This window comes from Callithrix jacchus, chromosome 4, assembly GCF_049354715.1.
Source record: "Callithrix jacchus isolate 240 chromosome 4, calJac240_pri, whole genome shotgun sequence".
Lineage (NCBI taxonomy): Eukaryota > Metazoa > Chordata > Mammalia > Primates > Cebidae > Callithrix > Callithrix jacchus.
In genome coordinates this window covers 36,382,461-36,454,549 of record NC_133505.1, presented here as the reverse complement: position 1 = coordinate 36,454,549, position 72,089 = coordinate 36,382,461, and the positions used below count along the sequence as shown (strand labels likewise).

General features: G+C 44.4%; 2 protein-coding genes across 2 annotated transcripts; both read left to right on the top strand.

Annotated features, from left to right (window-relative positions):
- The first annotated feature begins 41,627 nt into the window (after positions 1-41,627).
- On the top strand, positions 41,628-64,134 carry LOC144582398 (uncharacterized). The gene is made up of 3 exons (XM_078370884.1): positions 41,628-41,634; positions 58,864-59,022; positions 63,457-64,134. Exons 1-3 carry the CDS (start codon positions 41,628-41,630, stop codon positions 63,990-63,992), a joined length of 702 nt encoding a protein of 233 aa, XP_078227010.1. The 3' UTR covers positions 63,993-64,134.
- A 472-nt stretch (positions 64,135-64,606) lies between these two features.
- LOC144576530 (serine/threonine-protein phosphatase 6 regulatory ankyrin repeat subunit A-like) lies at positions 64,607-69,926 on the top strand. Its single transcript, XM_078368564.1, is given in 3 exon segments — positions 64,607-65,468; positions 65,658-65,783; positions 65,786-69,926. Coding segments are annotated over 3 exon segments (3,159 nt in total). The 5' UTR covers positions 64,607-64,928; the 3' UTR covers positions 68,279-69,926.
- The last annotated feature ends 2,163 nt before the right edge of the window (positions 69,927-72,089 follow it).

Here is a 72,089-nt window from a genome sequence, read left to right as displayed (position 1 = left end):
AGCAAAACACACTGAAAATATTGCATGGCCAGTTCCCCAAGGCCTTGCTCTCTTTTTGAGAACCCAAAATTCAGTGTGGGCTCTACCCTGAATCCAATGGTCCAGTTAAAAGATAGAGACCAGACTGAAAGCACCTGTCTAAATCCAATTGATCTCTTCATAAGATCCCATGATAGGCTGGGCATGGTGGCTCAGGCCTGTAGTCCCAGCACTTTGGGAGGCTGAGGTGGGCAGATCATGAGGTCAGGTGATCAAAACCATCCTGGGTAACATGGTGAAACTTGTCTCTGGTAAAAAATAAAAAAAAAAAAATTAGCCAGGCATGGTGGTGGGTACCTGTAGTCTCAGTTACTAGGAAGGCTGAGGCAGGAGAATCGTTTGAACCCAGGAGGCAGAGGTGGCAGTGAGCCAAAATTGTGCCACTGCACACCAGCCAGGCAAGGCATGGTGGCTCCTGCCCGTAGTTTCAGCACTTTGAGAAGCTAAGGTGGGATGATCACTTGGCTTCAGCAGTTGGAGACCAGCCTGGTTACACAGAAAAAAGAAAAACATTAGCTGGGCATGGTGGTGTGCCCCTGTAGTCCTAGTGTCTACACTAGCCGAATGTGTACACAGATTAAAAAAGGGTCACCAGAGAATCGCCAACCTGCCTGCACACTGGGAGAATAGGGTGAAGCTTTCATAAATTCACAGCTTCGGCAGGCAGGGACGAGTCTGGTCACTTCAGCTTGCGTTGCAGTGGCCTGGAATTCAATCTGTGAGCTGGGGTTCTGTCAGCAGGACTCCCTCTCAATTTGTAAGAGGTTTTCCCCCCCTTTCTTTCTATTTCCTTTTCACCCAACAAATCCTGCTCCACTCACCCCTCAATGTGTCCATGAGCCTAGTCTTTCCTGGTCATGTGACAAGAACCCAGTTACAGTTGAATGAAGGAGCAAAATTCTGCAACACTAGCTATCAGGAGGCTGAGGAAGGAAAATTGCTTGAGCCCAGGAGTTCAAGGTTGCAGTGAGCTAGGATCACGCCACTGCACTCCAGTATGAGTGACAGAGCATGATTGTGTCTTCAAAAACATAAAAATAAAACAATAATATTGGCAAATAAAGAATCTTATAAATGTATAAGATCTACTTCTATCTGTGTGCCTGTATGTGTATGTATTTACATGTGTCATGTGCATATGTGATGGTTCCATTACTACAATACATAGAAGAGCTCTAATAAATTGGCTTAAAGTAACAGCAGGCCAGGAGCGATTGCTCATACCTGTAATTCGAACACTTTGGAAGGCCAAGGCAGGTGGATCACCTGAGGTCAGGAGATCGAGACCAGCCTGGCCAACATGATGAAATCCCATCTCTATTAAAAATGCAAAAAATTACCTGGGTGTGATGGTGGGTGCCTGTAATCCCAGCTCCTCTGAAGGCTGAAGCAGGAGAATTACTTGAACTCAGGAAGTGGAGGCTGCAGTGAGCTGAGATCGTGCAATTGTTCTCCAGCATGGGTAACAAGAGCAAAAGTCAAACAAACAAACAAACAAAAAAACCTAAAAAACTAAAAAAAAAGAAAGAAAAAAGCAAGTACTGAAATCAAATATTTTATCAGAAAATAGAAATTCAACTCAAATGCCTTTTAGTTCATGTGACTTTAGCAATCTTTAGTATATAAAGATAAGTTTTAAATTATCGATGAAATACAATAAAAAAGGACTTCAAAATTTAGACATTTGGTTTGAATTAATCTGGTCAGATACTGGCTCAGCTAGATTCCTGCCCTTCCTCCTTCAGACGGTCTTTCTCTATTGTTGTCCAGACTGGAGTGCAATGGCACGATCCTGGCTCACTGCAACATCTGCCACCCAGCATCAAGCAATTCTCCTACCCCAACCTCCTGAGTAGCTGTGATTACAGGTGCACACCATTATGCCAGCATAATTTTGTCTTTTTTTTGGAAGAGACAGGATTTCACCATGTTTGTCAGGCTGGTCTCAAACTTGTGACCTCATGTGATCCACCTGCCTTGGCCTCCCAAAGTGCTGGGATTACAGCCTGGGCCACCAGGCATAGCATAGATGTTTTAGGGTATAAAACTATGCTTCTGTAATACTTCTGACATTTGTTTAACTTGTCTATGAACTTCTATTTTTATATTTCAGCCTTTTAGGGGCCATGAAAGAGCTGAGCTTCAGGAAGTTTTCTTTCTCCTATGTTCTGCATCACCATGCTCAGCTAATTTTTGTATTTTTAGTAGAGACATGGTATCACCATGTGGGCCAGGGTGGTCTCGATCTCTTGACCTTGTGATCTGCTGGACTCAGCCCCACAAATACTGGGATTACAGGTGTGAGCCACTGCACCTGGCAATTTCTGTTCTTTAAGTCATCCTGTGTGTGGTACATTTTTATGGCTGCCCTAACAAATTAAAACACACATAATACCCTGCCTAGTGTCTGGACAAGATTATGAATTATCTGGGTTTTCTAATACTTGAGTGAATCAATTGAAAATGACAAGTGTAGATGATACGGCGTCATTTCCCAGCCACTTTGGGTCCCATGGTCGCTCTTTTCAGTTTTACTCAGAACAAAGCTTGTCGTCCCAATCTGATATATAATCACAAGCTGCACTTAAGTTTCTTGAGATGCTGAAGAGGTAAGTTTTCCCCTAATTTTCTAGAAATTATGAGAAATAATTACTTGTAATCATTACTAAAGTAAAAGGGGATTTTTACCCATTTTACTTTTTGCAAGTATCATGTGTTTTCTTCCTGCTTTCAAGGGTCATGTTTCTTAAAATCCTATAAGCTAATGACATCACTTCCATGTTTCTCTCTGCATTTACCCCTTGGTACTGGAGAGACCCTCACTGCATCTCAGTAAGGATGAGATGTGTTCTCATGTATTCTCACTAGAATGGATGTGTTTATCCATGACTCATATCTAACCATATCCTGGTTACAATATACTCACTTTGGATCTAAGGACACATAGAAGTTGAAATTGCAAGGGTAGAAAAGGATATTCATGAAAATAGTAACTAAGAATCTTTTGTGATTTCTCATAAGATTCTATGGGAGGCATGTGTTGGTTATAAACGTGGCAGGAAGAGACATGTCCAAGGTATGGGTATGTGGGGGCACAGCAAAGGTGGGAAAGATTACTTGTGGAGTAAAGAACAAGGAAGTCAGTGGAGAGGTGTATTTTCTACAGATTGGGACTGGTGAGAAGAGTTGGTGACCAAGCAAGTGACTAAGGTAATTAGGAGTGAGGAGGTACAAGGACAAGGAAGTTGCTTTTGAGAACAAAGAACATCTCCTTCCCTCATCTCCTTCCATCAGCTTCTTCCAAAGAAAAAAGAAGTAAAACTTCTCAAGAGGAACTGTTTGTTCCCAACATATAGTATCCTGGGGAAGGACCATGTCTTAGGGAGCAGGTGTGGAGTCAAAGCTCTAAATAAAGCCCCATCTACAGTCACACTGTCACTTTATTTTGATGAAATTGTGTGACATTTTTGGTAAAATGGGGGCTTACAAATCTCTCTTCAGGGATCTCTCTAGTAGCAGGGATGATGTGCTTTCCTCCTCCACAGTTCTGCTTTACAGATAAGTGGATCTAGGTCTGTTTCAATTATTTAAAACACCAGAGACTTGGATGCATGCGTGTCACAAAATGGTGAAAGGATGTTCTCTGTCACTTTCCCTTCTCTCACTCGCTGCACCGTGAATGAGAACCTGCTCCACTTTGACCTTTTGAATGGGAGGAGGATCACACTTCGGCATAACCTTCAAGTTTCCAAAGCTAAACCTGCTGCCCAAACAGCCTTGTTCGTTGTAAAGACTAAACCCTACACCAAGAGCTCTCCCTTCACCCACCACGGCAGGGACTGAATCCCATGAAAAGACCCAGAGAAATCCTGGCTCAAAAGGTCCATTGTCATGTCCCTTCCATCTAAATGAAGCCAACATATTCATCACAATATGGGGTATTGATAAAGATATAAAAATAATTACCACAAAAATTTGACACATACATTCTTTTTATTACATCAACTTTTTTTTTTTTGTCCTGCAAATATGAAGAAAAGAAGCCTGCACAGCATTAGAAGTTTTTCCCCTGTGAGAGAATTATCTTTCCAGTTGAAAAGCTGGAGCCAGAATCACTAGAATGAAGCAAGACTTTCAGGAATGACACAGCACTGGGTCTTGGGGCAGCCACAGTTAGGGAGAGCTCACCTTCTGGGTGACACCAAGCTTTGGCTCTCCTTTTTTGTGTTCTCATTGTAAGAACCAAATTTCAGAGTATCAAGAGACAGAGTCAAGCCAAAGAGATTGACTCTATTTTATTCTTTAGAAAATGGAATCTCAAGGATAATCCAGACTGTATTGGGCTAAATTGTATCTCCCCAAATTGACATGTTTATTGTCCTAACCCCAGTACCTGAGAAAGTGACTGCATTTGGAGAGGTCATTAAGGAGGCCATAAAGGTAAAATGAGGTCATGTGAGTGTGCCCTAATTCAATGTGACTGGTGTCCTTATAAAAACAGATGATTAGGACACAGACAGATACAGAGGAATGACCATGTGAAGAGATAGGGAGAAGATATCTACAAGCCAAGTAAAGAAGTCACAGAAGAAATGTGCACTGCCAACACCACCATCTTGGACTTCCAACCTCCAGAACTGTGACACAACACGTTTCTTTGTTTGTTTTTGTTTTGAGATAAAGTCTTGCTCTGTCAACCAGGCTGGAGTGCAATGGAACTATCTTGGCACACTACAACCTCCACCTCCAATGTTCAAGCGATTCACCTGCCTCACCTCCAGAGCAGCTGTGACTACAGATGTGTGCCATCAGGCTCAGCTAATTTTTGCATTTTTAGTAGAGACAGGGTTTCACCATGTTGGTCAGGATGGTCTTTATCTCTTGAAATGGTGATCTGCCTGCCTCAGCCTCCCGAAGTGCTGGGATTACAGGCATGAGCCACCACCACTGGCAATTTCTGTTTCTTAAGTCCCCCATTGTGTGGTGCTTCATTATGGCCACACTAGCAAATTGAAACACAGGTATTACCCTGCCTAGTATCTGGACATGAAATTTTTCAAGATTATGAGTTATCTGGGTTTTCTAAGAATTGAGTGAATCAATTGAAAATTGACAAGCATAGTTGATAAAGGGTCATTTCCAAGACGCTTTGGGTACCATGGTCTCCACTCAAAGTGGAGATGTCCCCAGTTCTTTTCAGTTTACTCAGAACAAAGCTTGTCGTCCCAATCTGATGCATAATCACAAGCTGTATTTAAGTTTCTTGAGATGCTGAGAGAGCAAATTTTCCCCTAATTTTCTAGAAATTAGGAGAAATAATTATTTTGTAATTATTACTAAAGTAAAAAGGGACTTTTACCCTGGGCTTTGCAAGTATGATATGTTTTCTTCCTGCTTTTAAGGGTCATGTTTCTGAAAATTGTATAAGCTAATGACTTCACTTTCATGTTTCTCTCTGCATTTACCCCTTGGTACTGGAGAGACCCTCACTGCATTCAGTAAGGATGAGATGTGTTCTCTTTTATTCTCACTAGAGTGGATGTGTTTATCCATGTCTCACAGATGAATTAAAAAGCACCAGGACTTGGAGAGATTCCCCTGTGGTCACAGACATTGAGTGGTGAAGCAGAGACAAGCACATGGCACCCTTGGTCTAGTCCAGTATTCTGGGTGCCAGAAGAACTGCAGAATTGCAACCCTTGATTTTTATGCATTTGGTTATTTTCTCTATTTTTCTTCTTCCCTCCCTCCCTCCTCCTCCTTCTCCTCTTCTTCCTCCACCACCTTTTCTCCTCCTCCTCCTCCCCCTCCTCCTCCTCCTCCCCTTTTTTCTCTTTCTCTCTCTTTCTTTTTTGAGACAGGATCTGACTCAATTGCACAGGCTGGAGCATAGTGGCATGATCTCTGTTGACTGCAACCTCCACCTTCCAGGTTCAAGTGATTCTCCTGCTTCAGCCTTCAGAGTAGCTGAGACTACAGATGCCTGCCACCACAACTGGCTAATTTTTGTATTTTTAGTAGAGATGCGGTTTATCCATGTTGGTCAGGCTGGTCTCAAACTCCTGACCTCAGGTGATCCTCCCACTTCAGCTTCCTGGAGTGCTAGAATTACAGGTGTAAGCCACCATGCTCACCCATTTGGTTATTTTCTTAACCAGAGAAGAAAAATGCATGGTGAAAATAAAATGCAGGAGCCCTAAGCCCTTGCCTTAGATTTACTGGGGATGGAGAGAGACGCTGCCACTGATTTCTGAATTTCAGCTCCCATTGTTGGTCACTCAACTGAGAGCAGGAAAGTTTACCTTGTGCACGTGGGGCATCAGGACAAAGACGGCAGGGAATCCCACATCTACCGTAAAAGAGAAAAGAGTCCCTCCTGCCTTATGAATCATGTCCCAGTTTTCTCATTGCATGTGCTTTCCTGCATGCACAATGATTTGTCCTTCCTTCAAGCACCAGCTGCCACAGGGCAAATATAGCAACAACGGAAAGGAATTGCTACTGAGCCTGATGCTCTAATGGAAGCTCTGAGTGGAGACTTTATTTCACACTCGGTGCCTCTGAATCAGTACAGAGTTTTGCCTGACTCCACTCTGGCTCCAATTCAATCAAGGTCTATATGCTCTGGGATATTTCCAGCTCCTCATCAGACAAGAAAAAGAATGCCATGTCCAACTCCTGGGGTCCCTGATGGCAGAGAAAGGCAGCTCCTAATCGGGGGAAACTTTGAGGTGAGCAAGGCCTCATAGACTTCATTACTGTTGGGCCACTTGGCTTCAGTCCCCTGACAACAATGGATCCATGGGACTGGATTCACCCCTGACATGCGTGTCTTTTTTGGGGGCTTCCACAAGTGATCTCTGTTTGAGATGGAGGGAAAGACACAGGGATTCAAAATCTCTGACTGCCCAGTGGCCTCCCCTCACTTCCACTCAGGGACAACACAGTCATTTCTCTAAATTTCTGAGGATTGGCCAACATAAGTAATAGAGCTCAGGTTGGTGCCTTGAAGAGAATTCCATGGAAGGGTGGCTGGTGCCCTCTAGCCCCTCCGTCTACACCTGCTAGCTTTTTTTTAACATGAAATGTCCCAGAGGCAGTCACATTCTAAGCTTGGAGACTCAAAGTAATGTGTGTGAGGGTCTTAGCCCTGGCCAAATGAGCACTGAATTTGAGAGAGGCCAGGAAACCTCCTAAATATTGGGACACTTTACTCCTGAATCCTGAACCCTGAATCCTGAACCCTGAATCCTGGAAGTTGGCTTCTGGCCAGGGAGGCAGGTGTCATTATATCTGTTCTACCTCTTGGAGGGCTCTTGTCCCTCTGCCCCTCACATCTTTCTACTTCCACTAATCCCCGAACAGATGGGAACATTCTACCTTCTTTGATGCCTTTTGCTATAAACCTCAATGGCATATGATTAAATTAATAAATGAAAGCAACTTTAATAAAAGATGATGTTTAAGGATGGCATTTGACATGGGTTTAGAATGAATAAATGGATCATGTAATGAACTTTGAGAAAATACATGTAAAATTTATCTTTAATTCCCAATGACATTTTATTAACTTGATTGTGGAATTAATAAGTAATTCTAAATTAATAACAAAATGGGCAATCGCAAATGCGTGAATGCACAGAAGTGTAATGAAAGGCAGTGCACACAAGAAAAAAGGTGTGCATGTAAAGAAATTCTTCACTCCAGGTTTTATTGTTTGTTTGTTTGTTTTGACAGAGTCTCACCCTGTCACCCAGGCTGGAGTACAATGGCACAGTCTTGGCTCACTGCAATCTCTGCCTCCCAGCTTGAAGTGATTATCCTTCCTCAACCTGCTGAGTAGCTGGTATTACAGGGGCCTGCCACTGTTGGGGAAAAGCCCTGCAAGTGCTGTGGCAAGGGTCTGAAGATTCGGCCTATTCCCATATAAATATTGATTTAGAAAAGAATTAGAAATGTAGGCACATAGTTATTTCTTTATATAATCATATATAATCTTATAGTTACTCACTTATAAAGATATATACTCAATATAACCTTTAATTTTACTAATGACTCTCAGGTTATGAAGCATGGAACTGAGGTGGCATTGTGAACAAAATGACCCTAAGGCAAGATGCTCTAAGCCCTCTGTCACACCCGCATAAGGGCTGCTGGAGGGTGCCTTGGCTGTGCAGCAGCGCCAGCTCTGGAAAAGCGACTGCTGTTTGGTCAGTTAGGGAAGGAGGTGTATGAAATGGCCAAGACATATCCTTCCTGGGGAAGTTTGGAGAAAACTCTGCTTCTCCAAGCTCTTGTGGCATGGCCTGATGGCTGTCAGGGAAGCCCGCAGACATCCAGTGGCTTAACTGTCTCTATGTGATGCTGTGCTTCAGCGGTCACATTCCATGTCCACTCATGCTCCACTTCTGCACCTGGTTTCTCTTTTTCTCAGAAGATAAGAATTAAAGTCCTTGACATTTCTAACAAATATGCAAAAGCACTGATGCATTAGGTTTTCTCCTAATCTCAGCTACTTGAGAGTCCTGGGCCCCTGTCTCACGTGATTTGCCTGACCATATCACCAACCACCATTACCTCACCCTGCCTTCCCTGCCCACTGCTTTGTACTCAATAATTAAGTCAGAGTGTCCAGGCACTCAGGGCCACTGCCGGACTCTGCACTTTGGTTGGCAGTGGACCCCTGAGCCCAAGCTCTCTTTTCTCTATCTCTGTGTCTGTGTCTTTTATTTCTACAGTTTCTCGCCTCGACACCAGCAGTGAGGGGCTCACAGAACCCTGTAGGGCTGGACCCTATATGCCACCAGGGCCAGCTAGTTTTGTATTTTACATAATGATGGGATTCACTATGTTGGCCAAGCTGTTCTTGGACTCTTGACCTCGTGATCCACCCTTCTCAGCCTCCTGAAGTGCTGGGTTTACAGGCGTGAGCCACCGCACCTGCCCAATTCCAGGTTTTTACAGATCCCTCATCAGGATGGGGAAATACCTGAAAATCTGCTTTCTTCACATGGTCAAATGATTCAGCATAAAATACAACTGATTGGACACAATTATCTATGCTTTAAATATTTTTTTAAAATTCATAAGAAAAAACAATCCTACCATCACTAAATTTTTAGCCATCAGCACTTGTGATCCCTCATTCTGAACCTAATGGGAAAGTCACCATGAGATGCCCAGGGTTTCTACCCAACAAAGATTATGCTGATTTGACTATGGGAAGAGGAGGACCAAACCCAGGACGTATGCTGTTCCAGGTCGGAGGCCTCACACATCTCCAGGCTGAGCCTTTCTCCAAGTCCATGGAGGTCAAGGGTTGAGAATGTCAGCTCTCCATGCCGCCCTCAACTCCACATTGTGTGTGCCTGTATTTTCACATGCTGACATCATCCCTCTCATCAGAGACTTACAGGAATAGCATTCTGTAGGAGAGCTGTTATTATCCTGCTCTGGCCAGGCTCTGTCTCTCGCTCTTGGGTTGTGTGTTCTGTTTCTTGTCTTCTAAAGACTCAGGCAGCCTCTGCACTTGGGGCTTCTTAGGCGCCCTAAATTAATGGTTTCCACCTTTACCTTCCTTCCTGCTGTTTCCAGAATACCCTTATCTTTCCCTTTTATTGTAGTAAGTCAATTTTTTGAATTAACATTATGAATAGATGTGTTAGTGCAATGCCTTAAATACATTCTTGTCACTCCCACTTTTGTGGGAGCACTGTGTGGTCAGGAACCTGACAGAAAAGAGATGGCACTTTTTTTTGAGACAGTTTCACTATTGTTGCCCTGGCTAGAGTCCAAAGGTGTGATCTTTGCTTACTGCAACCTCCGCCTCCTATGTTCAAGCGATTCTCCTGCCTCAGCCTCTTGTGTAGCTGGGATTACAGGTGCATAACACCATGCCCAGCTAATATTGTATTTTTAGTAGAGATGGGGTGTCTACATGTTGGTCAGGCTGGTCTTAAACTCCTGACTGCAGGTGATTCACCCACCTCAGTCTCCCAAACTGCTGGGATTACAGGTAGGAGCCACTGCGCCGTGCCTGAGATGACACCTTTTACACAGTTGCCAGCAGGGCTAAGAAAGTCACACGTGGTGCTGAAGCTCCCTGGGATGATCCACAGCAGGAAACTGTTCTCATCTCTGAGCTTGAAAGAGCAAGGAAGGCAGCAGTTTCCAGAACTCAGGGAACTCTGTAGCTTTCATTAGGGGCAGCTCCAAGTGTCTGTAGCTGTATGTAGAAAACGGCAATGATTACAGAACTACAGAGCTGCCCAGAGGAAGTCAGGAAAATGAAAACCTGGGTTACTTCTCCCACACTCCCAGCTCCTGCAGGTGCCTGCTATCATCCAAACCCAAGCAGAAGCCAGATGGTGAAGGAGCAAAGGCCATACCTGTGGTGGTCACCTCCTAGTGCAAGGGGCAGGGTGGATGTTGGTGAACAACTGCTCTGTGGGGAGAGGGAAGTAGAGAATAATGCACTCACCTGTTTACAGTGCTCACATTCCTCAGGGAATTCACTTAAATATCCTAGAGTTTGCCCTAATCCAAAGGTATAGCTTTAAAAAAAATGTCATTTATTTATTCATTCAACCTCCCTTGTATGTAGCCACACATGCTGAAGCATTGTTAGAAGGGAAACAAAAGACTTAATAAGGCCACCACCTCAGTAATATCCAACAAAATACGATGCAATGCTTGTAATCCCAGCTACTCGGGAGGCCGAGGCAGGAGAATCACTTGAACCAGGGAGGTGGAGGTTGCAGTGAGCCGAGATTGTGCCACTGCACTCCAGTCTGGGTGACAAAGCAAGACGCCATCTCAGGAAAAAAAAGAAGATATCCATAGCAGCACTACTTACAAAGCAAGCATTCATAAAAGGCATTGTGCGTTGTTAACTGATAGTGTGAGAAAGGCAGCCCCAGCCCAGCTGGTTGTGGGCTCTGCATCACAAAATGCTTTTTCTCCACTCAGTCCCACGCAGCACAGAACCCCCAAGAAGAGACCAACAACAAAGGTCCTCACCTTCAAGCTGGTGCTATTTGTGTCAACAAGCAATCAAGTCTAGTGTCATTCTACTTGGCAGCATCCGGAGCATTCACTGCTGTCTGGAGGAGGCTGGTGTACTTGACTCACTTATTTTAAAAGTCGAAGCCTTTGGGCATGGTGGCTCATGCCTGTAATCTGAGCACTTTGGGAGGCTGAGGCAGGTGGATCACCTGAGGTGAGGAGTTTGACACCAGACTGACCAACACGGTGGAACCCTGTCTCTATTAAAAATACAAAACATTAGCCAGGTGTGGTGGCAGGCACCTATACTCCCAGCTGCTGGAGAGGTTGAGGCAGGAGAATCACTTGAACCTGAGAGGCAGGGGTTGCAGTGAGCTGAGATCTCACCATTGCACTCAAGCCTGGGCAACAAGCATGAAACTCCATCTCAAAAAAAAAAAAAAAAAAAAAGAAAAGAAAATTCTAAGTAGTCAACAAAAACCACTTCTCCCTGTCCAATCCCATCACAGAACTACGACAACTGCAGAAGAGATGCGGCCTTCCATTTACATGTCTGTAGAAGCCAACACACGCCTCTGCTGCAGTAGACAGAAGAGAGCTAAGCAGCCCCTTCCACACAGTACCTTTGGTGGAGAATGTTGGTGTGGTCACAGTGTTCCCTGTCCTCTGCTGTGCATTTTCCTGCTCTGTGGAGAGGGGTGAGGACCTCAGTGGAGACAGGAGAAATCCTATTTTGTTCAAACGATGTGACTTTCTTTGGGTTTGTCCAGCAAATCCAAGCTGTGTCTGTGGGTCTATATGCTGTGTGCATCTTCATCAGGAACCCCTGTGAAGTGCCTCGATTTTGAGCTCCTCCCTTATAACCATGGCAAATGGAACCATCCACTTGACACAGTTCTCTCTGTCACACCACACATGCTCTTAAACCTTTTGCATCAATTCAAGTGAAGAGAAATACAAGGCAGAAGCAGTGAGTACATCCTAAGAAAATTCTAAGCAGTCAGCATCCAGCACACGAAGATCTGAAAGCTCCACAATCTGTAAACATTTGCTGGGGAGGCCGTGGCAACAGCACTTTGTATGAGTCATTTAGAGACGCCACCTGCATGTATACATTCAGCCAGGACACAGTGGCCAGGGGACTTAAGCACCACTCAGGGACCTTCACACTCACTCATTCCACAGTAAGAATTTTATGTCCTGAACAAGCCCCAAAGCTGCACACTGTGCAACTGTGAAGAACAGATTTCCTCAAGTTTGGCTGCAGTAGATAAAGATAAAATCCCAATCATCTGTAAAAGTGATTTTACAACATTCTGTGCTGTCCTGTGCTGATCAAAGCAATCCTGTGCCAAGTAAACTATCTCCCTGTGAAGTCTGCAGACCTCATGCGCCTCCCTCAGCCAATCCAGAAGAGGCTGCAGAAGAGGGTGCCACTGCATAGAGGGCTTATCCCCTAAGCATGACTTTTGCTGGTTCAATATGACTTTCCAGACTCTTCTGTTTGCCCATGTCTGTATAGGCAGTGGTGAGGCTCTGGATCACAGGAAATGCTGAGACATATGCATAGAATTCAGGTAGGCCAGCCCATCCTCTGTCAGATGTGGGGATCAAGCAGCAGGGTTTACACAGACTGTATTACTGTCCCAAGGCTGAATGCCACCCTGGCCTCTCACAGCCCTGTCAATATTGGCAATTTGTCCACTGGACTCTGAAAAAAAAGCCACAATTTCCTTCTTTTTTCGGGAACAAACAGAGAAATCAGTGCCACTTCCCTCTTTCCTGCTGCCCTGTTCCTTCGCAACCTCCCCTACTCTCCCTGGACATGGTGCAGGGCTCAGGCACCCAACTTAGGCCTGAAGCTGTCTCCAGGGCAGGCGGGCATGGACCTGTCAAGACAGGGGGTAGGAGGTGAGCAGGAGGAGGCATGCCTTTAAAAAGCAACATCTCACTTAAAATTGCTTAGCAGGTACAAAAATGCGATGGTATCTAACCCTCCCTCCCTTTCCCCACAGGGACTGTACAAATTGTGAATGAATCACTTGAGTTATTTGAGTGCAAGCCCTAGCAGTGAAGTCTGGCTTACACAGGCACAGGGGATTTCCGCAAAGCTAGAGCTGCAGCTCATGGAATCACAGACGCTGCCAAAGTAATGAAAATGGTGAGTCACCTCCTCCGTAAAGGGAGAGAGGTTGAAGGCGGCACCTCTCGACCCAGACTGGGAACCTGACATGCTGGAGTGTGGGAGGCTTCTTGTAGCCATGGTTCTAATTTCCCTGCAGTGGCCGGGCTCTGTGGGCAGTGGGCCGGGTGTGTCTCAGGAGGGAACAAGGATGCCCAAGCAAGTGCCTGGTGATGCTTTTCCCCTCCGATCCCTTCTCAGCACACACAGGCACACAGGCAAGGCTGACCACAGAAGAAGCTGCATGGACACCTGAGGACTCCACAGAGGAGCAGCTTTCCTCCAGGTGCTCTGAAGTGGTGATGTCAGAATGGAGGAGACCTGCTGACACTGGCTCTGCCAGACCTCTGCACTCCCCTCCCCAGCCCCCACGTTCCAGGACTCTTGGCACAGAAAATGGATCAGACAACAAGGACCAGGTTGGTGGGAATATCCCTGCCAACTGGCAACTCAAGCCTCACCCAGACCTCACCTCCTCACCTCGCACTCCTCAGACCCTGTTCCTCCAAGCCAAAGTCAGACATGCAAGGGAAATGCCGGGCACAGATGACAGGCTGCATAATTGCTGGAGAAGGTCCCCAAGTCTAGGACCAGACACCTGTCTCACCCTCTCAGGTGACCTTAGTCATCATCCTGCAGGCACTTACACTCCTTCTCAGCACTATCACTTTCTGTAGACAGTCAAGTTCCTCTTTCTTCTCAGGGTTCAGCCCGAGCACTGGGGTGACCAAACACGCTGTGCAAAGGGCAGGAGACTCTTCAATGCCAGCTTATGAATCTGTCCCCTCGCCACCGCCAATGGTGGGAAATGGCACCTCAATCCACAGTCCACTATTTCTTCCTGCCCTACCTCCTCACACCCATCTGGAATTTAGGGGAATGGGGAGGGCAGCCAGTGGTGATGGCAGCAGCTGAGGCCTAAGGAAAACTGAACGGGAAGCCAAGGAACCACCTCAGGTGACTGCAATTGTTTGCTGCTCTGCACGTGTGTCCAAGAATGACCAGAAAGGATTTTCAATGAGCAATTCTAAGGTTACCATCCTATTTGGCCATATCATAGACATCAAGTGGATGAACACTGCCTTTATCTATGACATGGGTGAGCATTCCGACCCCTACCTGCATCAGGTTAGACCCACACCCTGAAGGACCCCCACTCTCCTGTTATTTTTTGCATCTTATTTACCTTATATCCTCATCCCTTCCTCCGGGTGTCTTCCCCCTTTGGGGTCTTCTGCTTCTACTCTCTGTCTCCTTTCAGGTGGCCAGAGCAGGCTGGCCATCACATTCGCGTCACATGAGAATGATGCCAGGATCTGCAGTGATGAGCAGCATCACTTTGAGGTGAGTGTTAGGAGCTGTCTGATGAGACAGACGTCTCCTCCACAGTGAGTGCTGAGCTCATGAAACTTTTGGATCCTCCCTGTTTGTTAGTATGTTTCTTCTGAAGCCTGTCGTGTAGGTCATGGGCACCTGATACATAATGGACGTGTGACCAGTTCATGCCCCTGGCCTTTGATGCTGTGTTAGGCTGTTTTCCTGGCCTCCGTGTGTGGTCTCTGTCTTCTTGCATCATGTTACATCCCTTCCCTCAGCCCTGAGTCTGTCCTCTGAACCCACACAGTACACCAGCATCTGCATGTGTGCCATGGGTTCCTGACTCACTTTCCCCTTTTCATGCCTTATTCTGAACATGCCATATTTTCTCTTCAATTGAACAGATGCAGTAGATGACTCACCAATTCTGGAATGTGACCATCTGTCCTTCAGGAGAGGACATGAGTGTGGGGGTGAAGGAGACACCATTGCTCACACCCCTGACAGCCCCCACCCCATGGCTTCCCTCCTCTGCATCCGCACCACCCCTGAACCCCCATTCTTGATTGTCAGAAGTTTTAACATCTTAACTAGAAATTAAAGACATGTGTGTCTGTGGTATCTGTAAGTGCTGCATCTTCTTACTGCGTTTGGGGAGGTTATTTTAGGACACGATCCAAATTCCTGCAAGGCTGAGGTGCACTGCTATGGAGTCAAAGGAGGATGGGATAGACAGCAGAGCCCTGGCTCCCACACTACCTTCTTGTATTAGCCAGAGTCCTCTAGAGAGACAGAACTAATAGGCTATATATATGGAGATTTAGTAAGTAGTATTAACTCACACGATCACAAGGTCCCACAATAGGTCATCTGCAAGCTGAGGAGCAGGGAAGCCAGTCTGAGTCCCAAAGCTGATGGGGACTCAGTTTAATGTTCGAGAGCAGGAAGCATCCAGTATGGGAGGAAGATATCGGCTGGGAGGCTCAGCCAGTCTTGGCTTTTCACATTTTTCTGCCTGCTTTATATTCTGGCCATGCTGGCAGCTGATGAGATGCCACCCACCCAGATTGAGGGTGGCTCTGCCTTTCCCAGTCCACTGACTCAGATGTTAATCTCTTTTGGCACCACCCTCCCAGACACACCCAGGATCAGTACTTTGCATCCTTCAATCCAACCAAGTTGACACAGTATTAACCACCACACTGCCAACTTCTGGCCTTCTGTGGTCTCTTCCATTTTCCCAGTGGCCTGGGAGCAGCTGGAATATTTCTGATCCTGGGGCTCCTGGGTAGTGATGCACAGTATTTCCAGCGCTGAGGGGTGCCATGGACAATGGTGGGAAGCTTGGGGTCTCCTCACAGGCTCTCTTGGTGCCTCCTTATTTGTTCCTTCAGGTTCTGGATCTTGACCACTAGGGCCTGGGCCCCCACCCGCTCCAGCAGGGCCTGATCCACTCCAGCTGCTGCTCCAGCAACTCTTTGGCTTGGGTCAGCTCAGCCGTGTGGTGGGGCCAGGGCTTGGTGAGAGGAGTTGGGGAGGGAGCGTCAGCCAGGGCAGGGGGGCTGAGACCCTGGGAAGCTGTGCTGCAGGGTCTGGCTGTAAGAAATTTGACCTCTGTTTCTCTTTTTCTAGCCCATTAGTTTCAGTCCACCTGTACCAAGAAGCCCAGGGGGGTCCCTGTCTTAGGTATAGCCCTCTGGGTGGCAGGAAGAGATCCCTGACCCAGGAGCTATACTGGAAACCCCATAGCTGCAGAAAGTCAAGTTGCACCTCTAAAACCCTCAGCTGGTTAAAAAAAAAAAAATTGACTACCTGAGAGGTTTCGTTTATATAACAACACCACCTTCTCAGCCTCTCTCTTCATGCTTTTAATTTAAAGATTTCAGAGATCTCTTATTCTAAACAATTAATGAAAACATCAGGTTTTAAGAGGACACATAGTAGTGTCATGGCTAGCCTTAACAGATTCCCTTGACTAAATTAAGAGCAAAAAAATCTGACTTCAAACACTCTGGTAGTTAAAATTATATATATATAATATATATATACTCATCAACCTAGCACGGTGGCTCATACCAGTAATCCCAGCACTTTGGGAGGCTGAGGTGGGCAGATCATGAGGTTGAGAGATTGAGACCATCCTGGCCAACATGGTGAAACCCTGAGTCTACTAAAAATACAAAAATTAGCCATGTGTGGTGGTGAGAGCCTGTAGTCCCAGTTACTTGGAGGCTGAAGCAAGAGAATTGCTTGAACCTGGGAGGTGGAGGTTGCCGTAAGCAGCCTGGGCAACAGAATAAGACACTGTCTCAAAAAAAAAAAGATTAAACACTTCTGCTATGGCTCAGGTTTGCTACCTCATCAGGGAACAACAAAGGCCACCCACTTGTGGCCTAAGAGTCATAACTTTGGTTAAGGCACTTGGGAGGATACCTTTTGGTAAAGAAGGTGAAAAGCCAGGAATATCAACTGCTCCTCCTGGCTAACATCTGGTGATAAGGGATCTGAAAGGACTTTTTAGAGCTGTATGTCAAAATTTGACTTCATTACAACTGATATTTTAGACTTTAGTGTGTATATATCGTTTTAAGGTCTCTGTTCTCTCTGTGTAAACATTTCTCAGTCAGCTGACTGCCTCTCTTCTTAAACCCCCTGCTAGTCACATGCACTCCCTCTGTTTCCCTATCTCTCTATTTATTTCCTTTTTATTTTTATTTTTTGAGATGGAATCTCACTTTGTCACCTGGGCTGGAAGCCGGAGTGCAATGGTGTGGTTTTGGTTCTCTGCAAACTCTGCCTCCAGGGTTCAGGTGATACTCCCACCTCAGCCTCCTGAGTAGCTGGGATTACAGGTGCATACCACCACACCTGGCTAGTTTTTGCATTTTTAGTAGAGACGGGTTTTACTATATTGGCCACACTGGTCTTAAACTCCTGACCTCATAATCTGCCTGCCTTGGCCTCCCAAAGTGCTGGGATTACAGGTGTGAGACACTGTGCCTGGCCTTCCCTATTTATTTCTAGCAGCCCCTCCTTCCTCTTGCCAACCTTGGTGCCATATAAGGAAAAAATAAAATAAAATAAAATAAAATAAAAATTGAATAGCTTGGGATCACTTAAGAAAAACACAAAAGGCACCATACACTGATTTTTGTGAAAAACTGCTGTTTTTTCCTCAGGGAATCCCAAGAGGGAATCCAAGAGAGGAAAAAGCTCTCTCAGATCAAAAACTCTGTTCCCTTGCATTTCGTGACCTGATTTTGGCTTTGAATGGCATCAAAAATTACTTTGTATTGTGAGAAAACTTAATATAATGGCTGGGAAATGGGCTGATCACAGAGTGGGCTAATTGGCACTGGGTTGCCCTCAGCCTTGAGAGAATGTTTTTGTAGCAAAACACACTGAAAATATTGCATGGCCAGGACCCCAAGGCCTTGCTCTCTTTTTAAGAACCCAAATTCAGTGTGGGCTCTACCCTGAATCCAATGGTCCAGTTAAAAGATACAGACCAAATTAAAAGCACTGTCTACATGCACTTGATCTCCTTATAAGATCCTATGATAGGCCGGGTGAAGTGGCTCACACCTGTAGTCCCAGGGTGTGATGGCAGGTGCCTGTAGTCCCAGCTACTCGGGAGGCTGAGGCAGGAGACTCACTTGAACCTGCGAGGCAGAGGTTGCAGTGAGCTGAAATGGCGTCACTGCACTCCAGCCAGGCCAGGTGTGGTGGCTCCTGCCTGTAATTTCAGCACTTTGAGAAGCTAAGGTGGGATGATCACTTGGCTTCAGCAATTGGAGACCAGCCTGGGTAACACGGAAAAAATAAAAATATGAGCTGGGCATGGCGGTGAGCACCTGTAGTCCTAGTGAGACAGCCAAATGCCTACACATATAAAAAAGGATCACCAGAGAATCGCCAATCCGCCTGCACACTGAGAGAATGGGGTGGAGCCTCCAGAAATTCACACCTTCGGCAGGCCGGGAGGAGCCTGGTCTCTTCAGCTTGTGTGTGGTGCCCTGGAATTCAGTCTATGAGGTGGGGTCTTGTTAGCAGGACTTTCTCTCAGTTTGCTGACAGCTGTTTTTTTTTTTTTTCTTTCTTTTTTCACCCAAGAAATCCTGCTCTACTCACCCCTCAATGTGCCCATGAGCCTAGTCTTTCCTGGTCTTTTGACAAGAACCCAGTTATAGTTGACTAAGGAGCAAAATCCTGCCACACTAGCTATTCAGGAGGCTGAGGAAGGAAAATGGCTTGAGCCCAGGAGTTCAAGGTCATAGACAGCTAGGATGATGCTACTGCACTCCAGTATGAGTGGCAGACCATGACCCAGTCTTGAAGAAAATGAAAATAAAACCTTTATACTGGCAATTGAAGAATCTTATAAATCTATAAGATCTACTTCTATCTGTGTGCCTGTATGTGTATGTATTTACATGTGTCATGTGCATATGTGACGGTTCAATTACCAAAATATACAGAAGAGCTCTACTAAACTGGCTTATAGAAAAATCAGGCCAGGTGTGATTGCTCATGCCTATAATCCCAGCAATTTGGGAGGCTGAGGCAGGTGGATCACCTGAGGTCAGGAGATCGAGACCAACCTGATCAACATGATGAAACTCCATCTTTATTAAATATACAAAAAATTAGCTGAGCATAGTGGCAGGTGCCTGTAATCCCAGCTACTCTGAAGGCCAAAGCAGGAGAGTTGCTTGAACACAGGAGGTGGAGGTTGTGATGAGCCAAGACCTTGCAGTTGTACTCTAGCCTGGGCAACAAAATCAAAATTCCATCTCAAAGAAAAAAACAAAAAAAGCAAGTGCTTAAATATTTTATTTAAATATTTATAATACCAGAAAAAGAGTGCTTAAATATTTTATTTAAATATTTATAATACCAGAAAAAGAGAAATTTTAACTCAAATGCCTTTTAGTTTATGTGACTTTAGTAATCCTTAGTATACAAAGATAATGTTTAAATTATTGATGAAATACAATAAAATGACTTCAAAATTTAGACATTTGGTCTGAATTGGTCAGGTTAGACACTGTCTCTGCTAGATTCCCACTCCTCCTCCTTCAGATGGACTTTCTCTATTGTTGCCCAGACTGGAGTGCAATGGCACAATCCAGGCTCACTGCAACATCTGCCTCCCAGCTTCAAGAAATTCCCCTACTTCAGCCGTCCCAGTAGCTGTGATTACAGGAATGCCCCATCATACCCACCTAATTTTGTATTTTTTTGGTAGAGATAAGATTTCACCATGTTGGACAGGATGGTGTTGAGCTCCTGGTCTCAAGTGATTCACCCACCTTGACCTTCCAAAGTGCTGGGATTGCAGTCCTGAGACACGGGGCATGGCATAGATGTTTTAAGGTATAAAATTATGCTTCTGAAATATTTCTAATATTGTTCAACTTGTCTATCAATTTCTATTTTTATATTTCAGCCTTTTAGGGGCCATAAAAAGGCCAAGTTTCAGGTATTTTTCTTCCTCCTGCGTTCTGTGCCACTATGCTCAGCTAATATTTGCATTTTTAGTGGAGACAGGATTTCACCATGTTGGCCACGATGATCTTGATGTCTTGACCTCATGATCCACTGGCCATGGCCTCCCAAAATACTGGGATTAGAGGCATAAGCCACCACACCTGGCAATTTCTGTTGTTTCAGTCACCCAGTGTGTGGTACTTTGTCATGGCCACCCTAACAAATTAAAGCACACATATTACCCTGCCTAGTATGTGGACATGGAATTTTTCAAGATTATGAATAATATGGGTTTTCTAAGAATTGAATGAATGAATTGAAAATTGTTAAGCATAGATGATAAAGGGTCATTTCCAAGCCACTTTGGGTCCCATGGTTGCCACTCAAAAGTGGAGCTGTCCCCATTTCTTTTCAGTTTTACTCAGATCAAAGCTTGTGGTTCCAATTTAATATATAATCACAAAATGCATTTAAGTTTCTTGAGATGCTGAGAAAGCAAGCATTCCCTTAATTTTCTAGAAATTATGAGAAATAATTCTTTTGTAATCATTACTAAAGTAAAAAGGGATTTTTACCCAGGGCTTTGCAAGTATGATGTGTTTTCTTCCTGCTTTTAAGGGTCATGTTTCTGAAAATCTCATAACCTAGTGACATCACTTTCATGTTTCTCTCTGCATTTACTCCTTGGTACTGGAGAGACCCTCAATGCATCTCAGTAAGGATGAGATGTGTTCTCATGTATTCTCACTAGAATGGATGTGTTTATCCATGACTCACAGAATCTAACCATATCCTGGCTACAAGATATTCACTTTGGATCTAGAAACATGTAGAAGTTGAAATTGGAAAGACAGAAAAGGATATTCATGAAAACAATAAGAATTTCTTATGATCTTTTATAGGATTCTATGTGTTGGCTGAACTCAGATGATGCCATGGGCGTTTTACATGGTTCAGGGCTTGAAGTGGAAGGAAACAGATGCAGGCAGGATGGTTAATAGCTGTGTGTGAAACTGACACAACCACATTTCTGCCATATTTTATTGGCTAACACAGATCCGGATCTGCTCATGTTTAAGAAGTGGAGAGACCTTACCTCTTGAGGAGGGAGTGGTGGGTCAGACTAAAGAAAACCACGTGTGATGGAAGATATTTTTGCAGCCCTCTTTGGAAAATAAATGCAATCCAAAACATCCTATCTGCCAGAAAGGCAGAAGACCATCATGCCTTACCACTCAAGTCTAAGTCCTGTGATTCTATATGTTAGAAACAATTGCTCAGAGTCACACAGAAAACAAGCACTTAAATGACAGATTGCTCAGCAAGGGAAATTTACGTCTTCAGAATGGTGACACTCACATTCTTGGCTGCTGCCAGAGCATAGCAAGCAAAGGAGAGAAGGGGTTTTTATCTCTGTCACAGTCCCTACTCTATGTCCTTCCTCCATTGGCTGGGGTTGGAACACAATTGGCTATTGTTTAGCAATTTCCAAGTAAAGAAGGTGCGGGTCAGTTACAAATGTGTCTGTGGCGATGGTTGGGGTGAGGGGAGGGGAGACATGTCTGGGCATGTCCAGGAACAGCAAAGGTGGGAAAGATTAGTTGCAGAATCAGGAACAAGGAAGTAACTGGAGAGGCATATTTTTCTACAGATTGGGACTGGTGGGAAGAGTTGTTGACCAAGCAGTGACTAAGTAATTAGACGTGAGGAGGTATAAGGATAAGGAAGTTGCTTTGGAGAAGAAAGAACATCTCCTTTCCTCATCATCTCCTTCCAAAGAACAAAGAAGTAAAACTGTTTAAGAGGAATGGTTTGTTCCTAACATATAATATCCTGGGGAAGGACCATGTCTTAGGAAGTAGGTGTGGAGTTGACACTCTAAATAAAGCCCCATCTAAAGCCACAATTTCACTTTATTTTGATGAAATTTTGTGTCATTTTTGTAAATTAGGGGCTCACAAATCTCTCTTCAGGGATTTCTCCAGTGGTGGGGATGATACGCTTCCCTCCTCCACAGTTCTATTTTACAGATAAGTGGATCTAGGTCTCAGTTTGAATTATTTAAAACACCAGAGACTTGGATGTGTGCAAGCCACAAAATGGTGAAAGGATGCTCTCTGTCACGTTCCCTTCTCTCAGTCACTGCATCCTGAACAAGAACCTGCTCTACTTTGACCTTCTGAATGGGGAGGAGAACTGCAATCCTGCATAACCTTCAAGCTTCCTGAGCTAAACCTGCTGCCCAAACAGAATGGTTTGTTGTAAAGACTAAACCCTACACCAAGGGCTCTCCCTTCACCCACCAGAGTCAAGCCAAAGAGATTTATTCTATTTTGTTCTTTAGAAAATGGAATCTCAAGGATGATTCAGACTGTTATGGGCTAAACTGCATCCCTTCAAATGGACATGTTCATGTCCTAACTCCCAGTACCTGAGAAAGTGACTGCATTTGGAGAGGTCTTTAAGGAGGTCATTTAGGTAAGATAAGGTCATATGAGTGTGCTCTAATTCAATGTGACTGATTTCCTCATAAAAATAGAAGATTAGGACACAGACAGATACAGAGGAATGAGCATGTGAAGACATAGGGAGAAGACATTTACAAGCCAAGGAAAGAAGACACAGAAGAAATGTGCACTGCCATCGCCATGATATTGGACTGCCAGCCTCCAGAACTGTGACACAGCACATTTCCATTTTGAGAATGCCCCCCTCACCAAGGCATGAAGGTTCCACTTGACACATACAGGTATAAAAATTGCTAGGTCTGCGGAATAGTCACCAATCTTGAGTCCTGGATATTCAGAAATTCTCACCCAGTAACTACACCAAAGCCAGGTTTTATGTCAGAGTCCCTCAAATGTGCAGAAGTCTGGTGTCTTTGAGAAAAGACCCTACAATTCTGGTTTAGATACATTCTTTCTACAGGCCTTTCCCAGAGGAACATTTAGTCATTTACCCCTGTCCACTGGGAAATAGAAAAACCCCAAATAATCTGGGAGCTCAACTTTAATGTCTTTAATTCTGTCCAAGGTTACCCTGGGATGAATACTTTGTTGTCACCTGTATAAAAATCTTTCCCTGCACTAAAGTAATGAAGATATTCTACTATATTATTTTAAAGAATGTTTTCCAAGAGATGAGTAAGATTGCATTTTTCCATATAGTAACCAATTGTTCTTAAACTATTTATTAAATAGTTTTTCTTTACCCACTGATCTGACCTTTCTTTGCTCTACACGTGTTCATGGCTTTCTATTCTATTCAAAAGATCTAGTTGAGTGCCCTTGTCTCAACACCCTGACTCTCTTTAAAATGCTGCTCTTGCATTCTAACATCAAGTCTTGATATATGCTAAGGAAATTCTCTCGCTTATTTTTATTTAGAGTGTTGTAGCTATTTTTTGTCTTTCATATTTCAAGATTTAAAATCAGCTTACTGTCACAAAATGCTGGATAAACATTTGATTGAGATGTATTTGTTCTTAGAACATTGTAAGAAATTAATGTCATTATAATATTGAATCATCCAAGCCAGGAGCTTGGTAAATCTCTTCAGTTAATCTATTGTCTTCTTCAATTACACTCTTCTATAATTACTCTATAGGGTTTTTAAGTAACCCCATTGATACCTTGTACAGAATTCGTTAGGTGTAGTTTTAGGACTTTATATGTATGCACTTATGCTGTATCAATTTTTTAAAATTTTATTTTCCATCTTTACAGAACAGCTCCATAATTTTTTCTACTTACCCTGTAAATCTATCTTACTAACTTCAAGAATGTTCTAATCATTTGCATTTTCTGTGTTCAGCATATCACCATCTGCAAATTATAAGAGTTTTGTGTCTTCTTTTAAAACCTTTTTAAGTGTATTTCTTTTCTTCCTTTACAACACTGGGAAGATCCTAAGTTACAATGTTTAATAAGAGCAGTGAAAACTGCTGGACCACCCATGCAAAAGTTGAGCTGTAAGTCCTGAGAAGTGACTGAGTTGCTCTTGCATTTCAGTCCTTTGAGACCCATCCTAAACCCAGGAATTTATGGTGCCCCATATGCACCCTGCAGCATTTACATGTAGCCTTTATCTCCCCAGCCCTCGAGGGTCTCAGACACTGCCCAGACCAGCAAACATCACCCAAGACAAAAGCAGCCCTACAGCTCCACTTGCGCTTCTAGACTTCTGCCTTCTCCTGGTTCCTGGCCTGGCAAATCTTCGCTGCTTGGTTAGCCCATCCGTACCTTCAATCAGATTTTTCATTTGTACTCTTTTCCCACTTGTCCAGTAGTACTCTATGGAAGGGATATCCAAATTACCTAATTAGTAATTACTGAAAACTACAGTGTACAATTTTTATCTCAATGTTACCAAGAGAGAAAATGCATAGGTATCAGCAGTGACCTCTTACTTAAACATGTGTAACTTAGAGGTAATAAAAACAAAAATGTTAGATGATATCTATTCCAGATTAAAATATATATCAATACACTCAAACTTCTAGGAAAAATACCAACATATGTATTATATCACTATGACTCTGATAGACAAATGTGGGAGTACAATATGAAGACACTTCTCATCATCTTCACTCCATGAGGCAGACAGTATGAAATGAGAAACAGAGATTTGAAATGTGTTGCAAGACTCTGTGAAAGGCATTAGAGTAAGTTCTACACAAATAAATCAAAGCAGTCTCCTCACAAATGACATTGGACTTATCTGTGAGATGCATGTCCTTATCGAAATGGAGCTAATCTTAGGTAGGTCATTTCTTTTAAGTAAAATGGACTCTGACTCACTAGCTACTGGTCCACCACCAGTTTTTTCCTTTGCTAAAAGGAAGGCCCCACCCTGAGCCAGCATCTCCCAGGTGGAGGTCTCTTGCTGACATCATCTTCCAGCAGGATAAATTTTCATGGGAACCCAAAGAGAAGAGGAAGAGCTCAAGAAAAAGGGCCTAAAGGAATGACAATAGTGACAATATTTTATACTTTTATTGTGCTATGTGTCAATTAGTGGTCTTAGCACTTTAAAAATACTAATTTATTTTATTCTGACTACACATCAGCTTGTGCCTGTTATTTTCTCTTTTACAGATTATGAAAAATAGGAGCAAAGGTCACACACAAGTAGGAGTGGAGCTGGGTTTGCACCCAAACAATCCTGCCCCAAGGCCATGCTCAAGACACTGCACTTTTCCAAAATGTGAGGGTGGTGGAGAGTCCAGCTCAGGGGGAGACTGGAGTGAGAGAAGGAGACTGTGCAGAGTGGATGACTCTGATGGACCCACGATTCCAGGAGAGAAAGGCAAGGATTATATCACTCAGGGAAAATATTCAGTCTCTGGTTTAAACGTAAGCATCTTCAGCTCGAGGACAGGTAGCTGGGCAGGTAAGACAAACTAAACCAAAGCCGCAGCTCTGAAGAGTTTCCTCTCCTGAGAATTCCGCGGGAGTTTCCCTGACCTCATGGCCACCTCTCATCCTTATCTTCTAAGAAAAAGAGGAACCAGGTGCAGAAGCAGAACTTGAAAGCAGACATGAATGTGACCGCTGAAACAGAGCACCACATAGAGACAATTAAGTTCCCGGATGTCTGTGGGCCTCCCTGACAGTGGTCAGGCCTACCACAAGAGCTTGGAAGAGCAGAGTTTTCTCCTCATTCCCCCAAGGAAGGAGACATCTTGGCCATCTTGGATGTGTCCTTCCCTAGCTGGCTAAACAGTGGGCTCTTTCACAGCGCTGACACTGTCACACAGCCGATGCGTCCTCCAGCAGCCCTTATGTGGGTGTGACAGAGGACTTAGAGCATCTTGCCTTTGGGTCACCTCTTTTCCAATGCCACTTCAGTCCCATACTTCTTGACCTGAGACTTATTAGTAAGAGTAAAGATTATATGATTATATAGATGTGTATATTTATGATTGCACTTGAACAGCCATGTGATTATTTTATAATTATATATATATGAATAACTATAAACTATATCTGTAATTTGTTTCTAATTCTATGTTTATATGAGAACATGCTGAGGCTTCAGACCCTTTCCTTGGCTCTTGTGGAGTTTCTCCCCCACACAGGCCTTTCTGCTTCATCAAAAGTTGTAAACAAGGAAGGCAGAAGACAGAGTCATCTACTAATACAGAAGTTGGGCTGTCACATGACCTCATCACAGAAATGACATCATTTTTGTCACATTCTATTGGTTAGAAGCAAGTTTTCAGTCTATCGGTTCTCAGCTGCATGAGACGCCAAGAGACAGAATCACTAGGCATCATCTTAGGGTCTATACGCAGAGGCTGGGCCATCACTGAGTAAGATCATTACAAACCCATGTCCCGGGCTGGGCTGGATGATCTGCAGAGCTGAACTGTGTTTATGAAAGCAAAGCCTGGATACAAGAACCAGAGGTGCCCACAGGAAAGGCTGGTCTTGCATTCTGTGTGAAGCTAGGCTGGCGTTCTCTCCAAATATTTTCTCTTCACACCTCCTGCATCTCTAAAGAAGCACCACCACCAAACCTATCTGTTTTTTTCTATTGAGTGTCATTCTCTCAGGTAAATCTTCTGCTCTCACTATTTCTTCAAGCTTGTTTTCATGCAGACTCCCACAAACTTACTTCTAGTAGTTATTTCTTTTCCTTCACTCACTTTATTTTTTAGTGGTTTATTTCTCATGTATGGATTAACTAGTCAATTTAATTAGGGAATTGGTATTTTCTAAATAAATCTTTCTACTACTTTTTGGACCATATAAGCTAAAATCCTCTTGCCAAGCCTCAGCTCACTTCCCACATGGGCACTAGACAAAATTAGTGGGAATCCTGGGAAGTCAGGGATTGGCATAGTTCTTAAGCATTAGCAGATATGTTGGTCACAAAGTTATAAAATATGTATCTTTGATTTCCTTATGTCTCTGATGACATCAGACCTGGCACTCAATCCCTGTTTGTAGAGGTGAAATCAACTAAACTCCTCCCTGTTCACTGAATAATATGGGAGCCCAACAACCTCTCATGTCATGGACCAAATTCCTTTGTCTTACGTCATTTTTCCAGGTGGGGTGCTGTTCAAATGGGGCCATTTCTCCTTTTCCACCTCATTTTCCAGGTGCAAAACACTGTATCTCGATCACTCAGGGTCCTTTCTTTTTCTTTTCTTTTCTTTTTTTTTTTTTTTGAGATGGAGTTTTGCTCTTGTTACCCAGGCTGGAGTGCAATGGTGTGATCTCGGGTCACCACAACCTGCACTTCCTGGGTTCTGGCACTTCTCCTGCCTCAGCCTCCCAAGTAGCTGGGACTACAGGTGTGCACCACCATGCCCAGCTAATTTTTGTATTTTTAGTAGAGATGGGGTTTCACCATGTTGACCAGGGTGGTCTCGATCTCTTGACCTCGTGATCCATGTGCCTTGGCCTCCCAAAGTGCTGGGATTATAGGCGTGAGCCACCACACCAAGCCAGCGTCCTTTCTTACAGGAAGAGATGGCCAAGGGCAGACCTGTGTTCCATGGATCAAATCCAAACTATGGTGCAGTAAAATAAAAGCAGAGCTCAAGTGGTAACAGGACGCCTATAGTAAAGACCATCTGAGAGCGCCCTATGACTGCAGAACACTGCTGTGTGGTTGCAGAGAAGGAAAAACTGCTTTGGTCCCACATCTCTTCCCAACATAGAGTTTGCATGAGGGTCTCATAAAGAGGGCTTATGCAGAAGACTCTGGGAAGGAATGCAACCTTTACTCACTAGACTCAGGAGGGCCTTTGCAGTTGGATGCTTGTGAGGCCTGAAGGTCTTGCAGGGCAGAGATCACCGGAACACCACAGGCTCTGCCTGTGTTCTCAGAATATGGAGCAATTCTAATTTCTCTGTATCCACAATGCTACAGAGATAAAAGCCCCTTGATGCATGTGTGTGTGGTCAGACCTTATGGCACCTTATCAACTGCACCTCTCTTGCCAAAGCACCTGGATAGATAATGGGTGGTAAAGTCTCAGGGTCCTTAGTTAGCATTTCTTAGGAGAACCACATTTGCTATTGAATGCTGCAGACAAGTGCTCTTCCTCAGGCTATCTTCCTTCTCAGTCCTCCTCCCCAAAGCCTGCAAGATTAACAAGATCATGCACCAATAAAGGCACATGAAGCTCAGAGCTCAAAGGCAACACAGATCACCCCACTGGAGAGTGTGTTGGACCCCTGGACTCATGCTGTGAAATTCTACTCTTGTGTCTTTGCCTTTATTTCTTTTCTCACTCAGAGTGATTCTTCTGGAATGCAGATCTGAGCAATGTCCTTCCTGACTTCAGTGATGCCAAAGCTGCACACTGTCCTTGGGACAAAAGACAAGGTTTTACCCACACCCATGAGCTTCAGCCATTGAACATGCTCACCACTCCAACATTGCTTTCTGCCCTGTGCTCCTTTCTCTCTATCTCCACCCTGAACTGCTGACAGTTCCCCAGACTCCCTGTGTGCTCTTTCTTCTGAGCCTGTGTTTGTGATACTGATTCCCTAAAATATTTCTCCTGCCATTCACCCAGGTTAACTGTGTTCGTCATCCAGGTCTCTGTTTAGACATTGCATCCTCCTGGAAGTGGTTTTCCCACACTAATTATAGTAGCCTGCATTTACCAGTTCTTTCAATCCTGTTGTGGAATCTTTGGTGTTTCACTCACTGAGGACTAGGAGAGCCTGATGCATAGTCACTGCCTAATACAGGTTTCCTAAATAAATGTGGGGTCGACCATGAGATACCACCCTACTCCTGCAAGAATGGGCATAATTAAAAAGTCAAAAAATAGTAGACATTGGCATAGATATGATGAAAAGAGAACACTCTTACACTGCTAGTGGTGAGAATATAAATTAGTACAGGCACTTTGGCAAAAAGTACGGATGTTCTGGAAAATCTTACCCAACAAGAAACCCAAGTGGCACTCAGGGGGTCAGAGGAACACACTTTATTACACCAGCAGGCCCAGAAGGGTTCACACCCAAAAGTCTGGACCCCAGCTAAGAAAAGTACATAGTTTTTATAGGTAAAGGGGCAGCGGAAGTAACTCGGGACTTTAGACAACGCAGCAGGTTTTAGACAACACAGCAGTTTCCCTTAAGGCTTTCCAGTTAGTAAGGAATAAGCTGAGGTACAGAAGCAGAAAGAGGCAGTCACTAACAAAAATAGGGGCAGTTTTAAAATAGGGACAGTTGCTGAGTATGTGCTGACAAAATCCTGGGCAAAATTTTCACTTCATCCCCCACTTTGATGCTCTCTTATGGATATTAGGGAGCATCCCCTTTTACACCCTGGTGTCTGTACTTAGTGGCTTGTACTCACAGAGGGCTAGTAACTGAGCACTTGGTTTTCTAATTACCATTGTGACATGGTAAAAAGCCCCATAAAACTGCAGACCTCAACCATACCTCAGCTTTCTGTTGAAACTGCTCTCTATAACCCCAATGTGAATAAGTAATCAAGGACTGTGATCGCCACCCTACCCAGACAATGTGTAAATGAATGCTAATCTTGGTTTTGTGAACTACTTAAATAACAATCAGAATGTCACATAGTCCCCTGGCCCTTGGAATGTCTGGAATCCCCTCACCCTCATCTCTGCCCAGAAGGTGATTTACGGAATCCCCTGGCCCTCAGATTGTTGAAATCCTTTCAGCCCCACCCCCACACCACACCCTCACCCCAGAGGTGGTTTTAGGGCATAAAAAGGTCTTGTCACCCTCCTTTCAGGGCCACGGGTTGGAGAGACGTGAGTCCTCCGTGTCCGCTGGCAATAAAGACCCTGTAATTTGGCATACTTTTGTCTTGGTGTTGACTTTCTATGCTTGGGCCAGTACAACATTTTGGAGGCCCCAGTGAGATTTATCTTTGTCCATCACCAGACAAAAGCCATCTCAGAGTCTCGCCTGCGTGGCCGTTCCCACCTTGGGGGCCTCTATGGGAAGCACCCCCTGAGCTGTCCCAGGGCCCCAGAGTGCCACCGTGGAGGATAAGTGACCACCCAGCCAACGTTCACCCAAAATTCTTCAGGGTCTTAAAAAGCCTCCAAAGGTAAGTTTGGTCTGCAATCTGGTCTGGAATCTGGGAACTAGTTCAAGGGGGGCCTGAGTCAGGGGACTGGATGCAGTCATTGCAACTCTGACCAGGCAAGCCTCACTGAGACGTTGCTTGAGGCTCCTGGTGGTGGACACAGTGGGTGTCAGCCTTCTGGTAGCTGGTACAGTGGGTATCAGCATCTGGCAGCTGGTATAGTGGGTACCAGCATTTGATTATTTTCCATAAACTCTGTGTGAATGAGAGAGTGAATGTGTATATATGTAGTCCCCATAGCTGGAAAGCTACGGGGCTTGTGTCGGCCTTCACCTGCGGTTCCATGGGAGTGTCATAAGGCATAATGGTGATTCATCTCAGAGCTGTCCTACTCGGATCTCCATCCTGAGGTGACCAGGCCTGGGATTATACGGATACACCTTAGCCAAGACGCCCCTGAAACATCCCTCTGGGAATGCGGCCAGGCAGGCAACAGACTGGTCTCCCATCTGGGGGGTGCCCATCCTTTGTCTGTCAATCCTATATGTGGTACTGTCCTTATTGTAAATTTTCTGGTTTTGTTAGACTCCTGCTAGCTGAAAAACAGTGGTTTAGAACTGTTATTCTTGAGGTGGATAATATTCTCCATTGGCTAAGTGACCACTGACTTCAAGAAACTCTAATTTAGTTTACACCTCTGGAAATAATTCTGTTCTTTCCTTTCCTTCTTCTTATACTATCATTGAGGCCTCATTCTTCCTTTTTTTTCATATCTGAGAGAAAATTCTGCCCCCGATAACTTGGGTGTAGATTTTTTTTCTCTGTTTTAGAGAATAAAACTTTAAATAAGTTTGATTTAAGCTTTAAATTCTCTTTACCACCCATCTTTGCCCATTTAGGGTAAAAAAAGGAGCAATTGTCTCTTCTGTCAAAAGAAACAGAAACAGGGAAGAACAGAGAGAGAGAAAGTAGACAGAAGAGAGAGGAGAGAGGACAAGAAAGTAAGAGAGGAGACAGAGAAGAGAGTGGAGGAAGTAGGAGAGAGGAGAGAGGAGACAGAGAAGAGAGTGGAGAAAAATAAGGAGAGAGGAATTTAATGCTTTATAGAGTCCCTGTGTCAAGGCTACCAAGAAAAAAAAAAAAAGCCACAGGGGTGGGGAACTCGAAGCTGGCCCAGTGGCTGGGAGCTTCATTTTAAAGTGATGCAAAAAGTTTTTTTTTTTCTCTCTGCTGGCCACCAGCCCCACCTGGCTTTCAGGCAGGCTGCACAGCCTCAGGGTGCAGCATTTGCAACTGCAAGGTTGTTGGTTTAAATTTTCAGTAAAGCCAGTTTTAAATTAGTGAAATCTCTTAAGAAAAATTTGGCATTAAAAAAAAAAACAAACACACAAATGGGGTCGTCTAGCTCCCGGCCTTGTACCCTCCCCCAATGCATGATGGACAACTTCAAGGTTGGATTCTCGGGCCAATATGGGGTGAAATTAACCCCTGGAAAACTCTGCTCTTTGTGTGAGCTACAATGGCCATCTTTTGGAGTTGGGTGGCCAGATACTGAAACCTACAACCCAAAAATTACCCAGGCTATATGGCAAATGGTTGCAGAAACTCCTGGATACCCTGACCAGTTTCCATACATCGACCAATGGTTGGGTTTAGTCCAACAGCCTATCCCATGGCTAAAGCACTGCATAAAACAGGCTTGGCTTCAGGTCATGTCAGCTGGCCCAAAGAAGGCCCCTACTGCACCGACCATTCTCCCCACCCCAGAAGAGGATCTAGAATTACCTCCGCCTTACTTTAGAACCTCTGGACAGAGGTCTCAGCACCCCTCTTCAGACAGCACTGATAGCCAGCCCTTGCCCTCTGAACAGGGGTCTCAGCACCCCTCTCCAGACAGCACTTATAACCAGCCCTTGTCCCCACTCCACACCCATAGCGGGGCTCCATACCCACCCCAGGTATTACCCCTTCGAGAGGTGCCCCCAATGGAAGGCAGTAGCTGGGGCCACCCTTTCTTCATCCACATCCCCTTCTCTTCCAGTGACTTATACAATTGGAAGGCTCAACACTCCCCCTTTTCTGAAAGGCCCCAGGCACTCAAAGGACTCCTAGAGTCTATCTTACTAACTCACTGCCCCACCTAGGATGATTGTCGACAATTACTCCTAATACTGTTTACTGCAGAAGAAAGGGGCAGAATTAGACAGGAGCCCATAAGGCCATAGTTGGAACTGGGGGAGGCTCAGTGGAGGACCACCGGGAGAAAATTAATGAAATTTTCCCTTCCACCCAACCCCAGTGGGACCCAAACACCTTGGCGGGTCTACAGGCTTTGAACAATTTTCACCAGTACCTACTAGAAGGGGTTAGGGGAGCCACCTGAAAGCCCGCTAACCTCTCCAAGGTAGGGACTGTAACTCAGGGTCCGCAGGAGTCGCCAGCTGCCTTCCCTGAGCGTACAGGACGCTTATTGCACCTACACTCCTATTGGTCCTGAGGCTTCAGAAAATCAGCAGGTCATCAATCTAGCTTTCATTTCCCAGTCAGCCCCAGATATTAAAAGAAAGTTACAGAAGTTAGAGGAATTTCAGGGAATGAATTTGTCCCAGTTGTTGGAAATTGCCCAAAAAGTTTTTTACAGTAGGGACACTTCAGAAGCCAGACAGGATAAGAGAGTTACTAAAGCAGTAATCGCAGCTCTTCAGGAAACCTGAATTATCCCATGGGGACAGGGAACCCCAAAGGGGAGCCCCTGGGGTCCCCAGCCCAGCCTAGAATGCAACCAGTGTGGGTACTGCCGACAGATAAGCCACTGGAAGAACGAGTGCCCAGAAAGGAGAAGGCAAGAAACAACTCAGGGAAACCCACTGAGAGCCATTCTCAATTTAGAAAGCCAGAATTGATGGGGCTGGGGCTCTTATTTATTAAGCCCCCAGGAGCCCAGAGTCACTTTAAAAATTGGGGGCACACCTGTCAGTTTTTTGGTCGACACAGGAGCGGCCCACTCAGTCCTTACTCAGCCTCTGGGACCACTATCCAGCAGAAGAACAATTATTCAGGGGGCCACAGGAAATACCACAACTAGCCCCTGGACCGCCAATTGATTCATTGATCCGGGGAACGGCACTGTCACCCACTCATTCTTAGTCATTCCTGAGTGTCCATACCCACTCTTAGGAAGGGACTTACTCCACAAACTGCATGCAAATATTTCTTTCAGCGAGGGTCAGGCTTGCCTCTCAATTCCTCCTCCCTTAGCCAAAGGGCCACCTCAGCAGATCCTCATCTCCTGTGATCTGTCAAATGAGTATCTCTTGCAGGAAGCCCTGTCCACAGAGGCAGATTAACCACCAACACCACACATCCTCCACCAGTTTCAGGAGAATGTACCGGGAGTAAGGGCTAAAACAAATCTCCCAGGTTTGGCAAGTCACTGCACCCCAGTCGTGGTCCAACTATTGGCAACAGCAACTCCAGTCCAGGTAAAACAATATCCTATGAGCGGAGAAGCCAGACGAGGAATTGCCCCACACATCACCAGGCTCTTGAAGGGAGGAATCCTCACTGCCTGTAAGTCTCCCTGGAATACCCCCCTGTTCCCTGTGCTAAAACCAGGCACACAGGACTATCGGCCTGTATAGGACTTAAGGGAGGTAAATAAGTGGGTGGACACAGTTCATCCCACAGTCCCAAACCCGTATACCCTCCTGAGTCTATTGCCCCTGGACCACCTCCACTATACTGTCCTGGACCTGAAAGATGCATTCTTCTGTATACCACTGGTCCCAGTCAGTCAGCCCATATTTGCGTTTGACCCCAATACAGGGGTCTCTGGACAACTCAATTGGATGAGGCTGCCGCAAGGTTTTAAAAATTCCCCTACTTTGTTTGATGAAGTGCTGAGCCAAGATCTCATGGCCTTCTGAGCCAAACACCCAGGGTGTACCCTCCTCCAATATGTGGATGACTTACTCTTGGCCACAAAAACCCAGGAGGATTGTGAGGAGACCATCTTGTCCTTACTAAGGACCCTACAGGCTTTGGGCTACTGGGTCTCAGCCAGGAAGGCCCAAATATGCCAGTCGAGAGTCACTTATCTGGGCTATATCATAGAAAAGGGAAAATAGGTGCTGGTACCCAGCTGAGTCTAAGGTGTACTGCAGATACCCACCCCTACCACCAAACGCCAAGTCTGGGAATTCCTCGGAGCAGTAGGGTACTGTAGGCTATGGATTTTGGGATTTGCTGAAATAGCGAAACCCTTGTACTCTTGTACCAGAGGGGACCAGGCTTTGACTTGGATGGTAACAGAACAGCAGGCTTTTGGCAGGCTAAAAGAAGCCTTGACTATGTCCCTGGTCTTGGTCTTGCCTGACAACTCTAAGCCCTTCCAGCTATTCGTACATGAAAGACAGGGGGTCACTAAGGGGGTACTCACCCAGACTCTGCGACCCTGGTCCCGGCCAGTCGCCTACCTCTCTAAAAGACTTGATCCTGTAGCCTCCGGATGGCCGGCTTACCTAAGAGTCATGACAGCCACAGCCCTATTAGTCAAAGAGGCAGACAAGCTGACTTTGGGGCAGGAGTTAAACTTAGTGGTACCCCATGTGGCGGAGTCACTACTCCGTGGAGCTCCTGGAAGATGGATGTCTAATGCCCGCATAGTCCAATACTAGGCCTTACTTTTGGACCAGCCCCACATAAAGTTTTCAAAAACCACAGTTTTAAACCCTGCCACATTGCTACCTGACAGCGAGCCAGAGGAGCCCATACATGACTGCCAACAGACAATAGATATCCTCCATGCTGTGAGACCAGATCTCAGAGATGTCCCCCTACAGAAACCAGAAGAGGTACTGTATACAGATGGCAGCAGTTTCATGGTCAATGGAGTCAGGTACGCCGGGACAGCTGTGGTCACCCTAGAGCGGGTTATCTGGGCCCGGGCTCTTCCACACGGAACCTCAGCCCAAAAGGCAGAACTCATAGCTCTGATAAAGGCCTTGGACTGGGTGGAGGGAAAAACTGTCAACATTTACACAGATAGCCGATATGCCATTGCTATGGCCCATGTACATGGAGCCATTTATAAAGAAAGAGGGTTACTTACCTCAGAGGGAAAAATCATCAAAAACAAAGAGGAAATCCTAGGTCTACTAGAAGCTATATGGAAGCCCAAGGCAGTGGCATTAATACACTGCAAAGGACACCAGAAGGGAGATTCACCAGAGGCAAGGGGAAAACAGGGCAGCTGACCTTCAAGCCAGATGGGCAGACTTGGGGCCAGTAAAACCTCTGACTCTTCTTGTGACTCTGCCGGCCTCAACCCTGCCCCCTACCCCTATGTATTCACTTGATGAAGAAAGCTTTGCTAAGGAACAGGGGACACAACAAGATTCCACAGGATGGAGGATTCTACCAGACACAAGGATTGTGCTCCTCGAGGCTCTAGGATGGGCTCTAGTTAAGGACACACACCAGGCCACTCATTTAGGGCTGATGAAACTAACTGAGCTGCTGAGGGCCAGATACTACATTCCACATTTACATGAGATTTTTAGGGTAACTACTACTCATTGTGATGTATGTGCCAGGGTAAATCCAGGAGGCAGTAGGACTAGTCAGGAAGGAATAAGACTTAGGGGTACTAGCCCAGGGGAACACTGGGAAGTAGATTTCACTGAATTAAAACCCCCAGCAAATGGCTGTAAATACCTCCTGGTGTTTACAGATATGTTCTCTGGATGGGCTGAAGCCTTCCCCACTAGGTCCAAGACTGCTTTGGTGGTCACAAAAAAACTATTACAGGACCTTGTTCCTCGGTTTGGCCTCCCTCTAATGCTGGGGCCTGCCTTTACTGCACAAATTTCTCAGGGCCTAGCTAAGGCCCTGGGTATATCCTGGAAATTACATTGTGCCTATCATCCCCAGAGTTCAGGGCAAGTCAAACGAATGAACCGGACCTTAAAAGAAACCCTGACAAAGTTTGTCCTAGAGACCTGTAAAAACTGGGTCAGCCTGCTTCCTTTTGTCCTCCTCCATGTCCGATGCACACCCTATCAGAAAGGCTTCTCCCCTTTTGAAATCATGTTCGGCAGGCCCCCTCCCTTACTCCCCAGACCCGTGGATATCATGCATGCTGAAGTCCATAACTATACACTCCTTAAGTCTTTATAGGCACTCCAGTCTGTTTAATCTGGATACACCAGCTCATTAAGGACACCCGTCCCACCCCATTGGACCTCGCAGAGCAGCCAACACACCCCTTCCAGCCTGGAGACTGACCTTGTTAAAAGATTTGCCACCTCTGGCCTCACTCCCCATTGGAAGAGACCCTACGTGGTTATCCTGACCATACCCACCACATTCAAGTTGGACGGACTAACGGCCTGGATTCATCACACCCACATCAAGACTGCCCCACCAGAAGGACAGTGGAGTGTCAAACATTCATCCCCTGACTCACTAAAGCTAAGACTTGTGCACTCTTTGCGGTCACCACCCTTGCCACCCTAATCTGTGCTGTAAATCCCTATAGCAAACCCCTCCTGGAACCCACCTACTGTCAATGGGTCATCACCGAGGGCTCCACTGGAGGATATGCTCCTTAACTGGGAAGGGATCCACCTTAGTCAATTTAACCTTTAGCATTCCAAAGAACCCCATTACCTTCTCCCTAGACCTCTGTGCCCTCCTGGGCCCCAACCTAAATTTCAGAACAAGTGGAGGTGTAGCCGGGTGCATCAGTTTAGGGACAGAACAACAACTCCAGACCATGGGGTTATATCTGTGCCCAGGATCCACCCCACAAAAAAGATGGAACTGTGGAGACTTAAATGAATTATTTTGCCCCCATTGGGGTTGTGAAACTATCTCCACTATATCAGGATATACCAAAAACGTAGACTCCTTCATCTCTTTTAACTGAGACTCTCCCCCATCCTCATGCTACACTGGGTCTTGTAACCCACTCAAAATAACTGTAACTACCCCAGATGGTAGATGGGCAATGGGGCAAACCTGGGGTCTCAGAGTATATATGAGTGGATGGGACATGGGAAACATCTTTACCATTCAGCATCAAAAATGTTTTCCTGGTTCCCTTGGCACACTTCCCTTCTCACCGGCCTGGTGGAACATCTGGCCCTACTCTGACTGGGTCTCATGTTTGGCCCCTGCCTCCTAAACCAACTGCTCAAGTTCATAAAATCTAGGGTAGACTCCATAACATTAATAATATTAAGGTCTCAATATGAGTCCTTAGAACAAACAAACAATACTAACCAGCTAGAGGAGTCAATGATTTAATTCCCGTAAATAAAACAAGAGGGGAATGTGACATGGCAAAAGCCCCATAAAACTGCAGACCTCAACCATACCTCGGCTTTCTGTTGAAACTGCTCTCTGTAACCCAGATGTGAATAAGAAATTAAGGATGGTGATCCCCACCCTACCCAGACAATGTGTAAACGAATGCTAATCTTGGCTTTTGTGAACGATTTAAGTAACAATCAGAATGTCAAACAGTCCCCTGGCCCTCAGATTGTCTGAATCCTTTCAGCCCCACCCCCACCCCACACCCTCACCCTGGAGGTGGTTTTAGGGCATAAAAAGTTCTTGTCACCCTCCTTTCGGGCCTCGGGTTGGAGAGACATGAGTCCTCCGTTGCCACCGGCAATAAAGACCCTGCAATTTGGCATAGTTTTGCCTTGGTGTTGACTTTCTATGCTTGGGCCAGTACAACATCATGGCTTCAATAAAGTGCCTGAGTATGTTAATTAGGCAAGGGCCAAGATTTTAATAGCAAAACAGGAAGTGACATTTTACACCAGACATGGACAAAGAATATCCCTCAAGGGAAGACAATGATGTCAGCACAACAGTAGAACAACAAATGCTGTCAGAATAGTTCCAAGTATCAAGACTTCAGTCCACATTTGCTGATTCAGTGGAGCCTCCTCAAGCTTCGGCCATGTGTTAACTAGTCAGCTTCTGGTTGTGTGACTAGAGCAGGGCTTGATGAGTTCTGAGGATTCAGCTCGCTGGAGCATGATTTCCATGGGGTGCCGAGGGTCTGGGCACACAGACCACCTGTCCAGTGATGTGTCTGGCTGGGCCCTCTCTGCTCTGAAGAATTGTGTACCCACAGAACGACTCCTGTAACTTGGAGAGCAGTTGGGGTGACAAAAATTACAACATGGGGCCCTGTCCAGACAGGTTGGAGGAGTTCCTTTTTCCAATCTTTCACCAAGACCTGGTCCCCAGGTTGGAACGAATGTATTGGATTTGCTAGGGAGAGAGGTGCTCTTTCGATTACAAAGTGACTGACTGGGGACAGCACCCTTCCCAATGCCTGCAGCTGGGATGTCATGCTTGTTTCCCCTAGCTGTCTGAGGTCTCCCCTTACTTTGTTAACTGGTTGGTGGGGGGCTCCTGAATAGGATTTCAAAGGCTGGGTAGCTGGCGGGTCCTGGTGTACATCATGACCACAACAGGGCTAGAGGAAGCATATCTACCCAGAAAGCCTGAGTTTCCTAACAGAGCTTTGCTAGTGTAACCTTCAGGGTTCGATTCATGCGCTCCACTTTCCCTGAACTTTGTGGCCTGTAGGCTGTATGAAGTTTCCACTTAATCTTGAGCACACTGGTGAGGGCTTGGATGATCTCTGCCACAAATGCTGGCCCTGTGGATTGTCACTGTGTATGGTGGAATCCGTATTGGGTAACAATTTCATGAAATAGGACTTTCACTACTTCTCAGGCTCTTTCCGTCTTAGTTGGCAGTCCCTCAGCCCAGACTGAGTATGTACATACAAGGACCTGTAGGCATTTGTACCCTTTATTGGGCTTGATTTCAGTGAAGTCCACCTCTATGTCCTCAAAGGGATAGACCCCCACCCCTTGCACCCCTGGGGCAGGTTTCAGTCACTGTGGGGGGTTGCTTTTAGCTCAGGTAAGGCACTGATTGCTTACTGCAGCACAGAGTTTAGGGAGGGTTGCAATATAGTAATAGCTGTGGAGTAAGGTCTCCAGAGCCGTTTTACCTAGGTAGGTGGGACCATGGCCCTGAGTAACGATGGTGTGAGCCAAGTTCCTGGGCACTATCAGTCTGTGGTCAGGGAGTAGCCACCATCCCCCAGCACTCTGCTTTCCCCCTCCTGCTGTGCCCACTGGTTTTCTTCCTTAGAGCACTCTGGCTTTCCCACATCCTCTCAGAGCCAAGGGGTGACTAAATAAGTGGGCAGGGGCCCGTACAGGTTCTTTTTGCAGTGGCTGCCTTAGCTTCTCTGTCAGTCAGCCAGTTTCCTGTAGAGACAAGATCAATTACTCTTTTTCTTTTGAGATGAATTCTCACTCAGTCCCCTAGGCTGGACTGCAGTGCCATGATCTCGGCTCACTGCAACCTCCCAGGTTCAGGCAATTCTCCTGCCTCAGCCTCCTGAGTAGCTGGGATTACAGGCATATGCCACCATGCCCAGCTAATTTTTTTGTATTTTTAGTAGATACGAGGTTTCACCATGTTGGTCAGGCTGGTCTAAAACTCCTGATTTTGTGATCCACCTGCCTCGGCCTCCCAAAGTGCTGGGATTACAGGCATGAGCCACTGCACCCTGCCAATCAGTTCCTCTTTGGTGGCCCTTGCAATGCATGACAGCTACCTCTTTGGGCTTACAAACTCCTTCCAGCAGTCTGAGAATTTATTCCTTATTTTTTATTTCTTTTCCTTCTGCTGTTAGCAGCCCTCTCTCCTTGTATATCACCCCATGTATGTGGACAGTTGCAAAGGCATACTTGGAGTCAGTGTGAATATTGGCCACTTTACCTTCCATGTGGCACAGGGCCTGAATGAGGGCATGTAATTCCACCCTTTGTGCTGACCAGACCCTGGGCAAGGAGGCTGCCTTGACCACCTCAGTGGCAGTGGTGACTGCATACCCTGCATACCTCTCCCCATTTTGGACATAGCTGCTTCCATCAGTGAGAACATCTAAGTCTGCATTTGGGAGGGGGCAGTCCTTGAGGTCTGGCCGTCTAGTAAAGATTTTATCTACCACCTCCTCACTGTTGTGGTCTGGGGCCCCCTCCTCTGTGGGTAGAAATGTGGCTGGGTCAAGGCCATGCACTGTCTCAATGGTGACCCATGGGTTTTCATAAAGTAGCCCTTGGTAGTAGGTTAAACAAGCATTTGAGAGCCAGTGGTGCCCCTAACTGCTCATAAGAGTGGACACTGAGTGGGGCACTTTGATATGGACAGTCTGGCCCAAGGTTAACTTGTCAGCTTTCTTCATCAGAATGACTGTGGCAGCTAAGGCTCGGAGACAAGGGGGCCATCCCAATGCCACTGCATCCAACTGTTTAGACAGATATGTTACTGGTCTCTTCCAAGGCCCAGTGGTCTGGGTGAGGACCCCAAGTGCTGTCTTGTTTTTCTCCTGAACAAATAGATTGAATTCTTGGGTGATATCTGGAAGTCCTAGTATTAGGGCACTTTGGAGTAGTGCCTTGATTTCCCAGAAAGCCATGTGTTGGCTACCACCCCCCTCAAGGGGTCCATAGTCAGGAATCCATATGCGGCAGAAGCCTGTCACCCCAAGAAACTCCCTGAGCTTCCACTTGGTATTGGGAGTGGGCATGGAGCAAATGACCCTTTTTCTCTCTGGTCCCAAGGACTGGTGTCCTTTGGTGATGATGAACCCCAGGTATCTCACCTGTCATCTGCAGATTTGGGCCTTAGCCATCCCTAGGGGCTTCATCTCTGCCCAGACTGCAGGGAAGAGTCAGTCCAGGAATTCTGGTGGGATTTCCTCTGACCTCTCAGCAGTGTGCAGTTTTCATTCTTCCTCACATGGAAGTGTGACTGCCCAGACCAGGCTCCCCTTTGGCTCACTCAAAGTCAGACTGGCTGGCTCCCCTTGTTTAAAAGCAATTTGCGCCCTTAACAAGTCTCTTCCCAAAAGGGGAACAGGACATTTCAGTAGGTAGAGGAACTCATGGCATACCTGGTGCCCCCCTAATTGGCGTATCTGATCTTGGCAGAATGGCCAGGCATCTGCCTGGTTGCCTGTTGCTCCCACAACAGTTGCCTTCCAGTTGCTAAATGGGGAAACTGGAGTGGTGACCACCGAGTACTCTGCTCCAGTGTCTACTATAAAAGTCATCGGTGGCCCCTGACCTTCATCCTGACCATGGGCTCTCGGGGCCAAGTTTCATAGAGCTTGGCCTGACCTAGTCTGAGTCCATCCTGAAAAAGGCAATCAGCTAGATCCTGTCTGGTATTCTGCCCTCCCTTGGGGGAGTGCCCCACCTGGGACCATCTGTTTGGGGCACTCATTCTTCCAGCGTTCCACCTCTTTGCAGTATGCACAGTCATCTAGCCGCAAGCAAGGGTGCTCAGATCTCCCCTCTCTGTGCGAGGGGTATGTCAGGCAAGGCTGGTGGGCTGGGGGCTGAAGATGCCAGAAGGACATAAGGCAGTGGCAGCTCCTCCTCGGGGCCATCCTGATGAATGGGTTGCTTGGTTCGCTTAGTTACTTGGGCTATGAGGACCTTGCGAAAGCATGGAGGGTGAGTGGATGCCACATTTCCAGATGGATTTTTATGGCCCACAGACCAGGAGATTCCCAGCTGGAGGAGCCCCATGGGTCATCAGCGTGGTAGTGTTGGCCAGCACAGCTGTTTCAGCCAGCACAGCCATTGCCGAGGCAGCCCCCCTTTACCGAGGCAGCCCACCATTACAGAGAAAGTCAGTGATTACAGAGGTGGGCCACTATTGCCGAGGCAGTTCTAACTACACCCGTATAAACAGGACTGCAGGGAAGTTCACACAGCAGCTGGGCAGAGCCCGCAGCAGCTCAGCAAAGCCTCTGCAGGCAGACAGTGACTAGGTTGCCTTCTCGCTGGGCAGGGAAGCCCTGAAAAAAGCCAGCAGTACAACAGAAACTCATAAATAAAGCCCCAACTCCCCAGGACAGAGCACTTGGGGAAAAAAGGGGGGGTTTATGAGTTCTGCTGCAGCAGAATTAAATGTATCTGCCCAGCAACTTTGAATGAAAAATAAAGTTCACAGCTCAGCACTTGAGCTCCTATAAAAAACAGACTGTCTCCTCAAGCATCTCCCTGACCCCCATATATCCAAAAAGTCACCTCATAAAGGAGAGCTCAGACTGATATCAGGCGGGTATCCTTCAGGGAAAAAGAAAGCAGAAGAAGCTGGCAAGCAACCCTTACTGTTCTGCAGCTGCTGCAGGTGATCCCCAGGCAAGCAGAGCCTGGAGTGGACCTCGGCAGTCCTACAGCAGAGTGGCCTAACTGTTAGAAAGAAAACTAAGAAGGAGAAAGAAAGAATTTCATCATCAACAAACTGGACATCCACTCAGAGACCCAATCTGAAAGTCAACAACTACAAAGATGACAGGTGGATAAATACACAAAGTCCTCACCAGCAAGTGAACAAGGCTGGATGGAGAATGAATGTGATGAATTGATAGAATCACGCTTCAGAAGGTGGGTAATAAGAAACTTCTGTGAGCTAAAAGAACATGTTCTAACCCAATGCAAAGAAACTAAGAACCTTGAAAAAGGTTTGATAAAATGCTAATGAGAATAAACAACTTAGAGAGGAATATAAGTGAATTGATGGAGCTGAAAAACACAACATGAGAACTTTGTGAAGCATACACAAGTTTCAAAAGCCAAATTGAAACAAGCAGAAGAAAGGATATCAGAGGTTGAAGATCAACTCAATGAAATAAAATGAGAAGGCAAGATTAGAGTAAAAAGGGTAAAAAGGAATGAACAAAGTCTCCAAGGAATATGGGACTATGTGAAAAGACCTAATCTATGTTTGATAGGTGTATCTGTAAGTGACTGAGAGAATGAATTGAAGCTGGAAATACTCTTCAGGATATTATCCAGGAAAACTTCCCCAACCTAGCAAGGGAGGCCAATATTCAAGTCTGGGAAATATAGAGAGCACTACGAAGATATTCCTCAAGAAGAGCAACCCGAAGGCACATAATTATCAGATTCACCAGGGTTGCAATGAAGGAGAAAATGCTAAGGGCAGCCAGAGAGAAAGGTTGGGTTACCCACTTACCCACAATGGGAAGCCCATCAGACTCACAGCAGATGTCTCAGCAGAAACCCTACAAGCCAAAAGAGAGTGGGGGCCAATATTCAACATCCTTAAAGAAAACAATTTTCAACCCAGAATTTCATATACAGCCAAACTAAGCTTCATAAGTGTAGGAAAAATAAAATTATTTACAAATAAGCAAGTACTCAGAGATTTCATCACCACTAGGCCTGCTTTACAAGAGGTCCTGAAAGAGGCACTAAACATAGAAAGGAACAACAGTACCAGCCACTCCAAAAACATATCAAATGGTAAAGAGCATCAGCACAATGAAGAATCTGCATCAACTAATGGGCAAAACAGCCAGCTAGCATCAAAATGGCAGGATCAGATTCACACATAACAATATTAACCCCAAATGTAAATGGGCTAAATGCACCAATCAAAAGACACAGACTGGCAAATTGGATAAAAAGCCAAAATCCATCGGTGTGCTGTATCCAGGAAGCCCATCTCACATGCAAGGATACGCAAAGGCTCAAAATAAAGGGATGGAGGAAGATTTACCAAGAAAATGGAGAGCAAACAAACAAACAAACAAAAAAAGCAGGAGTTGCAATTCTCATCTCAGATAAAACAGACTTCAAACCAACAAAGATCAAAAGAGACAAAGAAGGACATTACATAATGGTAAAAGGATCAATGTAACAAGAAGGGCTAATGATCCTAAATATATATGCACCCAATACAGGAGCACCCAGATACATAAAGTTTTTAATGACTTACAAAGAGACTTAGACTCCCACACAATAATAGTGGGAGACTTTAACACCCCACTGTCAATATTAGACAGATCAACAAGACAGAAAATTAACAAGGATATCCAGGACTAGAATTCAGACCTGGAGCAAGCAAACCTATTGGACATTTACAGAACTCTCCACCACAAGTCCACAGAATCTACATTCTTCTCAGCGCCACATCACACCTAGTCTAAAATTGACCACATAATTGGAAGTAAAACACTCCTCAGCAAATGCAAAAGAACAGCAATTATAACAAACACTTCTCTCAGACCACAGTGCAATCAAGTTAGAACTCAGAATTCAGAAACTACACAGCTTCATGGAAACTGAACAACTGGCTCTTGAATGTTGACTGGATAAACAATGAAATGAAGGCAGTAATAAATATGTTCTTTGCAACCAATGAGAACAAAGACACAACATACCAGAATCTCTGGGATACATTTAAAGCAGTGTCTAGAAGAAAACATATAGCAATAAATGCCCACATGAGAAGCAAGGAAAGATCCAAAATTGACACCCTATCATAAAAATTGAAAGAGCTACAGGGACAAGATCAACAAAACTCAAAACCTAGCAGAAGACAAGAAATAACTAAGATCAGAGCACAACTGAAGGAGTTAGAGACATAAAAAAAAAAAAACCCTTCAAAAATCAATAAATCCGGGAGCTGGTTTTTCAAAATGATCAACAAAATAGACAGAACACTAGCCAGATTAATAAAAAAGAAAAGAGAGAATAATCAAATAGATGCAATAAAAACCAATAAAGTGATATCACCACAGATTCCACAGAAATACAAACCATCATCAGAGATTATTACAAACATCTCTATGCACATAAACTAGTAAACCTGGAAGAAATGGATAAATTCCTGGACACTTGAATCCTCCCAAGCCTAAACCAGGAAGAAGTCAAAATAGACCAATAACAAGATCTGAAGTTGAGGCAGCAATTAAGAGCCTACCCACCAAAAAAAGCCCAGGTCCAGAGGGGTTCACAGCTGAATTTTACCAGACATACCAAGAGAAGCTGGTACCATTCCTTCTGAAACTATTCCGTCTTTTTAGATTGAATAGTCTAGTTTTCAATTATTAAATACTGTTTAAAGGGACAAAAAAAAAAAAAAAAACTTCTGCAAAATTGTAACTGGGCTGTGATTAGAGAATTGTCACAATATCAACAAATCTTACAAAAGAGCTGCTGATCCAACAGGTCCTCAGAGATCCTGTGTGAAAGCCTATGAAAAGGAAACATCCTGAATGTATTCTGTGGAAAATAATAACAACAACCATAGTAATAACGGCTGCATTTAAAGGCTCTTGCTGTATTTCAGGCACTGGCTTTAGTCCCTACATGGGTTATTTTGTTCAATATTCATCACAACCATAGGAGAAAGATGTTATTATCCACAATAAAGAAATAAAATCTGTAAACTCTAACTTACTCAAGAAAATTAGGTACAGAGATGTTATGTTACTTGCCCAATGTAATTTTGAAGATATCAGGCCAGAATTCACTTCCATGCCACTTCATGTGGGTCAAGATGGTCAGGGGAGACCTATGGTAATACAATCTAAATAATTATAAACTTGCTTGGCTCAAAGTACACTGAACTTTATACACCAAACTGAACTATGCTTTTGGTGGAGTTAATTAGAAATCAAGGGGCAACAGGAAGCCTAAGGTAAAAAGACCATCTGAGAGCCCAGTAACTCCAGGGAACACCTTGGGATGGTTGCAGAGCAGGGAACACTGCTTGGGTCCCACGAATGCCTTCTCAACGTGGAGACTGCATGAGGGCCTCATGAAGAGGGCTTATGCAAAGATCCCTGAGAAGGGAGGCGACCTCTGCTCACAAGATCCAAGAGGGTCTTTGCAGATGAGAGCTGGCAAGGAGGAGAAGAAAAGCCTTGCAGGGCAGAGATCAAGGAACACCTCAGGCTCTGCCTAGGTTCTCAGAATATGGAATGATTTTTAATTGCTCTAGGTCCTCAGTGCTGGAGATAAATGCCCCTTGATGCACTGGGTGTGATCAGATCCCTTGGCTCCACATCTTCTATACTTCTGATGGAGTGGTACCCTGATAACGAGTGGTGATAAACTCAGATTACTAGTTCAGCATGTCTTAGAAGAATCTCAAGTGCTCTCCACCGGGCTATCTTACCTACTCCTTTACCCTCCCCTCCCATACCCTTAAGATAAATGAGATTAAGCACATAATAAAAACGTTTGGAGCCCAGAGCTCAGGGCCAATGCATTTCCCATGCTTGCATTGGTTCCCTGGATCCATGCTATAAATTCTACTCTTGTGTCTCTGTCTTCATTTCTGTTTCTCAATCCTTTGTCACTGCAGGGACTAAGGGCACCCAGGTATGGGGTTGGGGCTGGTACCCAACATTTTACACTATATCTACTGCTTTAGGCCACTGTGTGATTGTAGCAAGACTGATCTAAAGCTACCTCTCCTGCTCCAACAGGTTCTCTTATGACAGTGATTATAAAATACAGAGCTAATAAAGTATTGGATAAAGAGAAGGGATGGAAAGAATGCAGTATTTGAAACTATGCTTATAATGCTTACAATTACAATTCATAGCTATTAGAGTTTGTATTAAACTTTCCTCCCTGGTATCCCATTGCATCCAGTTAGAGAGGCTCTACTCCGTACACCCCAGAACATGTAGATCTGTCCGTGGTCCTGAAAGATACACTGGTGGGTCCCACCAATGACAGGAATGACATTCATATTGTGGAAAACTGCCCACTAGTAAAAATGTACAATTGAATTTGTGCATTCATTATTTAGGGGGTTGGAGAAACTGATGTGCTGAACAATTGAACAATAACTTGGAAAGATGCTGTAGAAAGACGGCAGAATATTTTCATATGCATGATACGGAAATGCACAAAACCAAAACAGGACACATTATAAGTGAGAACTTTATCTTGAAATTTTAATCAGAATATGAAGAAAAGAAATTCAGAATTAGACTTGGAAAAAGAGAAAATAATTTATATTTCAATTAACGATCTTTATAGATTCTCTGCATATACACTATTCTTTTAAACCTCAATATATATTTAACCAACTATTTACCTTTATTTTTTGTTTTTTTTTTCTTTCATCTGTACCCTACCTGGGATATCCTTTTGTGCCTAAAGTACATTTTTTACAACTTCTTGTACTTTACTAGGTGTGTTTGTGTTAAATTGTCATTGTCTGCAAAAATCCACTGAGATTTAATTTATTTTACTTTATTTTCATGCTTAAGTGTTATGTGTTGGTCTTTTCAAATTTTTCTGAAGATTATAGTTTCTATTTCACTGAATATATTGAATAGTTTTTTCTGTAATCATAGGCAGTTTAGCAATTTTATATCCTATGTGATTATTCTGATTTCTCAGTTATATGATGGTATGGTTCTGCTGTCTGTTGTATATTCTTGTTGGTTCACAGTGTTTTGTCTCATGAACATAGTTTTCTGTTGTCGTTTTGAACTCTTAAGTGCTCCTTTGCTGGTTTAATGATTTTTTGGATTTTTCAGAATACTAATGACTACAAATTTTCCAGAGAAGATTTGCTTGATTTTCCCAGGTTCCTTGGAGTCTGCACTACTTTAAAATAAATTCATGGCTTGATGATCTTCAGACCATCCAGGTAGTGTGAACTTGGGCTGCAAGTCCACTTGTCTTTAATCTCAGGAGCAAGATTTTTGCTTCACTCCACTCAGCACCAAGGCGAGTGTCTGGGCAGACTTTCAAGCATGGGATATTTTCCTTATACTGAGGAACCAGCTTTAGGGATCTTGGCTAAATGGAAAAGAACACTATTAAATTTCCCACTTTGAGCGCTATCTGAACTTTGTCTTCTATCCCAAATACCTTAGGAGGCCATGAAAACTAAAGCTTGATTATCCTACTTTAAGCAAATAAGCTCAGCAGGAAAGTAAATGCAGGGTTCCTTGAATTGGGATTCAACAATTTTTATTAAAGTGTCAGCCTCTCAATGCTTCTATATTGTGTTTTACTTTTTCACCATCCATTTTTGTTCGTACGAGAGTAGGTATATCTACCTAAGTGTGCCATATGAGTGGTTCACATCTCCTCCCCAAAGCTCCTATCACAAACCTTCCCATCTTATTAATATGAAGCCACTGAGTATTTTAGGAATCTATTAGTGACTGACCATGCATTGATATGAAGTGGAAATTTTGTCCAGGATTTTGTCAGCACGTAGTTGGCAACTGTCCCTGTTTTAAAACTGCCCCTATTTTTGTTAGCAACTGCCTCTTTCTGTTTCTGTACCTCAGCTTATTGCTTACTAATTGGAAAGCCTGAAGGGAAACTGCCACATAGTCTAAAACCTGCTACATTGCCTAAAGTCCTGAGTTACTTCTGCTGCCCCTTTACCTATAAAAACTGTGTACTTTTCATAGCTGGGGTCCAGATGTTTTGGTGTGAACCCTTCAGGGCATGCCAATGTAATAAAGTGTGTTCCTCCGATCCCCTGAGTGCTGCTTGGGTTTCTTGTTGGTAGGATTTTCCAGAACAGATAAAGATCCAAAAGTAAGACATTTCTCTTTCTGATAAACAGGACTTTCAGATGGTCTAACCGAACATCTTCTCACTGAGGTATTTTAATTTCCATTACTCTTCATGACGATTCCTGAAAGGGACTCTAATGCTACGACGTTTGACTCTGGGATATCCAAGTATATTCAAATTTTTTTCCTCTACAGTTAATCATCCTTAGGGAATACCTCAAGACCTCAGTAATGAGACAAAGGAGAGTGGATTCTCCAGCAGTAATAAGGATACCAGGAGTATCGTACAAATCATTAGGTAACTTACCTGGTCTTGTAGGACCTGCTAAAGTCAGATGCTGCATGTACCACTTCCCCTTTGCAGACTGAGGGCTGGTGAGCATGACTGAGCAATAAAACTCAGGTTGTAATGGGCATCTCAAGTCACTTGGTCATTTTCTGTGTAATGATCATAGCATTCAGGATCTACCAGAGCCCAGTAGTAAGCCAGAAGCTATTACTTAAATTGAGAAAAAGATTGGAACTTTTCCCAAAACCCTGAAACTTGGGCAATGAATCCTATGACTGCCTCACACATATGTGCACATATCACACACACACACACACACACACACACACACACACAGAGACATACTCAACAATATCCAAATAAGCATTTGGGGTGAATGGCAGATATGCTTGACTTTTGCCTGGATCAAAATGACATTTCTATTTATTATGGAATGTTTCTGTACTTGTACTAGCTAATAGGATGTTGGATCAGAGAAATCCCCTTGCAGGATAAGAAGTCATAACTTTTTCATTGGTGAAAGCATCTGTCTTTATTAGAGTTTGATAATATCAGGGTGGTTATTTCTTAAATAGTTTGTACTCCCTAAAGTTGATAGAATTCCTCAAGTTAAAAGGACCAGGCCTCAATGATGGGAGGACTCTTTGCCATTGGCTACAACCAGCTGTAGTGTTTATTAAAAACACATGTGAGTGCCTGGTTTGGGGAGAGAATCAAGAACAAAGCAGTGCTCGTTTTGTACTTCACTGAACCCCTTCCATGACCTCCATTCAACTTTAGCTGCAGTTTTGGTGACTTGATTCACAGACTGTCAGAAAATTATGAGCTATGGAATGTGCTCTCTCCAATACTAAAGAGGTCAATCATGTGTAGGGTGTCCTTCTTTATCATTGTGGGTTGTATAAAGTCAGTGATTCCCATAGAAACTTGGGGTCAGAGACACCAGGCCTAATCTTCTTTCATTATTCATTCAATTTTTTTTTTAATGTAGTCTCACTCTCTTACCCAGGCTGGAGTCCCGTGGTACAAACACAGCTCACTGCATCCTCGACTGCCCTGGGCTGAGTTGATCCTCCCACCTCAGCCTTCCAAGTAGCTGGGACTACAGCTGTTTGCCACCACACCTGGTTAATTTTTGAGTTTTTTGCAGAGATGGGGTTTTGTCGCATTGCCCAGACTTGTCTTAACTCCCGGGCTCAAGGAATCCACCCACTTTGACCTCCCAAATTGCTGGGATTACAGATATAAGCCACTGCACCCAGCCCTAATCTTATTTTAATTTTAGAAATCTAGCTTGAGAATTTCTGGTGCCTGGATCCATATTTGTCTCAGAAGATTGAATGGTGGGCTGCAAGCTTCTCTTGCAAAAGTCTCTTTCAGGGTAAACTTCTAGTTATGAGAATATAAAGAGATAGACCAGCAAGTTTTGCTCCAATAGCAATATGTGACAAAGCTTTAATGTTAAAAGACCCCTTCTGTATTCGGTAAGGACTGTAAGTTGGTGGCCTTTCTTTCTTACCTATGAGCGCTCTCCAGCCTCCCAGTAGATAACTGCAGCCCCAGTGGCTCAATGTGGGCAGATCATGGAGTTCAGAGCCCAAATCAGCTAGAAATTTAAATGAGAATTTTGAAAGAGAGCTGCAGAAGAGTTCAGATCAACAGTGTGAATGTAATTTATGCTTGCATACATCCCTGGCTGAACACTAAACTCTGCATGGGTGTGGGCCACTTGGGAATCTGGTGAAAAGTAAGAAAGAAACTAGAGTGAGGTTTACCCTCCAAAGAGATAAATGATCCTGGTGAATCTGCAAGTCTGCAGTACCATGGGCTGAGTGCATCTGCCAACCCGCAGAGCTCTGGTGGAAGAAAGCAAACATCTTACAGGCTTGAGGGGTGAAAGGGCAGGATGTGAGGCTAACAGAAAAATTGGAAATTCAAAGAGAAATCCAGGAACAAAGCAACCACAGTGAAGCTGAATCACAAAATCTGAGTATAAATGATTCAAATACTTGGTCAGTCTCTAAATTACACAGATGCAAGACACAGCCAGAAACCCCTGCTGAAACTACATAAGTTACTAACTGGAAATTCTCAAACAGAAAAAACATAATGAAAGTATTCTGGATGAGGTCCACAGAAGTTTTGAGATGGCAGAATAAAGGACAAGTTTGTGAATTTGAATAGAAATCTCTAGAACTTGCTCAATTCCAATATACAAAAAAAAAAAAGAAAAAGAAAAGATTTATTGTTCAAGTGGACTTTCAAAAGAAGATAGAGACAGAGGAGCATAAAAAATATTTGAAAAAATAACATTTGAAAAGTTCCCAAATTTGTTGGAGAACTTTGGCTCATATCTAAGATGTTCAACAAATGAAAGTAAAATAACCACATAGAAAATTACAAACAGGATGACCAAGGTTTTGAAAGTTTTATCATAATTTACAAGTGAAATACATGATAAATTTTAATCCATTAAAGACTAGTGGAAATGTATCAGCCAGAATAACAAGTAATTTTAAATAAAAATCAGAGTATCTGTCATCTTGCAGCATTATCGTGCTGCTCTAAGTTAAATCTAAAATGATATTTTTTAAAAAACCACTTCTGTTAAACAATGTGTGTCTCTTTGTATATCTTACTATACACTACATACAGGTAACATCTAAATAAAATTGTAATTTTAATGCTTTAAAAAAGGGGGTAAAAGAGAAAATCACAGCAGAGAAATAGTGTTCAGCCAGGGACGTATGTGAGCATAAATTGCATTCACATTGTTGATCTGAACTCTTCTGCAGCTCTCTTTCAAAATTCTCATTTAAATTTCTAGCTGATTTGGACTCTCAACTCCATGATCTGCCCACATTGAGCCACTGGGGCTGCAGTTATCTACTGGGAGGCTGGAGAGCGCTCATAGGTAAGAAAGAAAGGCCACCAACTTGCAGTCCTTACCGAATACAGAAGGAGTCTTTTAACATTAAAGCTCTTGTCACATATTGCTATTGGAGCAAAACTTGCTGGTCTATCTCTTTATATTCTCATAACCAGAAGTTTACCCTGAAAGAGACTTTTGGGAGAGAAGCTTGCAGCCCACAATTCAATTTGATAAATGGTTTCTATGTGAAACCTGTAACTCACATCATATTTTATGATGAAAATTGATGACTCTATACCTAAGATCAGGAAAACGGAAAAGATATTGTCCTGGAGGTCCTGGCCAGAGCATTAACCCCCCCAAAAATGAATGAAAACAATAAAGTGAAATTCATTCTTAAAAATGAAAGAGAAGTGTCCTAGTTTGCAGGTGACAATACTATGTAAGTGGAAAAATATATATATATATATATTTTTTAATTTTTTATTGGATTTTAGGTTTTGGGGTACATGAGCAGAGCATGTAAGACAGTTGCGTAGGAACACACATGGCAGTGTGCTTTTCTTTCCTTCTCCCCTTCACCCACATTTGGCATTTCTCCCCAGGCTATCCCTCCCCACCTCCCCCTCCCACTGGCCCTCCCCTTTTCCCCCCAATAGACCCCAGTGTTTAGTACTCCCCTTTCTGTGTCCATGTGTTCTCATTTTTCATCCCCCGCCTATGAGTGAGAATATGCGGTGTTTCATTTTCTGTTCTTGTGTCAGTTTGCTGAGGATGACGTTCTCCAGATTCATCCATGTCCCTACAAACGACACAAACTCATCATTTCTGATTGCTGCATAGTATTCCATGGTGTATATGTGCCACATTTTCCCAATCCAATCTATTATCAATGGGCATTTTGGTTGATTCCAGGTCTTTGCTATTGTAAACAGTGCTGCAATGAACATTCGTGTACATGTGTCCTTATAGTAGAACAATTTATAGTCTTTTGGATATATACCCAGTAATGGGATTGCTGGGTCAAATGGAATTTCTATTTCTAAGGCCTTGAGGAATCGCCACACTGTCTTCCACAATGGTTGAACTAATTTACACTACCACCAACAGTGTAAAACTGTTCCTTTTTCTCCACATCCTCTCCAGCATCTGTTGTCTCCAGATTTTTTAATGATCGCCATTCTAACTGGCGTGAGATGGTATCTCAATGTGGTTTTGATTTGCATCTCTCTGATGACCAGTGACGATGAGCATTTTTTCATATGATTGTTGGCCTCATATATGTCTTCTTTCGTAAAGTGTCTGTTCATATCCTTTGCCCACTTTTGAATGGGCTTGTTTGTTTTTTTCCTGTAAATCCGTTTGAGTTCTTTGTAAATTCTGGATATCAGCCCTTTGTCAGATGGGTAAACTGCAAAAATTTTTTCCCATTCTGTTGGTTGCCGATCCACTCTAGTGACTGTTTCTTTTGCCGTGCAGAAGCTGTGGAGTTTCATTAGGTCCCATTTGTCTATTTTGGCTTCTGTTGCCAATGCTTTTGGTGTTTTGTTCATGAAGTCCTTGCCTACTCCTATGTCCTGGATAGTTTTGCCTAGATTTCCTTCTAGGGTTTTTATGGTGCCAGGTCTTATGTTTAAGTCTTTAATCCATCTGGAGTTAATTTTAGTGTAAGGTGTCAGGAAGGGGTCCAGTTTCTGCTTTCTGCACATGGCTAGCCAGTTTTCCCAACACCATTTGTTGAACAGGGAATCCTTTCCCCCTTGCTTCTATCTTTGATAGATTGTATAGTTGTAGATATGTTGTGTTGCCTCCGGTGCCTCTATACTTCTATCTTTGATAGATTGTATAGTTGTAGATATGTTGTGTTGCCTCCGGTGCCTCTGTTTTGTTCCATTGGTCTATATCTCTGTTTTGGTACCAGTACCATGCTGTTTTGATTACTGTAACCTTGTAGTATAGTTTGAAATCCGGTAGTGTGATGCCCCCCGCTGTGTTCTTTTTGCTTAGAATTGACTTGGCTATGCGGGCTCTCTTTTGGTTCCATATGAAGTTCATGGTGGTTTTTTCCAGTTCTGTGAAGAAAGTCAATGGTAGCTTGATGGGGATAGCGTTGATTCTGTAAATAACTTTGGGCAGTATAGCCATTTTCACGATATTAATTCTTCCAAACCATGAACATGGAATGTTTCTCCATCTGTTTGTGTCCTCTCTGACTTTGTTGAGCAGTGGTTTGTAGTTTTCCTTGAAGAGGTCCCTTACATTCCTTGTGAGTTGTATTCCAAGGTATTTTATTCTTTTGGTAGCAATTGTGAATGGCAGTTCGTTCTTGATTTGGCTTTCTTTAAGTCTGTTATTGGTGTAGAGGAAGGCTTGTGATTTTTGCACATTGATTTTATATCCTGAGACTTTGCTGAAGTTGCTTATCAGTTTCAGGAGTTTTTGGGCTGAGGTGATGGGGTCTTCTAGGTATACTATCATGTCATCTGCAAATAGAGACAATTTGGCTTCCACCTTTCCTATTTGAATACCCTTTATTTCTTTTTCTTGCCTGATTGCTCTGGCTAGAACTTCCAGAACTATATTGAATAGGAGTGGTGAAAGAGGGCATCCTTGTCTAGTGCCAGATTTCAAAGGGAATGCTTCCAGTTTTTGCCCATTCAGTATGATATTGGCTGTTGGTTTGTCATAAATAGCTTTTATTACTTTGAGATATGTTCCATCGATACCAAGTTTATTGAGGGTTTTTAGCATAAAGGGCTGTTGAATTTTGTCAAATGCCTTCTCTGCGTCAATTGAGATAATCATGTGGTTTTTGTTTTTGGTTCTGTTTATGTGGTGAATTACGTTGATAGACTTGCGTATGTTGAACCAGCCTTGCATCCCCGGGATGAATCCTACTTGATCATGGTGAATAAGTTTTTTGATTTGTTGTTGCATTCGGCTTGCCAATATTTTATTGAAGATTTTTGCATCTATGTTCATCATGGATATTGGCCTGAAATTTTCTTTTCTTGTTGGGTCTCTGCCGGGTTTTGATATCAGGATGATGTTGGTCTCGTAAAATGATTTGGGAAGTATTCCCTCTTTTTGGATTGTTTGAAATAGTTTTAGAAGGAATGGTACCAGCTCCTCTTTGTGTGTCTGGTAGAATTCGGCTGTGAACCCGTCTGGACCTGGGCTTTTTTTGTGTGGTAAGCTCTTAATTGCTGCCTCGACTTCTGACTTTGTTATTGGTCTATTCATAGTTTCAGCTTCCTCCTGGTTTAGGCTTAGGAGGACACAGGAGTCCAGGAATTTATCCATTTCTTCCAGGTTTACTAGTTTATGTGCATAGAGTTGTTTGTAATATTCTCTGATGATGGTTTGAATTTCTGTGGAATCTGTGGTGATTTCCCCTTTATCATTTTTTATTGCATCTATTTGGTTGTTCTCTCTTTTCTTTTTAATCAATCTGGCTAGTGGTCTGTCTATTTTGTCGATCTTTTCAAAAAACCAGCTCTTGGATTTATTGATTTTTTGAAGGGTTTTTCGTATCTCAATCTCCTTCAGTTCAGCTCTGATCTTAGTTATTTCTTGTCTTCTGCTGGGTTTTGAGTTTTTTTGATCTTGCTCCTCTAGCTCTTTCAATTTTGACGATACGGTGTCAATTTTGAATCTCTCCATTCTCCTCATATGGGCACTTATTGCTATATACTTTCCTCTAGAGACTGCTTTAAATGTGTCCCAGAGGTTCTGGCATGTTGTGTCTTCGTTCTCATTGGTTTCAAAGAACTTCTTTATTTCTGACTTCATTTCATTGTTTACCCAGTCAACATTCAAGAGCCAGTTGTTCAGTTTCCATGAAGCTGTGCGGTTCTGGGTTGGTTTCTGTATTCTGAGTTCTAACTTGATTGCACTATGGTCTGAGAGGCTGTTTGTTATGATTTCAGTTGTTTTGCATTTGTTGAGCAGTGCTTTACTTCCAATTATGTGGTCAATTTTTGAGTAGGTGTGATGTGGTGCTGAGAAGAATGTATATCCTGTGGATTTGGGGTGGAGAGTTCTGTAAATGTCTATCAGGTTTGCTTGCTCCAGGTCTGAGTTCAAGCCCTGGATATTCTTGTTGATTTTCTGTCTGGTTGATCTGTCTAATATTGACAGTGGAGTGTCAAAGTCTCCCACTATTATTGTGTGGAAGTCTAAGTCACTTTGTAAGTCATTAAGAACTTGCCTTATGTATCTGGGTGCTCCTGCATTGGGTCCATATATGTTTAGGATAGTTAGCTCTTCTTGTTTTATCGATCCTTTTACCAGTATGTAATGGCCTTCTTTGTCTCTTTTGATCTTTGTTGCTTTAAAGTCTGTTTTATCCAAGATGAGAATTGCAACTCCTGCTTTTTTTTGCTCTCCACTTGCTTGGTAAATCTTCCTCCATCCCTTTATTTTGAGCCTTTGTGTATCCTTGCATGGGACTATGTGAAAAGACCTAATCTACGTTTGATAGGTGTACCAGAAGGGGAGGAAGAGAATGAATCCAAGCTGGAAAATACTCTTCAGGACATCATCCAGGAAAACTTCCCCCACCTAGCAAGACAGGCCAACACTCAAATGCAGGAAATACAGAGAACACCACAAGGATATTCTGCAAGAAGAGCAACCCCAAGGCACATAATCGTCAGATTCAACAAGGTTGAAATAAAGGAGAAAATACTAAGGGCAGCCAGAGAGAAAGGTCGAGTTACCCACAAAGGGAAGCCCATCAGACTCACAGCAGATCTCTCGGCAGAAACACTACAAGCCAGAAGAGAGTGGGGGCCAATATTCAACATTCTTAAAGAAAAGAACTTTCAACCCAGAATTTCATATCCAGCCAAACTGAGCTTCAGAAGTGAAGGAAAAATAAAATCCTTTGCAAACAAGCAAGTACTCAGAGATTTTGTCACCACCAGGCCTGCTTTACAAGAGCTCCTAAAAGAGGCACTACACATAGAAAGGAACAACCAGTACCAGCCATTTCAAAATCACACTAAAAGTTAAAGAGCATCAACATAATGAAGATTCTACAACAACTAACAGGCGAAACAGCCACTTAGCATCAAAATGGCAGTATCAAATTCACACATAACAATATTAACCCTAAATGTAAATGGACTAAATGCACCAATCAAAAGACACAGACTGGCAAATTGGATAAAAATCCAAAACCCATCAGTGTGCTGTATCCAGGAAACCCATCTCACATGCAAGGATACACAAAGTGGAAAATCTTAAGGCAAATAAAACTTCTGCAAGTAAGAAGTGAATTTATCAAAATTGTAGGGTACAACTCCTATATAAATGTAAAGTATCTACAAGTAATGTAAAATCAGAATGATGAAAAACTTAAAAATGTATTCATAAAACATTCATTAAAGTAATACCATGTTCAGGCATCAATTTTTTAAATAATGTATATGATTTGCACACTAAGATCTACATGGCACTACTGATAGAAAGTAAAGAAGCTTGAAATAAACAGAGTATTCAAAAACTGAAATTCCAGTGTTATTAATTTTCCAAGACTGAGCTATTAAATTCAGTGCAATATCAATTAAAACACTGGTAAGCTTTATAAGAAATGCTTAAAGAAGTTGGCAAGCTGAATATACCATTTCTATGAAAATACAAATAACTTTGAATAGTCGAAGTAATTTTTAAAAAGAAAAAATTTGGAGGATGCATATGGGGTGATTTCAAGGTTTACTATAAACTTCTAGTAATAAAAAGTAGTGTGACGTTGGCATAAAATAGTCCTAAATCAATGGAATAGACTAAGAGCACATGAATAGAACCACACAGACACATCTGATCCCGACTCTGAGATAGAGTAGGCGCAGCTTTTTTTGTTCAGATCTCTGTCCTGCTGCCGGGAGCCCAGAGAGACCCAGGGGAGGTCTTGTCTCAGCAGGTGAGATGGGAGCTCAGGGCCACCCTCTTTAGCCCTGTGCCACACGGGGGCGCCACCGCACTGCTCTCAGATTCTCTGACCAGAAGAGAGGATTGGGCTGTAAGTCAGGCAGGGATGGCTGACTCAGTGTTGAGCATGAAGGAGTCTCTGAGCAGCAAGGGCCCCTAAAACGGTGAGAGGAGGGGAAAGCTCTAGAGCCTTGTGCGGTCCCTGAGGTTTCTGTCTCCTCCCTGCAACTCCCCTCTCCACCCTTCATGGCAACACTCTGGAAAACTGAAAAGAAGAAACATTTTCTTCTACTCCTTCTTTCTTGTCAGTGCTTCTTCATGTAACAGCAATAACATGCGCATAACTTCTTCCAGGAGGGATGAGGGATGCATGAGACTTGGTCTCTGCTCATTTCTGGCAGAGACTCTGGGGTCTGGGGAGGGAGGAAAATCTCCCCTGTAATACCTTTGGAATGTTTTGAAGAATCTTTTCAAAACATGTTACATGGTAAAATCCTTCTCATTGGCAAGGCCCTCTGCAGTGAGAGCCTCAGTTTACCCAGATGTGGCTGTGCTGAGGCCCTCCACAGCGTTGTTCATCCAGCACGCCCAGGTGTCCCCACCTCAGAGCCGTGGCACAGCTGCTCCCCTGCCTGGAAGCTCATCTCCAGGGCTCCCTCCCACCCTGACATTCTCCTCATTCCCACCAGAGCCCGTCCCTGCACTGCCCACTGCATCTCCCATCCACTCTGACTCCACCCTGCTTTGTTTTTGTTCACAACCCTTTTACTTACATTTAAAAATTATTTCCTTATTTATTTATCTTGAGAGACCAGGTTGTGCTCTGTCACCCAGGCTGGAGTGCAGTGGTGCAATCTTGGCTCACTGTAGCCTTGAGCTTCTGGGCTCAAGTGATCCTCCCACCTCAGCCTCCCAAGTAGCTGGGGACTACGGGTGTGTGCCCCCACACTCAGCTAATTTTGTATTTCTTTTTGGTACAAATGGAGTCGTGCTAGGTTTCCCAGGCTGGTCTCACTCATGGCCTTTAAGGGTCTTCCTGCTTCAGCTTCCCAAAGTGCTGGAACTGCAGATATGAGCCACTGTGCCCAGCTACAAATGTATTTATTTTAATTGCTTATAGTTTTTCTGTCCTCTAGAATATAAGCTTTATAAGGACAAAAACGGTGATTTTGATTGTTCACAGATGTATTTCCCTCGCCTTGATTTCAGAATTACCGTGTCTCAATAGGATGTGTTTTATTACCACTCACAAAAATCTATTTGAACTTCAGTTTCCTACTGTGACCCAATTAAACACAAAAGGAAGATCCCGGCTATGCTAAGACAATTCAATTATGGCCTCCAGATAACCACCCCAGGTTATGCACCTTCCCCCAGTGACTCAGTCAACACTACTGTGGGTGCTGCTGTGCAGGGACCTGCAGATGGAAGTAAGGTCCCAAATCAGTTGATGTTAAGACCGTGACTATCCAGGCTTGTCCCGTCCTAATCAGGTGAGCTCTTAAAACAACTTGGTTCTTCCTCAACAAAGTGACTCACAGTGTGAGAGGGATTCAATGTGAGGGGTTTCCTCCACTGTGAGCTTTGAAAATGGAAGGTCCATGTGGCAAAGGATGCTGGTGGGCACCAGGAATCGGGAGCAGCTCCACCCCACCTCCACCTGACAGCTGCAGGGAGCAAGGACTCCAATCCTACAGCTGCCTGAAACTGAATTCTGCCACCAAGTTCTGTATACGCTTAGAGGAGGACCCAACCTCAAGATATGGACACAGTTTGTGAAACACTGAAAGGAGAATCGTTCACATCAGGGCTGGATTTCTCATTCAGGAAAGGTAGAGAAATAAATGGGTGCTGTGTAAAGTCGCTAAGATAGTGGAATATGTTATTCAGTAATAGATAATTAATACATAGGCTCAACAGGTAAGAATAAAACATTTTCTCTATTGGAATAAATTAATGAATTGATATGCACACTCCTTGCGTGAAATAAAATCCTAACTTTTCTGGTATTCGTCATTTTATAACTTTTATGGAATGCAATCCCATTTAATACAATCATATTCATTCATTCACCAAATCTAACTTTGTATCTACTATGTACCAAGTATGGCTTTATATACTGTGGGGACAACTTTCACTAAAACAGCCCAAAGTCCCTGTTCTCATGTGATGTAAAAATAGAAAGTAAGCATTTGAGAGGATTTGCAAGAGTGAGATGGAGCCACTGAAGCCTTTTAAATGAAGAAATGGTACAACCTGGCTCACATTAGCAGGCCTGCTGACCACCATGGGGAAAACACTCATGGGCTGCAGGTGAGGAGACACTGCTAGTGCCACAAGTCTGGAGTGACAGGGTGGTGGGGACTAAGAGAGCACGGGGGCCTCAGGGAAGAGAGGGACAGAGGGAAGGGCTGGAGAAGCAGGAGGTGAGGAAAAGGAACAGAGAGAAAGATTTCTAAGGCGGTGGAATTCTCAGATTTAAATGCAGTGTTTTATAGATTTTAATACATCTATACTGAGTCTAGCAGAGTGTTCTTTGCATTTGGTATCTAATACTTTCTGTGGGACTGCCTAAAAATGAATGTTGGCCTTTTGTTAACAGGTTTAAAAAATGATGTGCTCCAATAAACTATGCACGCAGCTTAGGTGTGAATACTTTTTTAAAGCAGGCAGTGCATCAGAACTGGTGGCTGGCATTGTGACTGCATTAAGTGGCACAAGTTTGAGGTAATTAAAGCCTCTACTGTCTCCTGGCTGCAATATACTGTAGCAAATCCTGCTTTTTTGTACTGAGGAGATGTCCTGGACTCACACAGGAAAATTTGGGCTACGGCATGGAGGAGATAATTTTAAAATATGACAACCCACAGTCACAGATACTTAGTATATTAGTTTGTTTTTATGCTGCTTGTGAAGATATATACCCGAGACTGGGAAGAAATAGAGGTTTAATAGACTTACAGTTCCACATGGCTAAGGAGGACTCATAAGCACAGCTGAAGGCAATGAGGAGCAAGTCATGTCTTACATGGATGGCACCAGGCAAAAAAAGAGAGCTTATGCAGGGAAATGTCTCTTTATAAAGCCATCAGCTCTCATGAGATTTATTCACTATCAGGAGAACAGCAGGAGAAAGACCTGTCACCATGATTCAGTTACCTTTCACCAGATCCCTCCCATGACATGTGGGAATTGTGGGAGTTACAATTCAAGATGAGATTCGGGTGGGGCCACAGACAAACCATATTATTCCACCCCTGGACCCTCCCAAATCTCATGTCCTTACATTTCAAAACCAATCATGCCATCCCAACAGTCCCCCAAAGTTTTAACTCATTTTACCATTAACCCAAAAATCTACTGTCCAAGGTTTATCTGAGACAAGGCAAATCCCTTCCACCTATGAGCCTGTAAAATCAAAAGCAAGCTAGTTACCTCCTAGATACAATGGAGGTGCAAGTGTTGGGTAAATACAGCCATTCCAAATGGGAGAAATTGGCCAACACAAAGGAGCTACAGGGCACATGCAAGTCTGAAATCCAGCAGGGCAGTCAAATCTTAAAGTTCCAAAATGATCCCTTTTGACTCCATGTGTCACATTCAGGTCATGCCTATGCAAATGGTGGTTTTCCATGGTCTTGGGAAGCTCTGCCTCTGTGGTTTTGCAGAATATATCCTCTCTCCTGACTGCTTTCATAGGCCAGCATTGAGTGTCTGTGGTTTTTCCAGGCAAACTGCACAAGCTGTAGGTGGACCTATTATTCTGGGGTCTGGAGGATGGTGGCCTTCTTCTCACAGCTCCATTTGGCAGTGCCCCAGTAGAGATTCTGTTTGTGGGCTCCCACCCCACATTTCCCTTCTGCACTGCCCTAGCAGAGGTTCATTATGAGAGCCCCACTCCTGTAGCAAACTTTTGCCTGGACTTCCAGGCATTTCTGTACCTTCTTTAAAATGTAGGCAGAGGTTCCCAAACCTCAATTCTTGACTTCTGTGCACTCAAAGGCTCAACACCACGTGGAACCTAACAAGGCTTAGGGCTTGCACCTGCTGAGGCCACAGCCCAAGTTGTACCTTGACCCCTTTTAGTCATGGCTGGAGCAGCATGGATGTAGGGCACCAAAACCCTAGACTGTACACAGCATGGGACCTTGGGTCCATCCCATGAAACCATTTTTTTCCTCCTAGGCCTCTGGGCCTGTGATGGGAGGACCTGCAGTGAAGACCTCTGACATGCCCTGGAGACATTTTCTTCATTGTCTTGGGGATTAACATTTGGCTTTTTGTTACTTATGCAAATTTCTGCAGCTGGCTTGAATTTCTTAGAAAATGGGATTTTCTTTTTTATGGCATTGTCAGGCTGCAAATTTTCTGAACTTTTATTATCTCCTTCCCATATAAAACTGATTGCCTTTAACAGCACCCAAGTCACCTCTTCAATGCTTTGTTGCTTAGAAATTTCTTCTGTGAGGTATCCTCAATCATCTCTCAAGTGCAAAGTTCCACAAATCTCTAAGACAGGGTTAAAATACTGCCAGTCTCTTTGCTAAAACATGACAAGAGTCACCTTTGCTCCAGTTCCTAGTAAGTTCTGCATCTCTATCTGAGACCACCTTAGTCTGAAACTTATTTTTGCCAAGCCATTCAAGTCTCTAGAAAGTTCCAAACTTACCCACATGTTTCTGTCTTCTTCTGAGCCCTCCAAACTGTTCCAACCTCTGCCTATTACACAGTTCCAAAATCACTTTCATATTTTTGGGTATTTTTTCAGCAATGCCCCACTCTACTGTTATCAATTTATTGTGTTAGTCCATTTTCACACTGCTGATAAAGACATACCATACCAGAGACTAGAAAGAAAAAGAAGTTTAATAGACTTACAGTTCCACATGGCTGGGGAGGCCTCACGATCATGGCCAAAAAAAAAAAAAAAGGAGGAGCAAGTCATGTCTTACAAGGACAGCAGCAGGCAAAGAAAGAGAGCTTGTGCAGGGGAACTCCTCTTTATAAAACCATCAGACCTCATGAGACTTATTCACCATCAGAAGAGCAGGAGAAAGACCTGCCCCCATGATTCAATCACCTCCCTCTGGGTTCCTCCCATGACAGGTGAGAATTTTGGGAGTTACAATTTTAGATGAGATTTGGGTGGGGACACAACCAAACTATATCACACAGTCTGGGAAGAAAAACTTAGGAGCTTTGTGAGTCTAATCGCAATATTGTTTCAACTCATTCATATATAAAGGGGAAAAAAACATAAGACTTACAAATTAGATCCCTGATCATTCAAGTGGTACCTAGATTGTGACCCACTGTATGAATTAACAAAAAGGAAACTGGTTTCTATGGGAATCTCTGTGTGATCAGAGACAACTCCAGGTTTAAACAGAAAATCCCCTTCTCTACCCCTGCATTCCCAGGGCAAGCTCATTTTCTGGCATTAGGTTCCCTGGAGTGAGTTTTCTTCTAGAATTGTTCTAGGGGAGAGGTAAGGAATGGGAGGCAGGGAATCGATTTCAAGGAAGGGAATTCCAGGATAAGAAGCGAAAGGGAATGTGCAGGGCCCAGCCTGGGTATATCCCTGGTTTCCTCAGACAGATACTGGGTCAGGACTCAGGGAAAAAATGTAACAAAGAGAGCTCAGTGCAGGGGAGAGGTGTCAGAGGGAAGCCCCAGGGTCCCAGACATGACTCTCAGGGTCTCAGGCACCGCAGGCAGTGTGTGGATTGGGGACCCCCAGGGTTGGGGAGTCCCCATCTCCCCCAGAGTTTCATTTCTCCTTCTCCCAGCCCCTGTAAATCCTTCCTTAGAGATACTCATAACGAGATCTCAATTCTTATTCCCATTGGGTGTTGGGTTTCTAGAGAAGCCAATCAGTGTCACCAAAGTTCCCGGTCCTAAAGTCCCCATGGAGTCACTGAGACTCAGATTCTCCCCAGATGCCAAGGATGGGGTCAAGGAGTCCCAAACTCTCCTCCTGCTTCTTGCGGGGGCCCTGGCTCTGATCCAGACCTGGACTGGTGAGTACAGGGTGGAGAGAGAAACGGCCTCTGCGGGGAGGAGAGAGGTACCTGCTCGGCGGGGGCGCAGGCGCCGGGAGGAGGGTCGGGCGAATCTCAGCCCCTCCTTGCTCTCAGGCTCCCACTCTATGAGGTATTTTAGCACCACCGTGTCCGGGCCCCACCACAGGGAGCCCCGCTTCATCACCGTGGACTGCACGGACTACACGCAGTCCGTGCAGTTCGATAGCGACTCCGCAAGTCCGAGTGTGGAGCTGCGGGCGCCGTGGATGGAACAGGAGGGGCCGGAGTATTGGGACCTGGAGAAACAGAAAGCTAAGGCCCACGCACGAGACCCAGTGAACCTGCAGACTCTGCTCTGCTGCTACAACGGTGAGTGACCCGGCCTGGGGCGCAGGGGCTCCGGTCACGACCCCTCCACATCCCCCAAGGACTGCCAGGACCCACGAGTCTCCGGATCTCAGATGCTCCCCGAGTCTGCGGGACCCGCCCAGACCCTCGGAGAGCCCGAGGCGCCTTTACCCGGTTTCATTTTCAGTTTAGGCCAAAATCCCCGCGGGTTGGTCGGGGCTGGGGCGGGGCTCGGTGGTCGGGGCTCACCACGGCGGCGGGGTCAGGGTCTCACAGAGGTTGTACGGCTGCGACCTGGGGCCTTACAGGCGCCTCCTCCGTGGGTATGAACAGTTAGCCTACCACGGCAAGAATTACCTCGCCCTGAACGAGGACCTGCGTTCCTGGACCGCGGTGGACACAGCGGCGCAGATTTCCCAGGGCAAGTGGGAGGTGGACAAATAACTCAGAGCACGTCAAGGCCTACGTGGAGGGCAGGTTTGTGGAGTGGCTCCGCAGATTCCTGGAGAACGAGGAGACGCTGCAGCGCGTGGATAGCAGGGGTGGTGGAGAGGCTTCCCCATCTCCAGTAGATCTCCGGGGCTGGCCTTGCACCTGAAGTGGAGGAAAAATGGGATCAACGCTAGAATATCGCTCTCTCGGTGGAGTTTGGATGCCGCCGCTGCCGCGGGCTGGAACGGCGCGGCCGCGGGGGCTGCCAGGGTATTTCGGGAAGGGGGCGTGAGGAGGCGGCGGCGACGGCGGCGGCAGCGGGTAGGGCTGCTCTGGGAGGCAGCAGAGGGAAAGAAAAAGAAAGGAAGGAAGAGGGCGGGGAGTCCTCAGAGGAGGAGGCGGGACCGGCCGGGCTCCTCACCTCTTGGCGGCGGCGGCGGCGGAGGCTGGGACCGCCATGGCGTTCCTCAAACTCCGCGACCAGGCTTGTGATTGGAATTGAAACAGTACAACTGCCTCCAGAGGAAAATAGTATGGGAATTCCTATTATGCCATCACTGGTACAAGCTATATTTAACGGAGATCCCGACGAAGTTCGAGCACTGATATTTAAGAAAGAAGATGTTAACTTTCAGGACAATGAAAAGCGAACCCCATTGCACGCTGCAGCTTATCTTGGAGATGCAGAAATCATTGAACTTCTTATTTTATCTGGAGCTAGAGTTAATGCCAAAGACAGCAAATGGTTGACACCTTTACACAGAGCAGTTGCATCTTGTAGTGAGGAAGCAGTTCAGGTACTTTTGAAACATTCTGCAGATGTTAATGCTCGAGACAAAAATTGGCAAACCCCTTTACATATAGCTGCTGCTAATAAAGCTGTAAAGTGTGCTGAAGCTTTGGTACCTCTTCTGAGTAATGTAAACGTGTCTGATCGAGCAGGGAGAACTGCATTACATCATGCAGCTTACAGTGGACATGGTGAGATAGTCAAACTACTCTTGTCTAGAGGTGCCAATATTAATGCTTTTGACAAGAAAGATAGGCGTGCTATCCATTGGGCAGCATATATGGTGACCAGCCACATTGAAGATGATGTCAGTTACATGAGCCTGGTTCTTTGAGTGACTTAGAGAAGCCCTATTGACAACCTGTTAGGGTTGAGAGAGAAATAAAAACATTAATTGTTTAAGCCACTGAGATTTGGGATTTGATTGCCAACCATCACACAGTATAACCAACCCTTTCCTGATGGTTACAAGGGTCACATTGAAGTAGTGAAATTACTTGTGTCACATGGAGCTGAAGTGACATGCAAGGATAAGAAGTCTTATACACCTCTTCATGCAGCAGCCTCTAGTGGAATGATCAGCGTAGTCAGTACTTGACAGTACTTCTAGATCTTGGAGTTGATATGAATGAACCAAATGCCTATGGAAATACACCTCTTCATGTAGCCTGCTATAATGGACAAGATGTTGTAGTGAATGAACTTATAGACTGTGGTGCTATTGTAAATCAAAAGAATGAAAATGGATTTACTCCTTTGCACTTTGCTGCTGCATCAACACATGGAGCATTGTGTTTAGAACTTCTAGTTGGTAATGGGGCTGATGTCAATATGAAGAGTAAAGATGGGAAAACCCCACTGCATATGACTGCCCTCCACGGTAGATTCTCCCGATCACAAACCATTATCCAGAGCGGAGCTGTAATCGACTGTGAGGATAAGAATGAAAATACCCCTTTGCACATAGCAGCACGGTATGGCCATGAGCTGCTGATCAACACTCTTATTACAAGTGGTGCTGACACTGCAAAACGCGGCATACATGGAATGTTCCCCCTCCACTTGGCTGCCTTAAGTGGCTTTTCAGATTGCTGCAGAAAACTTCTTTCTTCAGGATTTGATATAGACACCCCAGATGATTTTGGCGGGACTTGTCTACATGCAGCTGCAGCTGGAGGGAATCTGGAGTGCCTAAACCTTCTGCTGAATACTGGTGCAGACTTCAACAAAAAGGACAAATTTGGGAGATCTCCACTGCACTACGCTGCTGCCAACTGCAATTACCAGTGCCTGTTTGCCCTTGTGGGATCAGGAGCAAGTGTGAATGACCTTGATGAAAGAGGCTGCACACCCCTGCACTATGCAGCTACATCAGACACAGATGGCAAGTGCCTGGAATACTTACTAAGAAACGATGCAAATCCAGGGATACGTGATAAGCAAGGATACAATGCAGTTCACTATTCAGCTGCTTATGGTCACGGTCTATGTCTTCAGCTGATTGCAAGTGAAACTCCTCTAGATGTTTTAATGGAAACCTCAGGAACAGACATGCTGAGTGATTCAGATAATAGAGCAACAATAAGCCCTTTACACTTGGCTGCCTATCATGGTCACCATCAAGCACTGGAAGTGTTGGTACAGTCTTTATTAGACCTAGATGTCAGAAATAGTAGTGGAAAAACACCTCTAGATCTTGCAGCATTTAAGGGCCATGTTGAATGTGTGGATGTACTCATTAATCAGGGAGCCTCAATCTTAGCAAAAGATTACATTTTGAAGAGGACACCTATACATGCAGCAGCAACAAATGGTCATTCAGAATGCTTACAGCTATTAATAGGAAATGCAGAACCGCAGAATGCAGTAGATATTCAAGATGGAAATGGACAGACGCGTCTGATGCTGTCTGTTCTCAACGGGCACACAGACTGTGTTTACTCATTGCTGAACAAAGGAGCAAATGTAGATGCCAAAGATAAATGGGGAAGGACAGCATTGCATAGAGGGGCAGTTACAGGCCATGAAGAATGTGTAGATGCATTACTTCAACATGGTGCTAAGTGCTTACTTCGGGATAACAGGGACCGGACACCTATACACCTGTCTGCAGCCTGTGGACACATTGGTGTTCTTGGAGCCCTTTTGCAGTCAGCAGCATCTATGGATGCAAATCCAGCCATAGCAGACAATCATGGATATACAGCACTTCACTGGGCTTGCTACAATGGTCATGAGACATGTGTAGAACTTCTTTTAGAACAGGAAGTTTTCCAGAAAACAGAAGGAAATGCTTTTAGTCCATTGCATTGTGCTGTGATAAATGACAACGAAGGTGCTGCTGAGATGTTGATTGATACATTAGGTGCCAGCATCGTGAACACCACAGATTCAAAAGGAAGAACTCCTCTCCATGCAGCTGCCTTCACAGACCATGTCGAGTGTTTACAGCTGCTGCTTAGCCATAATGCTCAAGTCAATTCTGTGGACTCTACCGGGAAAACACCTCTTATGATGGCTGCAGAAAATGGACAAACAAATACAGTTGAGATGCTGGTTAGCAGTGCTAGTGCAGATCTGACTTTACAAGATAACAGTAAAAATACTGCCCTCCATTTGGCTTGTAGCAAGGGTCATGAAACTAGTGCCTTGTTAATACTGGAAAAGATAACAGATAGAAACCTCATCAATGCAACCAACGCAGCCTTGCAAACACCTCTGCATGTTGCTGCCCGAAATGGGCTAACAATGGTGGTTCAGGAACTTTTGGGAAAAGGAGCAAGTGTGCTTGCAGTAGATGAAAATGGCTATACCCCAGCTTTGGCCTGTGCTCCCAATAAGGATGTGGCTGATTGCCTGGCTCTCATTTTGGCCACCATGATGCCTGTCTCATCAAGTAGTCCTTTATCATCTTTGACATTCAATGCCATTAACCATTATACCAACACCTCAAAAACAGTCAGCTTTGAAGCTTTGCCCATCATGAGGAATGAACCTAGCTCCTATTGCAGTTTCAATAACATTGGCGGGGAACAGGAATACTTATACACTGACGTGGATGAGCTCAATGACTCCGATTCTGAGACCTACTGAGAGGCTGAGGAGAAGGGAGTTCTCACAGTAAAGCTTCAAACTGTGCTTTTTCAGGAAAAAAGGCACTTTCATATTCACCTACAAATTCAACCTAAGAGGAAAGATCGCACAGTGAGCCAATGTTAAGAGATGTGATGACATTAAGGAGGAAGAGTTTTAAAGGCAAGTTTTACAAAATGAACTTCTAGAATCTTGAAATAGACTTGACTGAGGAAAACACATTGATGTCAGAATTCTTTGTGGAATTGTTTAATTTGGTTTTGCAGTGCCAGGAATAATTGGGGACATTGTGCACTCTAACCTGCTTACACAAGCAACACTATAGTAACAGAAGAAATAAGGACACTAGATTTAAATTTTATCAATAAAATTACAACTAAATTTAAAGGCAATAAAAGTTTGGTACAGTAGGCATTATGTGCACAGCAAATTGCAAAAGGACCAAATAATGGAAAGGTTTTTTAAATAAAATGCCATTTTGTGGAAACTGGAGTAGATGAAATGAAACATTACCTAAACCAAACTGCAATATTTCTGGAAATGAAGCTGAGATTTGATTTTAAATGTTGGGTTTTTTGTTTTTCTTTTTAAGAAAACATCTGAAAGCCTTCCAATGCTGTATTAAACCATGAGAGAAAGCAGATGTATTTTTACATTTTTTTCTACATAAAAATTTCAAATTTCCAACTTTTATACTATTAGAACTAAAAACCAGCTGACTGGGTGCAGTATGGGTGAAAATACTTGTGACAGACATTGAGATGGATTGGGGTCAGGCTCTTGCCCTGTGTTGAATGGTTTGGGTTTAAAATAGTACTATTTTTGTTTAAAAATGTAAAGAATTTCCTAGGAAAAAAAATTCATGAAATCCAAAGTAGATTATTTCACCCTATTGCAACTACAGTAGTGGTCCTGGGGCCTGGAGTCTTCAACCTCTCTACTTTGAATGGCACACCTTAGTCACTTATATTACTTTTGTGTCCCCACCATGGCTTGGGAGATTTTTTTGTTTATTCTGATCTATGAGTTTTGAAAAAGTGAATAATCAAAAGGAAAATCCCTTGTTGTTCATAAGTTAAACATCACTAAGTCTCTTGGAAAGTACTTCCGTACTGGGCAAGATTTAAAATACTAAAGCCTTAGGTCCTATTCATATTTAAGGTAGCATGTTTGTAACCAGTTACTATTTGGTGAGAGAAACAGTTGCCTGCCAAATTGAAGACTACCTTTCAAATAGCAAAAGAGAGAGAGGCTATTTCGGCTTCTAAGTAACAATTTCTGTGGTTCTGTTTTTACTCTGTCACTTTCCCAGTGAAAATGATTTCATATACATTGAGGGTCTTACAGGTATGGGTAAAATACTATAAATTGCAACAAAATGATACCCAATTTCATTTTATCCTTTTTGTATTGTGAAACTGGAAACTTATATGACATTGTAAATTATCAGCTGGTTTTTCTGAATATAAATTGTGAAAACACAGAACAGTATTTTGATCTATTTGATAATTTTGTGGGTTTTTTGAAGAATTAACGAGCATGTACATAGAAATAGTGACTGCTTGAATACTGTATTTACTTGCACTCTTTCAGTACATCAAGATTCCTGTATATTTTAGAGTATAATAAAACACAGATGTGAGTTGTACTTAATGAATAATGTATTTGTATCTGTGCATATTATCTACAAATCTACAAAGTTTCTAGGGCATTGAAAAAAAATATATCGCTCTCTCTTGAATCTAGAAAGGGATGAATCCTCCTGGGTTTCCTCTGAGGGCCCACCCTGCTCTCTGGCACAATTAAGGGATGAAGTCTCTGAGGGAGTGGAGGGGAAGACAGTCCCTGGAATACTGATCAGCGGTCCCCTTTGACCCCTGCAGCACCCTTGGGCACCATGACTGTTTCTCTCTGATCTTGTTCTCTTCTTCACACTCAGTGTGTGTGTGTGGGGGGGTCTGATTCCAGCTATTCTGAGTCCCTCGGCCTCCACTCATATCAGGACCAGAAGTCCCTGTTCCCTCTTCAAAAACTAGAACTTTCCAAGGAATAGGAGATTATCCCAGGTGCTTGTGGCCAGGCTGGTGTCTGGGTTCTGTGCTCCCTTCCCCACCCCAGGTGTCCTGTTTATTTTCAGGATGGTCACATGGGCACTGCTGGGGTGTCCCAGGAGAGATGGAAAGTACCTGAATTTTCTGACTTTTCCTGTCAGACACCTCACCCCGCCAAGACACACGTGACATACCACTCCATCTCTGACCATGAGGCCACACTGAGGTGCTGGGCCCTGGGCTTCTACCCTGTGGATATCACATTGACCTGGCAGCAGGATGGGGAGGACCACACCCAGGACCCCGAGCTTGTGGAGACCGGGCCTGCAGGGGATGGAACTTTCCAGAATTGGGCAGCCGTGATGGTACCTTCTGGAGAGAAGCAGAGATACACATGTCATGTGCCACATGAGGGGCTGCTCCAGCCCCTCAACCTGCGATGGGGTAAGGAGGGGATGAGGGGTCACATCTCATGGAAAGGAGGAGCCCTTCTGGAGCCCTTCAGCAGGGTCAGGGCTAAGGCCTGGGGTAAGGACCCCTCAACTTCCATCCTTTCCCAGAGCTATCTTCCCAGCCCACCATCACCATCATGGGCATCGTTGCTGGCCTGGTTGTCCTAGGAGCTGTGGTCACTGGAGCTGTGGTTACTTCTTTGATGTGACAGAAAAAGAGCTCAGGTAAGGAAGAGGTGAGGAGTGGGGTCTGAGTATTCTTGTTCCACTGGGAGTTTCAAGCCCCAGGTAGAAGTGTGCCCTGCCTGGTTACTGGGAAGCATCATACACACACACTGGCCTACCCAGCCAGGGCCCTGTGTTCTAGCACTTACTTTCTTGTAAAACACCTGTGACAATGAAGGACATGTTTATCGCCTTGATGATAGTGGTGATGGGGACCTGATCCTAGCAGTCACAGGTCAGGGGAAGATCCCTGCTGAGCACAGACCTTAGGAGGGCAGTTGGTCATATTCTCAAACCTGCTTTCCTCATGTTTACTGTTCTGGGTCTGCTGTCACAGTTCTGGAAACTTCTCTGGGGTCCAAGACTAGGGGGTTCCTCTGGGTCCTCATGGCCCTGCATCCTCCCTGGTCCCTCACAGGATGATTTTTTCCCAGTGGTAGAAAAGGAGGTGCTCTGGATGTGTGTAAGTATGGGAGATGGCTGTGGAGGCGCTCACCTACACCATAATTCCTCCTGTCCCACAGCTCCTGCAGGCTCTGATCAGGTCCTGTGTTGTATCCCAGGTGGTGGCAATGCCCAGGGCTGTGATGTGTCTCTCACAGCTTGTAAAGGTGACATCCTGGCAGGTCTTATGTGAAAGGAGGATGGGGTAAAGGGGACAAGATTGGATTATGGTGATTCTTTGGAACACTTTGAGTGTGTGGTGGGGAGTTCAGAGTGGCCACTGACCTGAATTTGTTTATGACTATTGTCTTCTGCAGTGTGAGACAGCTGTCTTGTGAGGGACTGGGATGCAGGATTTCTTCATGCTTCCACTTTGTGACTTCAAGAGCCTCTGGCTTTTCTTTCTGCAAAGGCACCTGAATGTGTCTGCGTCCCTGTTAGCATAATGTGAGGAGTGGAGAGACAGCCCACCCCCAGTCTACCATGACCCCTTTCCCATGCTGAATTGGCTGACTTTACAAACAGGAAATTACCATCAATAATATGGATGGACCTCATCCGATCAGTAGAAGACTCTGAGAGCGGAAACGGAGGTTTCCCAGAGAAGAAGAAACTCTGCCTCTGAATTAGAACATCTGC

Excerpts from the sequence above, each read along its gene's own strand:
- LOC144582398 (XM_078370884.1), top strand. Across the intron at positions 59,023-63,456 it reads GCAGGGACCTGCAGATGGAA|AGAAGCCAATCAGTGTCACC; the intron begins GTAAGGTCCCAA and ends TTGGGTTTCTAG.